This window comes from Dermochelys coriacea, chromosome 6 (genome assembly GCF_009764565.3).
Source record: "Dermochelys coriacea isolate rDerCor1 chromosome 6, rDerCor1.pri.v4, whole genome shotgun sequence".
In the NCBI taxonomy this organism is placed as follows: Eukaryota; Metazoa; Chordata; order Testudines; family Dermochelyidae; genus Dermochelys; species Dermochelys coriacea.
This window is the reverse complement of record NC_050073.1, coordinates 120,735,544-120,807,430: the sequence shown is the minus strand read 5'-3', so window position 1 is coordinate 120,807,430 and position 71,887 is coordinate 120,735,544. Positions and strand designations below refer to the sequence as shown.

Here is a 71,887-nt window from a genome sequence, read left to right as displayed (position 1 = left end):
AATCTTGCCTGCTCTCTTACAATCTTCAGTCTATCACATAATCTCTCTAACCAGCAAATCTGTGTTTCCAGATACCATGTGTATTTTCTCAGAAATGAAACAATCATCACTCATTATGCAAGCAGTTAAGATGTGCCATCTGCATTCATGTTCAGCATTTCCTTTTTACAAATACATGCAGTGTTTCCTCTTACTGGGTGAAAAGTTCCTGAGGGAGTATTGATTTGACAGTTGTGTTTATCCGGGCTTCTCTAATGCTCAGTGTGCTCGGGAGAATGTGAAGCTGTGGGCACTGTTTAATGTATTGAGACACTTTTGCAAGAGAAAAACATCACCGCTTACATGGGTTCACTACCAATTGAGAGTACTCACTGCTGCGTATGTACAACCCATAGGCAGAGGGGGTTGTCTTTAGTTTTTTTTTTTTTCTCTACCATAACAGGAAGCTCTGATAATCCCAATGTAGGATAGCAAGCTTCCCAAGAAGAGCTAGTTCAAAGCCTAAGCACAAACACTTCTAATCTTTGTTTCAATAACTTGCCAACTTCAGGATCCTACCAATGAGTATAAACAGTGTTCATGGTTAAACCTACAGTTCTTCTAGTGTTTGTGTCAGCTGGTCATTGCTGATTCTCACATTAATCCCTGAAATTGAGTTGATTAGCATTTTCGTCTAAGTAGATCTTAAACTTGATAGGCTTTTTTTATTTGCAAGTGTCTTGGTTTGTTGGCAGAAGAATTAAAGAGGTATGGGACACAGGATATATTTGTGCTCTGTACCAGAGGAGAACTCTCAAAATATCGGGTGCCAAACCTACTAGACTCCTACCAGCAGCACGGGATTATTGTGCATCATCATCCTATTCCTGATGGAGACACTCCTGACATCGCCAACTGCTGTACCATTCTGGAAGAACTAAGGGGCTGTCTGGAAAGCAACCGGAAAACATTAATACAGTAAGTTCCTATTTCCTTCCTATCTCCACAAGGCATCTATCAACTTCCCTCCAGATGAATGAACAATCAAAACTTTAATGTACAATAAACCAACAATGTCAAATGACAGTTGGCTGGCTTCCTTTAGGGTTAATTCAAACTGTGACATTCCCTCTCTTTCACCATGTCTTCTTCTGCCACACACTTACAACTACTTCCATTTCCTTGCCCCATTCAATGAGAAATAATGCTAGGCCTTGTAGGGATGGACACATGGAGCCTCCCCGCCTTTTCCCAGCTGGTCTAGTGGGGGGACCCATGGCATACCACCTGAGACAAACTGACTAAAATTCACAGCAGCTGCCAGGGTGACTGTGATAAATGAAGCTGGGGGTAGCTCCCTTTTATGAACACCCAACAAGCCAGTTAGCTGTAAAATCCCTCTTGGTAGCTGTTCTGTGCTTGCTTTACCTGTAAAGGGTTAAAAGCCCCCCAGGTAAAGAAAAGGAAGTGGGCACCTGACCAAAAGAGCCAATGGGAAGGTAGAACTTTTTAAAATTAGGGTGGGGGGAAACTTTCCCTTTGTCTGTTGCTCTCTCTGGCGTGCAGGGACATGGAGCAGCAATGCTGTAAGCAGCTTTAAGCCAGGTATGATCATAGATTATCACTTCATACCTCAAACCTACTTATCTGAAGCCTCAGAGAGTGAGTAAAATTAGGGAATGTCTAAAAAGACACGATTAGGGTTATTTCTTTTATTTCTTATTGGCTTGTGGACTCCTCTGTGCTAACCCCTGATGCTTTTGTTCGCTTGTAACCTGTAAGCGGAATCCCCAAGAAAGCTAGTTTGGATGCTAATTTTTGGAATTGCTCTTTTAAAAATCTAGCAAAAGCCTAAGTTCCTTTTTATTTTTAATAAAATTTACCTTTTTTTTAAGAACAGGATTGGATTTTTGGTGTCCTAAGAGGTTTGTGCATATGCTGTTTGATTAGCTGGTGGCAACAGCTAATTTCCTTTTTCTTTCTCCGCTCTTCCCGGGGGGGGGGAGGGAGAGGAGAGGGTTTGAGGGTACCCCAGAGGGAGGAATTCCCAAGTGCTCCTTCCTGGGTTCAAAGGGTTTGGTTGGGGTTTTTTTTTTTTGTTTTTGTTTTTTTGCATTTGGGTGGTGGGAGCATTTACCAAGCCAAGGTCCGAGAAAAGCTGTAACCTTGGGAGTATAATACAAGCCTGGAATGGCTAGTATTAATTTTGAAAATCCTTGTGGGCCCCCACCTTCTGCACTCAAAGTGACAGAATGGGGATTCAGCCTTGACAGTGACATACACCCTGAGCCTTTAGGAAACACTAATGGATACTAAAAAATAAGACTACGTTACTTCAGGCCATCCACTTTATATGAGGATATCATGGTGCATTCTACTAATCCACTAAGAAATGGACTTTGGGTGTGTAGGAGAAATTTTAACCTAGAGGTAGGATGAGGTTTTTCCATGGATGCAGTGTTTCTTCTTTCCCATTAGGCACCAGAGAAGCTGTGGGCATAAAATCCACCAAAACGATCTGATCTTGCTTTCTGTGAATCTAGAACACAACTCTTTGGCCGGGGCGGATTCCCACAGGTTTTACCAAAGTACTGAATTTTCACTCAACTCTAGTGTCCCACATCTGTACTGTGAGGCTTGTTTCCTTAGATTATAGGAGACGAGTGGAATTGTGGTCAAGGTATTTTTGAATGAATTCTTTTTCCACAGAGCTCACAAAAGAGGGAAGTAGCTTCCAGCCATCTTGATCTCTGTGTGATCTTGCAAAGATTACCAAGCACAATGAGGTCCCAGTGCTGATTTGGGACTTTGAGTGCTACTGCACTATTAAAACAGTCATTCTTTTCTTTCAGCTGTTACGGAGGACTTGGACGTTCATGTCTCAGTAAGCATTTTTTCCCCTCCTTCCCCCATGTCATTGCTTAATATTGTCATTGCTTAATACAATTTAACCACGTCCTCTTCTGGTAATAGAACTAAAATATAAATTAGTCTGGTGCCTAAAGGACCAAATGCATTATGAACGAGAGGTTTCTGAGTTGGAAATGGAACTTGGTGCCCTTGCACAGTGGAGGCCTTATGGAGACTCATGGAAAATGAGAGAAGTTTAATAGCATCCTATAATAAGATTGTTTATAGTTTGATAGGCCTCAGTTACTACAGTTGTCAGAAATATGGGTGAGAACACATCAGACATCCACTGTAGTAAATGAGGCAGAATCAAGCCAGTTTATTTAGTATTTTATGGTACTGATCAACTAAAACTGTTATCTAGTCAGACTTGTTAAAGAACAAAAAAAGCCAGTGAACAATGCACCATCGCTCTGTGATATCAAATATATAGAAGTGTGGAGAGACTTCTTGTCTGATTTGTAAAGGGAACAAACTAGATTTTGCTTCTATCTCCTTTTCCACATCTTTGCTGTGACTTGCCTCTATTCCTGCCAGGGCGGGGACTGCACTCTGCCCTCAGAGCTGGTAGAGCTCCCTGCATGACCCTCAAAATGAGGAGGAAGCAGGAGACACACACCTCTCATTTTGTTTTTTCTCAGCTTAATTCTCTCCCCAAAGCCTGAGGGGTGCCAAAAGGTGCAAACACCGCGGAAAGGGAGCAGAGCTGAGATAACAATCTTCCAAAATGCAAACGCAGCCCTCGAGATGTGATAGGACCAAACTGTTAGTTTTGAATTAAAGTTTGGATTTTCCCTCTAAAATGCTCTGCAGCTAGGAATGCTGTTGGGGATGCAGAGAAAACTTGAGCAAACTTCACTGCTGCTAATGACTGGCAGACCTGGTTCTGCCCCTGACTGCAACCAGGTTGAAGTATCTATTGTAACAGATCTGTGGACCTTCGTGTGATGAAGAAATTCCAGTTCTGAAGTGGTCATGAGACTCCGATGGTTGTCTAAGCACAAACGTCAATGAGCAGAAGTTTTATTACATACAGAGATGATTGTTAGAATGCATATTTATGTATCTGTTTTCCTTACAGTAGCTGCATGTCTTCTGCTTCAATTATCTGATGCAATGGAACCCCAAGAGGCAATAGAGAGCCTCCGAGACTTAAGAGGATCTGGGGCAATACAGACAATAAAGGTAAGGAAGCTCTGGGGGGAGGGAATAATAAAATGGAGAAGACTTCTGGTGGGTAGAAGACTGTGCCTCTGTACTAGGATCCCTTCATGAAGGGAATGGCTTTGTCTTTCTGAGAGTTAAAGAAGGCCTCTAGTAATTCATGCCCTTGCTGCCTTTGAATGTTGGCTCTGAGCTGCTTTTAGTCACATGCTATCACGCCAACACAACCTCAGTCTGTCCACACCAGAACTTCGCATCTTTCCTCCTTTATTGCCAATAGCCACTCTCTCTTCTCTTCCCCCCACCCCCATTTGCTCTGTTCTTACCTCTTTCCCCCGTTGCCCTCCACCACACTCCCACCTATAGCTTGAAGTAGGGGTTGTTGCTTCTTCCTTTATATTGCCAAAATCCCTCCTTTCCTTTAATTCTCACTGCACCTTGATCATCTGCCTTGATTCTTAAACTTTTCTCTTCCCCACCTCACACATTAGTTCCTATTCTAGCTGTCATTTTCCATTTATCATCCATCATCGTCCTCTGCCCAGATCCCAGTGCTAGTATTAAACCTACTCAGAATACATAAGTAATAAAACAATTGCAAGACAATAGTTCATAAAGCCAGAAAATGTACACCGGTCAAGATCTCACCATTTAACTTCGAGATCCAATGTTATTTTAAATGCCTTCTAAAGAAGGCAGAGTGCCAGAGAATGCTGCCTCTACTGCTAGTTGAAGTAGCCGAATAGGATTTGGGAAGAAGGCACACTTCTGCTAAGTCGGAGTGGAGAGCAGAGTAAGCACTGTTCACTGAAGCTAGGGAGAAGATGGGGAGTCCCACCCTGCTTTTATTAGATATTGGGGATCTGTGTTTAAATTCCCCTGATTGCCTATATATTTTTTTTTTTTTGAACACTTGTTATGCAGGTTACACCATTTGGAGTCTTTACTCAAGAGTGAATTGGCCTACCAGCGCTCTATGTAGATCATTGTGCTCTACATTCAGCTAGCTGGAAGCAGTGTTCTACTTCTTGGACTATATGCAGAGGGAGTGGAGCTACTTATTCACAAATGAAGCAGTTTCCTATTTAATATTTTAGAAACTCAGGCCAGCCACAACCAGAATTGTAATATCTCCAACCTCACTATAATAGGAACACAGGAGTTGCCAGATTGGATCAGACTTAAGGTCCATCTAGTCTAATATCCTAACAGTGGCCAGCACTAAATGCTTCAGAGTAAGGTGTAGGAATCTTGCAATAGCCAGATGTGGGGTAATCTGCCCCCTCCTGCCCTAGTTAGGTCTTGTCCTAACCTAATAGCGAGAGACTTGCCTAAACCACAAAGTATTTAATCTCTCTTTTAAAACTTGTCCGTCACATTCAGCACTTTTGCTAAATATGATTGTACATTTTTCAGCAATACAACTATCTCCATGACTTTCGAGAGAACCTGGCTGCACATCTGTCAACAAAAGATGCAATATTAAGATCAGTATCACGATAAACTAATATTGGCATTATGATCTATTTTGTGTGCATATGGTACTTTGGCTGAGTACAAGTTCTACGTAAAAAGACATCGCTCACCTACATGACCTTTTAATACCACTTTTAGTCACTCCTAGCAAAGTATTATCCTAACACCCAGTCTCTCTACTGTAAATAGATACAAGACTGATGCTAGAAAGAGTCTTGTGAGCTATAGTAAATCCTGCATTACAAACTTACAAGTTCATACTCTACAAGTATATCCACACATGAAGGAAGAAATGCTATGCTGGTGTCCCCGCCATTTCTAATGGACTTGTTTTAGTACAGTAACTTCAGCAGTTCACTGCTGATGCATTAATTCCCTTCATAAAGTATGTCCTTACCAGTATACAAGCTTCAACACGCTGAACTAGTATTTTGGTTTTAAATTTTGTTGTTTTCTATGTGTTGCTTTTTAGGTATTTATGCAATGGAGGGTATTACTGGGGATCTCAAATAAGAAATAAAACTAATGCATTATCTATTTGTACTTTTTTTTTCTTGTAAGTAGTCATTGGGAACAGTTGGGGATGGAAGGAGAGGGAAGCTTGAAATGGGAATAAAAAGATCTGGTAACTTGTTAACAGTAGCCAGCTGAGTTTTAAGAGCCAGGACTATTGAGAGCCAGAAAGGGCCTCCTTTTACTCTTCTGTTGTGAAGGATTTTGAAAGTGCTCCAGAGCTGTAGTCTACTTTTTTTTCCAGAAGCCTATGACTAATGTAATTTGATGGCATATGCTTGTGGGGGATGGTCTAGTTCTGTACTCAACAAGTAGGTCGCTATTGTAGTTGAAATCAGTGAAAAGTGATCAATAGACTTGGAGTAAAGAAATACAATTCAAACCTTTGCCATCATGCTGAGGGTTCCCAAGTGAACTTACTTGCTCTTTGTGTCACATCTTGTAATTCAAAATGGGAGTTCTTCTTAATGACATTCAAGGCTTCTCACCACCAGTGATCTTGTACTTGAATAAAATTAACTTATTCAAATCCAAAGTCACTCTGGTGCTTCTGCCATACACAGCACCATAGTGTTTCTAGCTAGGGTAAAACACTAATTATCTCCCTCCACTTGAGCCCTAGTGCTATTGCTGCCTTTTCCAGCAGTAGCAGTCTCTTGTTTTTGGTATTGTGGAGCTAAGGTAGGGATGGAGCTTTGTAGATGACAAGATCTCTCCACTACTCTCCCCTGTTGTAAACACCTCATGCTTTTACACCTAATTTGATACGAGTCTCATGGAAGAATCTTCCTCTCCTCCCAACTATGTAGTTCTCTGAAACTTAACCTAGCATGTTGTTTAAATAGTTAACTGTTGTATATTTTAAGAGCCTTAATGCTAGAACTGGATCATCTTAAGTTTGTAGAAGAGCACAGTTTTTGAAGGAATTGTTTCAGCCAAGCTCAGACAGGTTTCACTTAGTATGTTACAATAAACCAAACTCATTTTAGTTTAAGTGACAACTTTCCATTTTATCTGCTGACTCAATCATTGATCTTTTAAACAAGAAATGAGCTCATATCCAACTCCTAAATAATTGCAGTTTGTGGAGGAAAGCGACTAAAGGTTGGAATTTGTTAGGCTTATTAGGACTTTTAAAATTTTGAGTAACAGGGTCCTAAATGAACATATGCTTTGAATGTAGCAGACTACAGGCACTTGACACAGAGTTGTGCAAATATAGTTGTACAATTTCATTGAGACCTTAATTTTGAAAGGTGTAAATTTATTACTTTCTGAACTACACTACCCTTTTTTGGACAAAGGAAGATTACAGTAACCACCTTGCATCTGTTGTTCATTTCAATATAGGTTTAATCAACAACTCATGTTCTAAATTTACTACCAGTTCATTTTGTACCCAGTCACTGAATCCAAGTGTAAAGGCTAATTCTTACCCAACAAATTGTAAAGTAGTTAGTGCAAGCTCTTCTAGATCACCCTGGAGATGGTTAATAATTGTAGCTTGCTGCACCTGGGCCTTTATAGGTAGCATAAAATAGAAATTAAAGAAAAGTAGACTATTTATAGATCACCTCACTGTCTAATGTTTACAAGAGAAGGTGCATAGATGGTCTTATCCTGAAAAATGAGTTGATGAGAGTTCCCCATTTCTCAACGACTTCCATATCAAACTTGAATTTGTACTAGCAATACAAACTAAGGCTGAGATCTGAGTTTCAAGATGGGTTCTTCTGTCTTGCCTAGCATTAGCACTACAATTCTGCAAGCCAAATTATGGCCCTAGCTGTACCTATAAAACCCCACTGACAGCTAGAGCCATAATTTGGAAATGGAAATAAGTATTGATGTGGACATAATTTATCCTGCAGAAGCTTTAACTGGCAGGCAGGAGGGGTGATGGAAAAGACACTACTGGCAAATTGTGTAAGTCTAATACATTGTGTATTCTAATAATGGATAGACACCACCTCCCCCCATGTTTTTAGTCACTTTTTAAGGTAAAACTGCACTTAAGTTTAACAGGTGCTTAACATGAAATTCAACTTAATACTCTAAACCCCAATACTGCACATTTTTCCATGTGTATGATTTGATTCTGAGGGGACTATTTACATGCCTAAAGGCAAGGCACAGGAAGGAGAGGCTGTACAATTAGGGCTCTAAATACCTGTCAGTTATGAATACAGGGACAGTAATTTTGTTCAGAGAAAAAACTCAAATTCTGTTCAGTAGTCTTGTATGTGCAAAGGTTTGTCTGACCATACTTGCTTTCATGAGAAAAAAGTAGTTTACTGTTAGATGTAACTTAATTTTGAACAAGAAAAATAAATGCTATTTTCTGTTAAAGTTTTAACTAGCCAAATCCAATCCACAACTTCTCCTGCCACAGAAGTCTGACCCTATTTCTTTTTTGAGGTCTTCTAAAGTTTAAGAACATTCTCCAAGTTAAATTAACTTAGACACTTCCATTTCATGTATTTTTCCACAATGAGAAACATATTGAATGATGGATTCAAACCAAAATTTTGGCTGCAAGTTCACTCTTGGAAAGTTCAGAGTTGGATCTGGTTTGCCCTCCTATTCAGGAATATTCTGATTCAAGATGATTTGAGCCCCTACCTTTAATTTATATCTTTAAAGACTTAAATGGTTTAGGCTGTAGCTACCTGAGAGACAGACTCCCACTGAGCACACTACAGCACCTAAGAGCAGATAAATGCAACTTTTGGATGACAGCGCTGGCAGCCGAACACTTAGTGAAGGCATCTCAATACTAGATTTCATGGTTTGATTGTTCGTTAATCTTCAGAGTACAGTGCAAAAGTGTCTCAACAATGTCATTAGATACTTTAGGAAACAGTTTGAAAACAGAAGCTGTCAAGCCACAGGGGGAAGAACTTTTGAAAGCCATTGACAGCTTGTACTCCATAAAAACAAAGATGTTAACTTTCATCTATTGCTGTGGGATGCAACACTTTCCTTGCAGCTCAGCAGCTTGTCAAATAAATTTTTTAAATAGTCAAAAGGGTGGAGAGAGAAATAGGGAAGTCAGCTTTAATCCTTTCTAAAGAGTGCTTACTATGATCCTGAAACTGTACATAATTTAATTTAAAGCTCCAATTTCAAATTGTGGTTCTGGGGAAAAGGACTATACAAATTCATCATACTTCATCATTAGAATGGCTCAATGGAATTCTCAATTATGTACAGTTTGGGGTACATTACTCCTTATGAAAATAGAAATTTTTTTTAACTCTACAGCTATTTCTACCCCATGGAGGAAAACACAGTTGCAACAAAAGCATGCCATATGATAGACACTTCAAACTAAGAAGCTATTGGATTTTAATTTCATGGAGTTTGTATCTATTCTGTCAGTTGTCTCCTTTGATTTGGCTAAGGCAAAAATTATCCACATAAAAAATTTTATGAGTGCTCAGATTCCTTTATTCCAGAACCAAAGGCCAGTCTGCATCATGAAGTGGCTGCACTGAATCCAAAAATCTGGTCCATATCAGAAGGGTCAAATACCAATCTATGTAAACACATTTTACTAAAACCGGAGACACTATCTGCACCACCAACACACCTTCCTCAAGGCATTTCACCATTCTTTAAACTAGTTTAAGTGGGAAAGATTTATAAACTTCTGAAGCTAAACTAACCAGTAGCTCATCCCAAGAGGAATTACAATGCAGTTTATCAGTGCACATCTATTTCCACTCCCCTCCCCCCACTAAAAACTATTAACATACAGACCAACTAAAAGTACAGGAAATATTGTTAGTGTCTAACAGTTCTGTGTAAGTATCTCTTTTCCAGATATAGCCCATCTCAATATGAATTTTAATAGCAATGCTACTGTCTATTATGAATGAATTAGTTAAGTACAGCAAGTAAACTTACTTTTTTAAAAAACAAGGCACTGCAAAAAACTGAACATTTCTGAATTTGAGATTTTTATTTATTCCACTAAGGAACAGCAGGGCAGTTTCTCAGTCTCACTTTGTCTTGGAAATGTCTTTAGTGTGACTTGTAAACCCATAGGAGCTGTATTTTTACCATTAGGTTTGATCAATCTTGCATTATTAGCCAATTGGTTAATAAGACTGTTGCACAAACATTTAAAAATAGAATCTTTTAAATTCATTCCTTCACAGACAACTCAATGTTTCCTATCACAATAACTTATGCTTGAAAATTAAAGCAAGGATATTTAGTGTTTGGTGGAAATATGGAAGTTTCAGAACCATGCATACGCAGGGAAAGATGCCCAAATATAAAAAACAGAACTACTCTTTCTACATGTGTATCCGTGAAGATATCTGCAGAGAAAATACAAAGCTTTCAGTCCTTCAAAAGTACTTTATAGCTACAGCTGATTTATAGATAAATGAAGTTTCAGAAGTCCAAAGTGAGCCACTATAAGGTCCTGTAAACAAAAAATTCTAGGATACTAAGGACAGTCAGTAATTAATAACTACTTGAAGAATTATGGCTGTTCCTTATGGAGCGCAAAGTCAAAACTGTTCAAAACCAGAGAATCATTTAATATCAATTTATACTTAATTCTTTTTAATTTCAACATCCCAGTAAAATATACGAAAACAGTCTTTCCACAAGATAAAGTGTGGAAACATTTTAAAAATAGGGGGGGTCATTTTTTTTTTTTCTAATGCAACTGTGATCATCAGATTCCATAGTTTTATCTTGGTAACAGTTTCTTGTTGGAAAGAATCCTTTTGTTTTGTGGCTTTTGCATGCACTTAACTGGAACCAAGTTTGCAGAGTGTCTTCTTAAGAGCTCACCAAAACATAAATCATGCTAGAAAAGAAAAGAAAAATTTAAAATGAACTAAATTTAGATGCAATAGTTTGATTAGCTAAGTTAACAGTATTATGCATTTCATTATGCACAGATTCATTCCACACTGAAAAAAAGCAGACACACACAGCTTGTCATTACAATAAAATACTGATAGTTCACCATGACTATTTAAAAGCCAGGTTAAGGCATTAAAAATGAACCTGTGAACAGAAGTGTTATGTATATCACACACTCTGACACTGGGATCAAATAGCAGTAACAACAGGGAGCTTACATAGGCTCAAACACACTGATGTATATAAATTGGAAGATTTTTTCCTAATCATCTTGTATGATCACATGAAGAAACGCTGACCCATCAGTTGTAACCTGACTGTCAAAGTCAGTCTATGCAATGTATTGGTAACAGTACTACATCAGTACATTATCACCAGCTATTGCTTCCCACATTCCCCCTTTTTAGAGTTTAACTTTGCATTTACAGCTTCTGTATCTTCCCACCTGTGATGTATGACCATTCTACCAGCAAACTTCAATGAACCCCAAAATTTTAAGACAAAGAAGTCACTTCTTTGAAAATATTAAAATTTCACCCATATTAAAATCCCAATACTTTTATAATAAAAATTAAAAGTTTGGGATTTTTTGGTTCTTTGGTTCAGCTTTATTGCTAAGTTATGATACAAACTTTGGGGGGTGGTTGTTTTTTAAAATATATATATACTTATACAGACATTACATCCCAGGCTAAGTGTCTGAAATATTTTTACAAATTAAGATAAAAATGTGGGGGCATTTTGTCTTTTTTTAAAGGAAGTTTCATATAAATTTGAATTTTGCCTCTGGGTTGACCTCAAACAAAAAGTTTCAGACTAGGAAACTTACCCATATAGGTAGTAAAAAAACGATAGGAGGTAAAATGCTAGTTTGCACCATCCTTCCTTCTGACAATATGCTAAAATATCTGCATTCATAATGGTTGTGGGATCATAAAGACCTGGTCCACTCATCACAGGTCTGCTCATATACCTGGAAAAGACAAATTAGGTTAGCAGTAAGTTTGGAAAAGAAAGCTATGGGAAAAGTAGGTTCCCTCACCCCCAAAAAACAAAATAGAAATTTGTATAAGGAACCACGCATCTTTAACTGCACTAAACATTTACTCCATCCAGCAATTAAACCATGAGAGTAAAGTCTGAGACCGCAACCTAAGGCCTTGCCTGTATGGGGATGGATCACTTGATGACTGGCTGTTCTGTTCATTTCTTTTGAAGCACCTGGCATTGGGCACTGTTGGAAAACAGGATAGTGGGCTACATGAACCATTGGTCTGACCCAATATGGCCGTTCTTATGCTCTAATGGTGGTTTTTTGCACTGTAGCTGCACTGCACCAGCATAGTTTCTCAACTTCAAATCATACTACATTATACCTGGTGCTAGAGGGTGGGCATGACAACCCTTTAAAATAGAATATATGATCTAAGGCTTATTAAAAAACTGGAAAAGGTGCAGAAGAAGAGAGCAACATGGGACAGAACCAACCATAATTTGTATGATAAAATACTTAGTATGGCTTTGGTAACTTCAGCACCATTTAAAACATGTACTGCAGTACTCCCATTCTCGCTTATCAAGTTGGAAAAAATATTTCTTTTAAAAAAAAGAAAAATAGCCTTTTTTACTTTTTTATAACTGCAGCGTAAGATTTTCACCATCTTATCACAATGGGCCTTTATGCTTTATTGCTGAAGAAATGGGACAATTAACAAACATCGCAAAAGGACAGTAAGTTATAATTAAGGTTACGATTTTGTCATGGAGGTTGCAGAAGTCATGGAATCCGACGGAGATCGCGGAATCTGTGACTTCCAAAGACCTCTGTGACTTCAGCTTTGGTGGCTGGGAGCTGCACGGTCCCGCAGCAGGAGGGAGCTGTGAGGTACCCCCGCTGCCTACGTCATGGGCCCCCAAGCTCCTGGCCACCGCTGCAGGGCTGGGGGACCACCCCACAGCTCCTTACCACTGGGGAAGGGGACCCTGGAGCTCTGAGCCACCCGGCAGCTGCCCATTCCCTTCCCATTTTATCATGGATACTTTTACTAAAAGTCATGGACAGATCATGGGCAATAAAGAAAAATTCACGAACGCCTGTGACCTGTCCCTGACTTTTACTAAAACTATCCATGACAAAATCTTAGCCTTAGTTATAATTAACATGAGTAGAGAGATCTAACTCATCAATATTACCTCCAAATATGGTAAGCCAACAAAGGCATATTGAGACCCAGTGTAAGCCACTCTGCTGCACAGAGAAACATAACACAGAAGAATGCATGGATGAGGTACTCTGGAAGTACAAGCTGAAAAAGAAAAATATGCATCAGAACATGTGATTACACAACATACAGCTGGGTTTGAATTTCTATTTAAAAGGTAAATTATTGGTGAAAAATTCCATACTACTATATAGAGAAAAACACTCAAATGGGCAAGTAAACTGCAGAAAGTGAAAACAGCAACTGGCAGAATAAACTTTTCTATCAATACCAGGTGTACGTATATTCATGAATACCCAAGAAAATTTACAAGTTGGAATGCTCAGATTATGGAAGCTTTTATTACATATTAATTGGCTACGTGCACTGTGAACAGCTTCCACATTTTATACAGCATACCTCTGTAACATAAGAGTAGAGCATCGAGATATTTCTGCCCCACATAGAAATATCTATGGGAAAAGTAATCCCTATAACAGTTTATATCAGGGGTCTCAAACAATCCACTGAGTTATTTGCTGTGGCCCGCCCAGCTCCCCCACCACCACCATTCCCCACCCAGAGTTATTTCCTGCAGCCGCCAAGCTCCCCTCCCCGCCGTTCCCCCTCCCATCCCCCAGCGCGTTGAGTCTCTGCTCCTCTGCCTACCTCCAGGCACTTCCTGCCACCAACCAGCTGTTTGACAGCGCTTAACGCTTTCCAGGAGGGAGGGGGGAGGAGGAGCCGCGTGCTATGGGGAGGAGGCGGAGAAGAGGCAGGGCAGGGGTGGAGATTTGGGGAAGGGGTTGGACTAGGGGCAGGAAGGGAGTAGAGTTGGGGTGGGGACTTTGGGGAAGGGGTTGGAATGGGGGCGGGAAAGAGGCAGAACAGGGGCAGGGCCTCATGGAAGGGCTGGAGTGGGGGCGGGGCTGGGGGCTTTTGTATCTTTGTATGAAAAGGTGTCAGTGATGCGGCCCTTGGGCCAACGTACTAGTCCTCATGAGGCCGTCATGGTGATTTGAGTTTGAGAGCCCTGGTTTATATGCAAGAGTTTGTTTTGTATTTTGCTATTTTTGAAGTTTTGACTTAAAACACTATATATGTACAATATTTATTAAAACAGACTATTACCAAAACCTTATTTCTGGTCCAAAGTTTTATTAGACAAAAGGAGCATCAACATTGTTAAGCACACCAATATGCACAAATACAAGCAATATGCTTTCTGCAATGTAGGAGGGAACAACAGTAAAATGCACATACAATTTGTGACATATTAGCCAGTTCCATTTTCCTTTGTACAAGACCTTTCAAATACCTAACACCTGCCTTCTTTTTAACATTGTGCTTTCCAGCAGAAGTGTACAGAGGTAATGCTGATTACTCTCAGACTACCAAGAGCATAAAATACCAGGTAACCCTGCTAGTGCTATTAAGAGATAAGCAGTATAGGAACATATGTAGATTAAATGTACGTGAAATACTCTAAAACCAAGAAAACCCCATGCTCATCACAAGAGTAAAATCCTTCAAAGGCAAATATACCAGAAATAATTGTATCACCTACTTTTTGAATTATACAGTTCTCCCCAAAAGTTCATCTATACATCTGAAATGCTCATAGGATAAACTACTACAAGCTGTTTCATGTAAAAATATTCAACTGCTACATATTTCAATCAAGGGTTTATGATAAACAAAAGATTTAAGTTAAATTGCTAAGGAGTCTACTCTCTAAGTGAAGCACACACAAGACAATTCTTATTCTTGACTTTGCCCAATTTGGGTCCCTAGGATGACTGCCTCAGAATGTATTTTGCAGTTTTCTTTAATACTGTCTAAAAGCAGATATTTGTTTTAAACACCTAAAAAGGTCTAACTAGAAATCCATAAATCAGAAGCAAACAGAGTTTTGTTCCTAATGCACGTTCTAATAGATAGTCACTTAAAGAAACAATTGTCAAAACACCACCAACTGACATCAACACAAACCCAAGTCATCAACTTTCTTTACATTGTAAAACAATTACTCTTCTTGTCCAGATCACTCTTGTATACTCACCATATGTAACTTTTAGATGTTATTCCAATTATTTAAATTAAAAAAAGTCTGACCACCAAGCAAGACCTGTTTGCTAAACCTGAAATCTACAAAAATTAAGACTAACCATGTGTCTCAAAGCATTCACTTCTCTTCCATCTATTCTGCCCCCACACCAGAGTATCAGACTGCCTTTTAAGTATTTCAAACAATGTTATCCTTCTTCATTTCCAGCCTACACAAGAACTAGGTTTATTAGTTTATAGGTTACCATGCATTTTTCCTTAAATGCTAGGAAGGAAGAAATATTATTTCTAAATACTCAAGAGAAGCTTGGATACCATTGTGATGGGGGCTGCATACGGAGAGGGAGATGCTAAGCATTATGTGAACCAAAAATGGTACTCTAGAGAAGTGTTTACTTCTCATGACTAAAAACGTTCTCCCCTAGAATTTAAACTTCAAGACAATGGATCATGTCCCTTCATGTATTTGTAAAGCATCATGTGCATTATCATACTCTTTAAAGAGTAACGATCGCAAATTCACCTTTTCATGACTAATCTAACTCCACTAGCATAGTAAATACCATGTTCAAGATTTTCAATTTACACAAAGCTATCATATAACACCTCATGCATGTATATTAACATTAGGTTAATAAAATATTTGCTTTGAACATGCACATTATAACAGCCTTTTATTTAAATTTGTGATAAGATCATAATGCATAAATGTAATGAGTATTTGCCTTCCCCCATACTGTTGCAGAAATGACTGTAAGACAGACAGAGTTAGGGAAACTGTTAGATGCACAGCTACTCAGGCACCGCTTTCCAAGATACAATCTTCTCCATAACATCTTTTCTCTCCACTCACCCACCCTCATGCTGCAAAGCACTCGGTCTAAGACACATTCTTTTTCAGTCTCCATTGGTGTGATTCTACTTAATTCTGCAGAACACCATGATTTACAGTGCAGCCTTCCAGAGGTACACTTCACTGCTGTGCTGCCCTATGGTTTTATCTCAATCTGGCCACTCCAAGTCAAAATGAAAGGGATGGTGAATGGGAAAAGACATACTGCGTTACTGAAAATATATACTGTCTAATAAACTTCCTTAATATTATTTGTCTGTCAAAGACACAAGCAAGCTGAAAGTGCTTGAGGCACAGCATTAACAAGTAAAGGAGTGTAATTAAAGTTGTATCCAAGAGAATACACAGTATTCTGAAAGAACGCTGGAGATATCCTTGGGAAGCCAACCTCCACCCCGGAAATCGTAAGGCCAGATCAGAATTAACCCCTTTTTTCCTTTTCTTTTTTTAAACAAACTAGTCTCCTAGATTCTGAACATCAGAAAGTTCAGTGAACCTGGCTTGAGAGATGATACCATTTATTGTACATCTTCAGTTGCTGTGACTATTCAATACATTTTAGGCATATAACAGTTTTCCCCACTTCACTGGGTAAGCAAGCCAAATTATTCTGCACAAAATATGAAAGTTCATGAAGTTATTATAAACCTGAACAGACAAAACAGGCAGATGAACAAGCACACTAAACAAAACATCTTAAGAGTAATACAAATGTTCCTAACAAAATGAAAATAAAAGTGGGATTAAAACATTAAACTAAAAAGCAGTACACACCTTTAATGCAATTTTGACTCTTTTAATCTTTTTGACCTTTTCAACTGTCTTTGTGCCGAAAATGTAAGAAGCAGATTGAAAGAATGTTAGTAGGACAGCTGACAAGATCATCAGCAGATTAATAATAGTCAGAATATTCAAGATTGAAAGTAAAGAAGAATCAGATAAAGAATTCTGTCTAGAAATTCTATCAAATATACTAGACATTACCAGCAGAACAGAATTTTTAATGACATTTTTGATTAAATCAAGATAATAGCAACAAAAATTTATAAATTTATGCAAAGAGGAATTCTTTATCATGTAACTTACAGGATTGAGTGTATTACATTGGTCTATGGGATTCTTGTAATCAGTCTTCAGTTCATCAAAAGCTATAATCTAGAATAAAATTGGAACAGTTAGGACTCTTCAGTTCAAAAGCAGTAAACATCGCACCACAAAATATCATTTCTTGGTACAGAGCCATAAGTGCTACGAACACAATCTTAGTAAGGTTGTTTTACTCATGTAAAAGAAATAATTTCGTAAACTAAATCACCTAGAGAAAGAAAGTATTTGAAACAGGTCTGCTTTGGTTTAAAAAACATTCAAGCACATTTAAATTAGCTTCAGATTATTCTAGACATTTTCTATACTCGCAGTGCTCTGGCATTAAATCTTTGCATTTCATTCCCTTCCCCCCCCCCCCCCCCCCACCATGCACAGGAGTTACATAGGTTTCAGAGTAGCATCCGATGAAGTGAGCTGTAGCTCACGAAAGCTTATGCTCAAATACATTTGTTAGTCTCTAAGGGGCCACAAGTACTCCTTTTCTTTTTTAGGAGTTATATAGTGACATTGCAAATAGCATTTAGTCCCACAGAATACATCCACGGTGCATAAAAAAAAAAACAGGAGGCTGCACACGTGACACACTTCCTCTGTGCTGAGTGCTTGTCACTTAATTAAAAGGAAGTGATTGCAGTCTTTGAAGAGGCTGAATGGATGTTATCTTCACAGTCAGAGTGAGAGATAGCAGGCAAGGGAGATATATTCAAGAACATCTTTTAACGACAGAACTTTTACCCATACACTGATGCTTAGGAAAAGGTGAACCTACGAGGGTGAAAAAGAGTCAAAGCCATTTTTTTTGTAAAATGGATACCATGGCATCAAACAAGACCAAACAGGTCATTTATAAATAAAAAAGCAAGAACCATAGAAAAATAAGTATGAGAACCAAAACATCAAGTAATCAGTACTATCACAGGTTTCAGAGTAGCAGCCGTGTTAGTCTGTATTCGCAAAAAGAAAAGGAGTACGTGGGGCACCTTAGAGACTAACAAATTTATTAGAGCATAAGCTTTCGTGAGCTACAGCTCACTTCATCGGATGCATCCGATGAAGTGAGCTGTAGCTCACGAAAGCTTATGCTCTAATAAATTTGTTAGTCTCTAAGGTGCCACACGTACTCCTTTTCTCAGTACTATCAGTATCCTTTATATTCAATGTAAACTAGAATATGTCTACATAGCATCCTTTATGTTACAATGAAAAGCTTATTAAATAACTACAAAGCAAAAATTGAAACTGAACAAATCTGAATATATTATATGCGCACACACACTATTCATGTTGGGGAGAAGCACTTAAAACACATTTTAATTTATTTCCTCCCTCAGATCCAGTGGTACTTCCTGGTTTGCGTAAAGCGGCCCGAGGCTGTATCTTTGTGGCATCACTTGGATAATATGAGTCTTCTGGTAACAGGGATGTCCCACAATGATGCATCATGGCACAGATTCAGCAAACCAGGAAGTTGCAGAGGATTAATGGAAAAGAAAATTATAAAATATTGGTTAACACGTTCAGGAAAAAATCATCAGTTTATCTGGTACACATCTAAATAGGTATCTTAGCAACTGCAGGGACCAAAACTTTTTTCATTAAAAAAAAGCTTAAAATTCTGCTGAGATAAAGGCTTAGTCCCCTGTCCGATGAAGTGAGCTGTAGCTCACGAAAGCTTATGCTCAAATAAATGTGTTAGTCTCTAAGGTGCCACAAGTACTCCTTTTCTTTTTTGCGACTAACACAGACTAACACAGCTGCTACTCTGAAACCTGTTAGTCCTCCATGCTCATCAAGGAAATATCACCCTCAAAAAATCCACTCATTCACTTATGAAGTTCATTCACAAGTACTCCTTTTCTTATTCCTAAAGATGATCTCCTATCAGTGCTTCTCTCCAAGACCAGGCATCTCATAACCACTTGAAACTAGGTTTCCTAAGGTTCCACCACTGGATTTTCTACTGCCACAGAGGGGAAAAGACTAAGACCTTAAATAATAAGTAAAATTTACTCAGGATTTAAATTTTCAAAAGTAGCGTACCACAGGGAAACTTGGAAAAGCTCACTTTTTCCATTAAATACAAAACTTAGTTGACTTGAGACTAAAATATTTTAAACACATATTCCTTCAAATAAAACACCAATATTTAAAAATATAAGATGCCCACATTTTCAACAAAAATGTTTAATAAAACAAACCCAGTTTGCATTAACCTTTGAAAATTCTACTCATCTACAGGTGAATACTGTGAGTTTTGCATCATTAAGGTAATGATGAGCAAGCAGGTTATATACCTGGGCTGGTGAGTTTTCAGGACAATTTTGCAAAGTTGGTTTACACCCACAGGAAGTTACTAAACATATCTGATCAATTATTTTACACATGCCATTCCAAATATACACAAAATAGGGCACTATTCCTCAAACCAATAATCCCTAAACACATCCAGCCATGGCCTAAGGTCACATGCAACCGGGTGCAATTCTGCATGGTGCTGAGTTGGGCAGGGGGGAGGGGCTAGCAATAGTAGAGTGGTCAAATCTCTGCCCTCAGCCTGTGTGCACAGGTGGGATGGAGCTGGCTCTCTGTGGGAGTAGTAATGGTAGAGATGTAAAGATGGCTGGGGAGGGGAGTTGGATTTCTGCCCCCAACCCTGTGAGCACATGGGGACGTAGAGATGGCTCTGGGAGGTCAGAAATGGGGGCAGGTCAATCTCTGCCCCCACCCCTGCCAGTGAAGGAGGGTGGAGATGGCTAGGGGGGAGGGCATCAATGAAAGAATGTTTAAAATTCTGTCCCCACCCGAGTCCGGGGGGGGGGGGGGAAGGGGAGATGGCTTGGGGAAGGCCCGCAATGGGGGGTCGGTTGATCTCTGCCCCCACTCTGTGAGTGTGAGGGGGGCGATGGCTTGGGGGGCCAACAACAGGGGGGCAGTTAGATCTCTACCCCCCCATCCCTGTGATCAAGCAGGGGGCAGTTAGATCTCTATCACCCCACCCCAGTGAGCGTGGGGGGGGGGGCAGCAATGGGGGGCAGTTAGATCTCTACCCCCCCATCCCTGTGATCAAGCAGGGGGCAGTTAGATCTCTATCACCCCACCCCAGTGAGCGTGGGGGGGGGCAGCAATGGGAGGCAGTTAGATCTCTACCCCCCCATCCCTGTGATCAAGCAGGGGCCAGTTAGATCTCTACCACCCTACCCCAGTGAGTGTGGGGGGGCAGCAATAGGGGGGCAGTTAGATTTCTACATCCCCCACCGCAGTGAGCACGGGGGGGATGGCTCGGGGGGGGGCAGTTAGATCTCGACCCCCCCCCCACCCCGGCGAGCGCGCGGGGGGGGGAAGCAACAGAGGGGCGGTTAGATCTCTCCCCCCCCCCGCGTGAGCGCGGGTCTGGAGACGCCTGTGGGGGGGAGGCACTGAGCAGCGCGCGCGCACACGCACACCCGGGGCCGGGAAGCGTCCCGGCCACAACGGGAGGCAACAACGGTGCTGCCGCCGCCCCGCGGGCAGGGGACGGGACGGGACGGGACGAGCCCCGCCCCGCCCCGCCCCGGGCGCCCCGGCCCGGCACTCACATGCCAGATGGCGAAGAAGATGAGGGCGGCGGTGAGCAGCAGCGCCAGCATGTAGCAGAAGGCGGCGAAGGTGAAGGCCATGGCGGCGAGAGCGGGCCGCGCGGCCAGCGGGGCAGCAGGAGCGCGGGGGATGCCGGGCCGAGGCCGAGGCCGGGCCCGGGGATGCAGCTGCGCAGGCGCCCTGGGGAACCGCCGGCACCGCCCCTGCTCCCCGGTCCCGCCCTTCTGAGCAAAGAGCGCGCCACAGCGACCCCTGTCGGAGCCCGCCGGCGCGGCGCCTGCGCGGGGCTTCCCTGACAGCCCCCCTGCCGCTGGGATGTGGGGGGCACAGATACCTGCCCTGGGGCATCCCCGACGGCCCCCGCTGGGATGTGGGGGGCACAGATACCTGCCCTGGGGCACCCCCGACGGCCCCCGCAGGGATGTGGGGGGCACAGATACCTGCCCTGGGGCATCCCCGACGGCTCCCGCAGGCATGTGGGGGGCACAGATACCTACCCTGGGGCATCCCCGACGGCTCCCGCAGGGATATGGGGGGCACAGATACCTACCCTGGGGCATCCCCGACGGCCCCCGCAGGGATATGGGGGGCACAGATACCTGCCCTGGGGCATCCTCGACGGCTCCCGCAGGGATGTGGGGGGCACAGATACCTGCCCTGGGGCATCCCCGACGGCTCCCGCAGGCATGTGGGGGGCACAGATACCTGCCCTGGGGCATCCCCGACGGCCCCCGCAGGGATATGGGGGGCACAGATACCTGCCCTGGGGCATCCCCGACGGCCCCCGCAGGGATGTGGGGGGCACAGATACCTGCCCTGGGGCATCTCCGACGGCCCCCGCAGGGATGTGGGGGGCACAGATACCTGCCCTGGGGCATCCTCGACGGCTCCCGCAGGGATATGGGGGGCACAGATACCTACCCTGGGGCATCCTCGACGGCTCCCGCAGGGATATGGGGGGCACAGATACCTGCCCTGGGGCATCTCCGACGGCCCCCGCAGGGATGTGGGGGGCACAGATACCTGCCCTGGGGCATCTCCGACGGCCCCCGCAGGGATGTGGGGGGCACAGATACCTGCCCTGGGGCATCCCCGACGGCTCCCGCAGGGATATGGGGGGCACAGATACCTACCCTGGGGCATCCTCGACGGCTCCCGCAGGGATATGGGGGGCACAGATACCTACCCTGGGGCATCCCCGACGGCTCCCGCAGGGATATGGGGGGCACAGATACCTACCCTGGGGCATCCTCGACGGCTCCCGCAGGGATATGGGGGGCACAGATACCTGCCCTGGGGCATCCTCGACGGCTCCCGCAGGGATATGGGGGGCACAGATACCTACCCTGGGGCATCCCCGACGGCTCCCGCAGGGATATGGGGGGCACAGATACCTACCCTGGGGCATCCTCGACGGCTCCCGCAGGGATATGGGGGGCACAGATACCTGCCCTGGGGCATCCCCGACGGCCCCCGCAGGGATATGGGGGGCACGGTCCCCCCGCTCCGCCCAGGAACATCAGCACCCAGCCCTCTGCAGGAGTATGGGGGGCACAACCCCCTGCCCAAGGACATCCTCACCAAGCCATATCAGAGATACGGAGGGACGCTTCCCCCGTGTTGCCCATCTGTGCCTCAGCTCCCCCTCTCTAACATGGGGAGAGGGCCCTGAGCCCAGGCACACCACCCCTCTACCCCTCTGGGACACACCACCAGGGTACAACCTGGAGCTGTGGGACCACTGCCCCCCTTCGGTTCTCCTCCTGGCTAGTTTCTGGGCCTCAACTTCCTTGGCTTTCAGCTCTAGGGCCCGTTGATGTGCTATTTCCGCACCTCAGTATCTCTCTCATTGTCCTTTATCTCCAGTTCCTTCATTCTCAACTGCGTCTAATAGCGTCTCTCTTTTTCTGCTTCCTGCAGTCTGTTCGCCACTTTGTCTAAGGAAAGTAGACACGCACCAGCCTTTGTAATCTGAGCAGATTCCACGAGCACGTTAGACAGATTCATTAGTAAGGATAAAACATTGAAATACGTTTAAGAAGTACAGAAAGATAGATTTTAAGTGAATATAAGGGTTAGGCACAGAGGTCAAAGTTGGTTACATAAGAAATAAAAATAGAATCGCAGTCTAAAGTCTAACAGACTAAGCAAGATTTGAATCAACAGTTTTATTCACCCCACTGGATGTTCCAAGCAATGTACACTTCTTATTAAACAGGCTGAATTCCCTCTCAGCCTGGGACCAATCTCCCCAAGTCCAAATCTCCGTCTTCCAGATTATCTTCCACGTGTTGAGATGTGGGAGGAGAGAGGCAAGGTGGTGATGTCACTGTCCCTCTTTTCTACTTTCCTCCAGCTGTTAGAAAGATCCTTGGTGGGTCACATGAGTTAGGCTGCCTCCATCATGTTTGTGCCCTCTGAGGAGTCTCTGGGATGGCCATTAGGATCTTGGAGTTCCCTTAATGGGACATCAACACCTGTCTGGCCAATCTAGATGTAAATGTGTCTTGTGTGACAGGGCAAGGCCAGATGGCTATAGGAAAAATAGTGGGAGATAGATATATTAGCTCCAGGCTAAACAAATCCCTGGTACCAGGTTAAGTGAAATGGCAGCTGTTCCAGGTCAATTAAGACACCTGGGGCCAATTAAGAACTTTCCAGAAGGCAGGGAGAAGGCTAGGTTGATTGGGACACCTGAAGCCAATCAGGGGCTGGCTGAAACTAGTTAAAAGCCTCCCAGCCAGTCAGGTGGGTGTGTATGTCAGGAGTTGTGGGAGGAAGTTGTGCTGTTGGAGAGGCTGACTAGTACAAACCATATCAGGCACAAGGAAGGAGACCCTGAGGTAAGGGTGAAGTGGAGCTTGAGGAAGTGAGGGCTGCTGTGGGGGAAGTAGCCCAGGAAATTGTACATGTCATGTTTCTAAAAGGTCAGCTACCATAGCTGATACTATTAGGGTCCCTGGAGTAGAGCCCGGGACTGGGCTCCCCCACCCCTACCTTTGCCTCCTGATTAATCACAGACTGCAAGGAAGGATAACATCTCCTCACCTCCCTTGCTGGCTTATGATGAAAATGGCTCAGTAGACTGTGACCCTTGTCTCTAGAGAAAGAAGGGTTATGTGGAGTGTCACAGTGAGCCTCTGAGGCTAGTGAAATCCACCAGGAAACACGGGACCCACAGATGCAAGGACAGAGCTTTGTCACACTTGTCAGTTGTTTCTTTGTTGCTGCTGAAAAGCTAGCTGTGGGCTTTTCCCATTTACCACATATTTCAGTAACAAATATATAGCAATACTTCATAACTTCACATACAAGGATAATACAGACAATTCAACAGGATATTAGTGTTCAACAGATAAAGACTTTTTTTAAATGATACCTCACAAGGCGTGCATTGTACAAAGCACATCAATCATATTACAGTAGTGAATATGGGAGTTCTAGGGTGTTATTTTGAGGTACAGAGTGTCTCAACTTCCCATCTACCCTCTGTAGTAGGTGATGGTCCCCCACTTATCTTTTACTTTTCTAGATTCATAGATATTAAGGTCAGAAGGGACCATCATGATCATCTAGTCCAACCTCCTGTGCATCGCAGACCACAGAATCTCACCCACCCACTCCTGTGATAAACCGCTCACCTATGTCTGAGCTACTGAAGTCCTCAAATCATGGTTTAAAGACTTCAAGGTGCAGAGAATCCTCCAGCAAGTGCCCCATGCTACAGAGGAAGGCGAAAAACCCCAGGGCCTTTTCCAGTCTTCCCTGGAGGAAATTCCTTCCTGACCCCGAATATGGTGATCAGCTGAACCCTGAGCATATGGGCAAGACTCACCAGCCAGATACCCAGGAAAAAATTCTCTGTAGTAACTCAGATCCCAGCCCAATTAACATCTCATCACAGGCCATTGGGCCTATTTACCATGAATATTTACAGATCAATTTAATTGATAAATTCATGTTATCCCATCATACCATCTCCTCCATAAACTTATAGAGTTTAATCTTGAAGCCAGACAGGACTTTTGCCCCCCCTGCTTCTCTTGGAAGGCTATTCCAGAACTTCACTCCTCTGAAGAAGGATATTGGTCTGTGGTCCAGATATCAGCAGATGAGAGTTTTATTCTGGAACTTGCAATGATTTAACTATTTTGCCATGGAATTAATGAATCTGTGCCTCAGTTTCTCCATCTGTCAAATGAGCGTCCAAACAGGAATATTGTGAGATGTAATTAGCAACTTTTTGTGAAACGTTGTGTAATCCCCCAGTTGAAAGATGCTATCAGAGTGCAAAATGTCATTATACTGCCCGCAACTTGGTTTTCATGGCTCAGAGTAAAATTGCAATACAAGTGGTGAGGTTGATACAGACTTTAAATTAGGACCCCCACCACCATCACCTGCATCATCAACATGGTTTCAGCCTTGGGACCTTTAAGCACAAGCATCTATCCCTTTTTTAGATGGTAGCAATAGTAAGTTGTTATCTTCCATTGGGCCAGCCACTTGAGGGGGACAAAACACACTTTGCCAGTGTGTTTAATTTACAAGATGCTTTTAACATCATCAAAACCCAATCCTCTCCAGTTCTGTTTTTAATTTTATTTAGTGTTAAGGTGGCATTTACGAAGGTGCTGGCTTTGTATCCCTGGAGGCTACAGCCCAAAGTTGGCCACAGAACAGGTGCATCAAGGAAAGCAACAGTTTTAAGCTTATCCACACAGCAAGCAATGCCTGCAGACATTGGCCTTGCTGCTGAGACTAGCATATAGTTCCTTTTCTAGAACTAACATCCCATATCCCATACTAAATTCAAGTAGGATGCACTCTGAGCTTAATCCTGTACCACTGAAGTCAAAGGGAGTTTTGCCATTGACTTCAGTGGGAGCAGGAGGAGGTCCTTTGACCTATATTTAAAAACAAATAAATCATCCTACAAAAGAACATATGGTGTGTATATTTAGAGCTATGTATAATTTTGTATGACAGACAAAACATTCTGCTCTGCTTTCTTTTAAAATGGAGCTCTGGCCCACATTTTTCACACACTTGACCTTTATTTCCTTAATTTTTTAAATGAAGATTATTCATCAATTCCTGTATTTCATTTTTCTAAAATAATTTACATAAAACCATTTTGTAAGCACAGTGAGACTTCAAGAGGACATGTAATACAATGCGACACAAAACTGGGTGAAAGTGAAACTGACAAGAAAAAGATCAACAAAATTGTTACATTCTGAACACAGAATTTAGCCTAAAGTTCTGAAGCTAGATAAAAACCCAGTTCTTCTTGAATAAACACAAGACTGAGACATGGAAGATAGACATACAATGAATATAAATACAGTGACACAGTAGATAAGGTGTGTCGGGGTTCCTTCCCCACTCTGAACTCTAGGGTACAGATGTGGGGACCCACATGAAAGACCCCCTAAGATTATTCTTACCAGCTTAGGGGTTTTTTTCATAGATTCATAGATACTAAGGTCAGAAGGGACCATTCTGATCTAGTCCGGTCTCCTGCACAATGCAGGCCACAGAATCTCACCCACCCACTCCTACGAAAAACCTCTCACCTACGTCTGAGCTATTGAAGTCCTCAAATCGTGGTTTAAAGACTTCAAGGAGCAGAGAATCCTCCCTCAAGTGACCCGTGCCCCATGCTACAGAGGAAGGCGAAAAACCTCCAGGGCCTCTTCCAATCTACCCTGGAGGAAAATTCCTTCCCGACCCCATATATGGCAATCAGCTAAACCCTGAGCATATGGGCAAGATTCACCAGCCAGATACTACAGAAAATTCTTTCCTGGGTAACTCAGATCCCATCCATCTAATATCCCATCTCAGGGGATTAGGCCTATTTACCCTGAATAGTTAATGTGATTTTGGTAATTAATTGATCTTTATCCCATCATACAACATTATCCTCCATAAACTTATCGAATAGAATCTTAAAGCCAGATAGATCTTTTGCCCCCACTGCTTCCCTTGGAAGGCTATTCCAAAACTTCACTCCTCTGATGGTTAGAAACCTTCGTCTAATTTCAAGTCTAAACTTCCCAAGGGCCAGTTTATACCCATTTGTTCTTGTGTCCACATTGGTGCTGAGCTTAAATAATTCCTCTCCCTCTCCTGTATTTATCCCTCTGATATATTTATAGAGAGCAATCATATCTCCCCTCAACCTTCTTTTAGTTAGGCTAAACAAGCCAAGCTCCTTAAGTCTCCTTTCATAAGACAAGTTTTCCATTCCTCGGATCATCCTAGTAGCCCTTCTCTGTTCCTGCTCCAGTTTGAATTTATCCTTTTTAAACATGGGAGACCAGAACTGCACACAGTATTCTAGGTGAGGTTTCACCACTGCCTTGTATAATGGTACTAAAACCTCCTTATCCCTACTGGAAATGCCTCTCCTGATGCATCCCAAAACCGCATTAGCTCTTTTCACAGTCATATCACATTGGCAGCTCATAGTCATCCTATGATCAACCAATACTCCAAGGTCCTTCTCCTCTTCCGTTACTTCTAATTGATGCATCCCCAACTTATAACTAAAATTCTTGTTATTAATCCCTAAATGCATGATCTTACACTTCTCACTATTAAATTTCATCCTATTACTATTACTCCAGTTTACAAGGTCATCCAGATCCTCCTGTATAATATCCCGATCCTTCTCCGAATTGGCAATACCTCCCAGCTTTGTATCATCTGCCAACTTTATTAGCACACTCCCACTTTTTGTGCGAAGATCAGTAATAAAAAAATTAAATAAGATTGGTCCCAAAACCGATCCCTGAGAAACTCCACTGGTAACCTCCCTCCAGCCAGCCAGTTCGCCTTTCAATAGGACCCGTTGCAGTCTTCATTTAACCAATTCCTTATCCACCTTTTGATGTTCATATTGATCCCCATCTTCTCCAATTTAACTAATAATTCCCCAGGTGGCACAGTATCAAATGTCTTATTGAAATCTAGGTAAAATTAGATCCACTGCATTTCCTTTATCTAAAAAATCTGTTACTTTTTCAAAAAAGGAGATCAGGTTGGTTTGGCACGATCTACCTTTTGTAAAACCATGTTGTATTTTGTCCCATTTACCATTGACTTCAATGTCCTTAACTAATTTCTCCTTCAAAATTTTTTCCTAGGACCTTGCATACTACAGATGTCAAACTCACTGGCCTGTAGTTACCTGGATCACTTTTTTTTTTTCCTTTCTTAAAAATAGGAACTATATTAGCAATACTCCAATCATTCGGTACAACTCCTGAGTTTACAGATTCATTAAAAATTCTTGCTAATGGGCTTGCAATTTCAGGTGCCAATTCCTTTAATATTCTTGGATGAAGATTATCTGGGCCCCCCAATTTAGTCCCATTAAGCTGTTTGAGTTTCGCTTATACCTCGAATGTGGTAATATCTACCTCCATATCCTCATTCCCATTTGTTATGCTACCATTATCCCTAAGATCCTCTTTAGCCTTATTAAAGACTGAGGCAAAGTATTTGTTTAGATATTGGGCCATGCCTAGATTATCTTTAACCTCCACTCCATCCTCAGTGTTTAGCGGCCCCACTTCTTCTTAAAAACTTCCCCAACGTACAAACTTTGCCTTATTCTTGAACAGTATGCTGCCACCACTAAGTGTTCCATTGGAACAATGGAAAAATCAATCAGGTTCTTAAAAGAAGGATTTTATTTAAAAAAAAAAAAAAAAGTAAAAATCATCTCTGTAAAATCAGGATGGAAAATACTTTACAGGGTATTCAGATCCAAAACACAGAGGATCCCCCTCTGGGCAAACCTTAAAGTTACAGAAAACAGGAATAAACCTCCCTCTAACCACAGAGAAAATTCACATAAGACAAAAGATAAACTAATCCGCCTTGCCTGGCTTACCTATACTGGTTGCAATATTGGAGACTTGGATTAGGATGGGTTGGAGAAGATGGATTTCTGTCTGGCCTCTCTCAGTCCCAAGAGAGATCAACCACGTAAACAAAGAGCACAAACAAAAGCCTTCCCCACCCAAGATTTGAAAGTATCTTGTACCCTTATTGGTCCTTTGGGCCAGGTTAGCTGAGCTTCTTCACCTTTTACAGGTAACAGGCTGTTGCCTCTGGCCAGGAGGGATTTTATAGCACTGTATACAGAAAGGTGGTTACCCTTCCCTTTATATTTATGACAGGGTATTTGATAAGATTAGCATACTGTGGCTGGAAAAGGGCAAGATGGATAAAAGGCCAGTTAAGATCTATGAATGACTCTGAGGAAAAGTTTTGTACAATTCAAAATCAATATAATTTGGGATTTACTCAAAGGAAACAGCAACTGCAAGAGGATGAGAAAACAAATAGTTGGAGGGGAACTTCAGATGTTTTCCTGCTATATCAATCATATATAAATAATTTCAATTTAAAAAAATAATATCCTTTAATAAAACAGAAGCCTGGCTAGCAGTTTCACAATAATTCTTCCAGAAATATATAGCCAGTATCAATACTTTCCATCAAATCAAGAACAAGATCTGAATAATAAATATAATAATAATAGTTTGCATTTACATATCACCTTCTGTCTGAGGTTTCCCAGATAATTTTGCAAAAATGACTTAATTTTCACAATACCACCGCAAGGTGGGAATAAGTTTTATTTCCCCCACCACAATGCTTTTTACACGTCAGGAACTGAGACAAAGAGAGATGAAGTGATTTGCCCAAGGTCACACAGGAAGTCTGTGGCAGAAGCACTCTCTACTTTAGCCATAAAACCATCCTTCCCTTCCATAGCCCCTCCTCCTCTGAAGATGTTTCCAGTAGACTGTAACATCACCCATGGAGAGCTCAACTATGAAATCCAGAAAGTGGATCTAAAAATAAATGTTGGCAAACTTTAAAATCAAGATCTACAGGAAATAGAAATATCAGCAAATAGCAGGAAAAAAAAACAGAAGAGGACTGTACATAGCATGGACAGCTTTTCAGGAATTTGGCCCTGCTTCCATTTACTTTATTATTTGTATATAAAATTTAAGCCACTGGTAACAAACAAAAGGTAAATTAAATGTTACCAGGCTAATCAACTCAAGAAAGAGGCACACCTTTGCAGGTAGCTATGATTTTCAGAGGAGACCCAAGTTGGAACTGGCTCGGAGCAAAATGAAGCTGGTAGCATTGTTTCTCCTCTGCAGTAGTTTTGGTGCCCTGACAGTTGGTTTGGTGTGGCACCTGTGTTACCCGGGGTTTTCAGAACCCCCAACAGTGGTAACTTAACTATTTCACTCCAGGCAGTGTCAGGAATAAATCAATAGGAACACAGCAGTTCTGTCAGATCAAGGATTAATTCAAGTAAGCATGCTCTTGTCTAACACTGCAGTTTATTAGATTTAAGCACACACAGACATAACCAATAGGTTTAGAACATCCCAGATATTTACCTAACGTCTAGAACAGTATTGACTAATTAATAGTAGGTTCACAGTGGCCAGTTGCTCACCCACCAGGGAGAAAAAATGTCAGGAAAAGCCTCTCAAGATGGCTTCAGAGGACTGCTCTCAAGTACACCCTGTAACTAATCCTTTTTATAACTAACTTCTACAAAACATATAGATCATAATGACCCCTACTAAATCATCACTTTTCTAACTTTCAATAAGCTTCTAATATCAGAGGCATATAGACTTAAGGTTTTCATCCACTTATTTCATTCTCAGTTATTTACTTTTTTCTCCCATTCTGTCAGACTGATTAGCAGAAACTGCCAATTTTGACCTTGCATCTAAAAGCCTGCTTTCCAATTAACCCTTAACTGTGGTGTTCTATTTCATTAATTCATAGTGGCTGAGTGCACATATGATTGCAATTGGCTTGATCACATTCTGGGGTACACACACCCCTCAAATAGAGGGTAGCACCTGACCAAACAACTAAATGCAGACTCTTGACCACCAGTATTTGACTCTCCTGTTAAGGAAAAGGAGAAAATGGACTTACATGTAAAAACTCCAGATGGTGTGAACTCTAATACTAGTAACTGTGGTCTGGAGCAGTCTGCTCTAAGAACGCCTTTTGATGCACTGGTGTCATCTTTGAAGCAGTATGATCTCATCCCCAAATGGCAGTATTCTCAGTTTGGGGAAGACTAATAACCAAAATATGGGACAGCATTAAGTTTATACCCTGGACTAATGGTATCAGTATAAAGGTATCCATTTATATATTGGAAAAACATGTACCTGAAGGGGTCATGATGGTCAAATTGTTTCTCCAACTCCAGTAGCATGAACAAGGAAGCCAAGTCCTATCAAACTGGAAAGGGCATAATAGACAAAAGTATGATCCTTATCTATGAGCTAGTGGATGTAACCATATTGCCCTATGTAAATTGACAAAAGCTCTTTCCCCTAATTAATAGCTCCAGGAAAGGGGGAAGAAGGGGATGCAAAAATATATATCATAACAGGAAGTAATCCAAAGGTGGTGGTGCATGAAATTCCTACAGACACTGGAAAAACAGAACCCAACGTGAAACTCAGCATTGGGAGGAGTTTAATAATAGCTAAATTGAAACATGTAGATAAAGAAGAATATAGAGCATGTATCCAAACTAAATCTGTAAGAAAAGGCCAAGTAACCAATGTTCAAATTAGACTGTAAATATGGAATGAAGGGGATTATAATTACAATGATCCACTGCTGAATTCTGTTAAATGTCCTATGTTAATGGAAGGTCCTGCAAATGGCCTAATTGTTACTCTTGTACCAGTATTAGTCAGTTAAGTTTAATTCATGTGAATTCCTGTTGCATTACATTTGTTAAATTGGCATATGGGTGAATTTAACTTTTGTGAATACACAAAGGTGGCTTCTTTTTTCTCAGTGCTCCTTGTGGATAAGATTAGTTCTGATCAGCAACAAGTACAGAGTAGTACAAATCATTTATTCTGCAAATGGTAAATTATGTGTTAAGCACCATCACTAACAACCTGGTGTTTTGGGTGGTTTTTTTTGGAATTGTTTAATCCAAAATGAGCAAATTTTCAACTGGTTTTGTCTGAAATGCATTCAAGGACTTGGAGGAAAGAGAACCCAGTGCTGAACTAAATGTAAAAAGATATTGGGGCAATGTTATTTCAGAAAAATAGTATATTAAAAGCCCTGTATGTCTTGTTCATGGTGTCTTTACCTGTGTTATATCCAAACAAGGAGATGTTTAACCAATTCGCAGCTGTGCACTGTATTAGTTACCTGAAAAACAAAGTCTGCAGAGAACAACTGAATGCGCCTCTTTTAGTGGTGTATCATCCAGAAGCACAAACCTGGAAGGTGCTGTGAATCGCCTGTTGTTCTCAAAAAGAACATCAGTGTATCTGCAGCTGTGATGTGTTTGAGGTAGCAACATTACTGTGTAGCCACGAAGAAGACGACCAATGAGACCTGCTAAAACCTAGTCCAACACCACTGTCTTGTGCAATGAAGCTAACAAAGTGAAAATCTCCTATGGTGGTGACCTATAATGGAAACAGGCAATATTGTTTAGTTATTAACCAAAAGGAATTTTATTATGGTCAAATTAGGTGCATGGTCAGAACTCAAAACTTCTGTTTTAAGCCAAAAGTAGATATGTTTATTGGGAATGTGGCACTCTCTCCACTATCTGTTCTTAAAACTAAAATTATTTGCAATCCAGATCATCAACATCTAACAGAACAAAGCACCCCAGCGTTTCATGTGCATATCCCAAACATTGGATTTACAACGAAAACAGTTGTTACAAGAAATTTCTTATTTAATTGAAATCAGTAATAATATAAACCAAGCATTAAGTAAACTATTAGATGGAGCAGATGAAGCGTTAGCAACTCCTCAATCAATGGAAATTGTATTAAGATGATGGACTGTGGTTTAAGATATAATTGTACTAATTATTATTTCCTTATGTGTATAGCAAAATTAAGGCATTAAGTCAGAGGTATCAAAAAGAACCCAAGGAACCAGGCACAATTAATTCAACCTATTCCCATCCAATTTCTACCACAGTTGTTCCAACCAATATCCAATATCAATCAGTGGCACCTATAGCCACAGTTATATGTAGAGAGAAATGTTTATCAAAGTATATTCCTATGCTTCTATTTGTCCATCACAACCAGTTAAGAGCATACCAACCACCAGAGCCCCCAGATGGAGAAACAACCAGCCCTTAAAATAGTCACATGTGATGGGGTTCTTACATCTAATCACCCCATCAAGGGGGTAGCTGGTCGCCAAGGATCAAAGGTATCAGATATATTTAGGATATAGAGGTAAAATATAAAGATTAATTACTGTTGTAACACAGAGCCTAAAGGCCTCAGGTGTGCAAACTATTTAGTTTAGCCAGATTAGGCCTTAGGATAAATTAACTATATTATAAAGATAAGTTAGCACAAGTAACTTAATAACAAACCTGCTGAACTAGTGGCTCTGTCTGTGATATGCTGGTGTTTTGAAAATAACAGCTGAGTTTGGAACATAATGTCTAGGAGAGATCAGCAGACAGCACAAGATGACCATTGGTAGCCAGGGTGAAATCTTAAGAGACTTCCTTAAGATAACTGCCTGTATGGTGATACGGTCACATAAATGTTAATGAGTATACCGCGAACTAATGAGTTAGTCTCTGAAAAACATGGCACCCCAAAAGTAGCAGAGTATGGAAGTTCAAATAAGGAAAAATGGTTACAATCTTCCTAAATAGGTATGTACCCCAGTAGGTGTCAGCATAACACATTATAAAAGCTTTATCCTGGCTTGCATGCCTTGGTAGGGGGAGACGCTACGATGAGGGTCACTGGTGATGAGGAGGAGGGTGATGGTGAAGATGAAGAGTAGGACTAACACTTCAGGTTTTTCCACAAGACCCAAGGTGAGTAATGCAAATACTGCATCCGATGAAGTGAGCTATAGCTCACGAAAGCTTATGCTCAAATAAATATTAATTAGTCTCTAAGGTGCCACAAGTCCTCCTTTTCTTTTTGCGGATACAGACTAACACAGCTGCTACTCTGAAACCTGCAAATACTATGAGTTCCTTATTAGTCTCACTGTCCTTTACCAGACTGCAGCATGTGTATTGTTGGTTGGGTAATAAAGATAAATTATTTTAGAATTAACTCTGGGTAGGAGGTATCTGGTTAAAGTAACCCATAACTATAGATCAGGAGTGGGACTCATGTGATGTGGAAACCAGATGGAAAAAAAAAAATCGGTAAAACCTGAGCACATTTTGTGCGTGTGTGTAACAACCATTCTGGTGGTATAAGGATTGATGAAGGGCCTGGGGGAGGAGAGAGGAGAGAAAGGGGTAGGAAGCAAGGGATGTATCAATATTCTGAGCAGTGAGAGAGGCATATGTAATTGATGGCTTTTATGGAGGAGTGTTTTTTGCTTAGGGAATATCACTTGTATTAATGGCAGATGTGTGGGAGCCCCTTCTTGAAAAATTGGCAACTCATCACTACCATTCTCTGTAGCAGTGTGTCTGGTTGCCTGCGTGGGCCTTGAGAAGAATTTACCGTTTAACTTTCATTCAATAACTCATTGTGTGTGTGGCTTATTTTATGCTGCCATGTTCGTTTTTAGGCATTAATCTGTCAGCATACCAGACTCATGCCCCTTACTTCAGAGGGGAGTGTAATCACTGTGGCCCACCATGAGCTGTTAGACTTTGTACAAACATACCAGCAAAACCATTTGACTGACCTCCTCATATTCTAAACTGCTCGCCCCTGCCAGCTGGAGGGCTCATTCCCATCAGAAGAGGCAACAGGAGGTGAAGAACAGTGGATGCATGCAGGACTATTGTATGTGATGATGTAGGGAAATAAGTAGTTTTAGGTCTGGTCTACAACACACAGGTCAACATAAGCTGCCTTGCATCGACCTAACTAAGGCAGTATCTACACTTAAGTTTCATTTCCACCAACATAAGTAGGCATAGTGGGGCATTTAAGAACTCCACCTCCACAAGTGGCATAAAATCAAGGTCGATGTAGCGTCAGCATAGATGCTGGGTTGCTTATGTCAACTGCTACTGGCTTTCAGAAGCTGTCCCACACAGAGTACAATCAACACAAACGCAGCTCGTGAGGCCGTATACCACTAATTCAAGAAGCAAGCCAGACATGCACAAGCGATGTAATTACTGTGGTGGCTATATGCCCACGTCAGTTAGGTCAACTTAATTTTGTAGTGTAGACAGGGCTTAAACTGGAGACGAAGAGAAGTAGCAGTATAGGCCCTCCAGGACAAAGATATAAAGGAAATGTTGTACATTTACCTTGTTTAAAGTAAAGGACACAGGGACATAAAGACCATCATTAGCTACAGCTTTATTCAATATGTCCATTGTTTCCTCAGTGAAACAAATCCTGCAGTAGTAGATTGCTTTGGGCAGTAAGCCTACAATATTATTCAGAAAGGAAACTTCACAAGTCCTGTTGAGAGACATGCTGTTATCACCTTCAAGCTCTCAGTCAGTATACAGCCTATCGCTAGCCCTGGCCAGTGATATACAAGAGATCAGAATAGATGATAGAGTGGTCCCTGCTTGTCTTAAATTCTATGACTTTATGATAACAGATGTTGGTATTTTGGGATTCGGTATATCCCACTCTTAGCCTAAACATGAAGGGGAAAAGAGGAAGTATGTATTTATTTTACACACAAATAAGCAACAGTGTTAATGTTATTGCTGGCATTTACAATACAGTAAAATGCATGTGCACTACAGATATGCACTATATACAGTAGGGAGTGTTAGCACTGTACTGAATTTATATTTATCAGTATTATTCCTGCTTCAAAAGAATGTTTCATCAAGTTTAATATTTACACACATTTCTGGAAGTCACCGAAATTTAATTTTGCAGGGAAAACTAGAAGTAAACCAACTGTAATGTTATACCACTAGGATCTCTTAAAAGAAAGATAATCCTGACTGTAAGTAATCCTTCAAGGACAATAGGGAAAACATTTTCAAAAATAGTTCTATAGACAATGGCTAAATCAATGCTCATTTCATTTATATATTTCTCTTCTCAGATTGCCCAACAAGTGACTTTATTTTCTCAGAAATTTCCCTGTATATACTTTGTATAGACCACAAAAAAAAAATATATACTAAACAAATCTTTAAGGATCACAGCATGGAGGCTGGGAGGAGGCATATAAGCTTTAGTGCATTAGCCTTTACTTATAGATGCATGGATTTTAATCCTGGTTTGAATCCCAAGTGAAAATGTCACTATTAGTTTTCATTGTAAATCCCTAGAAAATATTTGTCCACATCATAAAATAATATTAAATCAGGCATCAGTCAGCATGTTTCATAGTCTGATCTTAAGGGAGGTTTAGCCCAGCACTGGTATGGCAAGCCTGGTGCAGGTCATGACTGTAGTGTATTGGCAGAGTGGGGGGAGGGTGAAATCACAGCACTTCCTCTGAATTATACCTAGGCAATACTCACTTTCATAAGCACCAAATATATCCAACAACAACATTTTCCAATTCTATATTTTGAAGACAATAAATGGCCCCTGAGTTTTCAAATATTACTGCCAAGTATTTTCTCTCAAGCATTAGTTTGTTGTATGCGAAGTTTCACCCATTTGCTGCTGTGCTATGGATCTATCACACACAGCGTGTTTTGAATTCTAGTACCTATTAATAGGAGACAAACCACTACATTTCTTCATTTAATTGATTTTAAAAGCACAAGAGATTTCAATAGCATGCTATAATCAAAAAGAAAAAAAGAGAGTAGTCCATTAGTAAAACAGCTATACAGAAAAAGAGACAATTAAATGGATACAATGTTCTACACGTCCATTGTGTCAAACATTGACAAAAAAGTCCCATTTACCAAGTACCTTGGAAGTTATTCCACCTAACAGTCACTTCAGTCAATCCCATGTTCCAGTTTCTGGTGATACAAGGAACCTAAGAACAGTTCCATTTGAGGTAACTGTTTACAGGCTTGTAGAAATGCACAAATTAACCGCTTTCCTTGATCATCAATCCAATATTCCCAAAATAACGAAGAGCCCAGCTAAAGATATTGAGTGAAAACCTGATTCTATTGAAATATATAGTAAAATTCCCCATGGACTTCAATAGGGTTTGGATTTCACCCACTGAGTCTAAAAACTTCTATACAGTTTAGTAGAGAACACTCTTCCACATACCTTATGAATCTGAAAAATCCACAGCAGGAACAATAGGAAAAAGCTGATCAGAATTACTCTATTTATATTTACTATTTAAGGACATTAATACTGTCATGCTGGGTAGACTGATTGGATGGAAAGCTTCCTAGACATAAATCGCACCAACTTTTTTTTTTTCCCCTTCAAATTTGCTAGAATCCTTTCTAGTTGAGCTATTTGACCACTTCCTATTTATAATAGGCCACGGTGTGTCTGGCCATGTAAGCCAGTTAATGGTATAAATTCTTTATGTGAAGAAAAAATCCCCCCAAAAATCCAAGAATCATTTCTAAAAGGATTGCAACAGCAGGCAATCTTGGGATAGAGGATCTAGTGATGGCCTCAATCCCTCCAATACTTATTACAGATAATGCATTTTCTTTTAATAGACGGATAGCTACATACCCTATCTAGCACTCTAATAAGAGGGCTTGTTGTCTTGCTATATAGAGCTCTTTTTTTGTGGAAACCTGTAAATTTAAGGCTCTGTGTATAATGTGACTATGTGGCTGTGCAAAGGGCCCAATAATTGCTATTTAAAGTCAATGACCATTTTGACAATTCCACTAATTCTAACTTGTTAGATTAGAGAGAGATTTCAAATTGTGAACCAAATTTAAATTGATGCATTTACATCAGCATACATCTACAGATATCAGTGCTGTTGGTTCTAGCGAGGTATGAACTGCCCCCATTCTTCTCAAGGTGGTGGTAACTCTGATCCCTAATTCCATTTTAAATGTCATTTAAATAACCTTGTTTTAAACTAAAACATTTAACTCAACACTTCACTATTTCATTGGTGACTGTTTTAGCAGAAACACACACTTACCCATGACTACTGGATGCAGTTGAAGATGTTGGGGCAGGGCACTATGGACTGCTAGTTGCCGGGATGGAGAATTAAAAATTCAATCCTCTTCAAAATAGGTCACCACTGCCTCTGCCCAAAAGGAGGGATGAAAGGGGAGATGCAGAGCCTTCCTAGTGCCAAAATCCTCAGCTGACCCAGGGGACCCAATACTCCATCCACTTCCCCTGCCATCCCAGGAACTAAAAATCCCAACCCAACTGTAACAGCCTTCAGCCCCCAGCAACTCTTATAGGGCAATTATGTACCTTCTATACCAAAATCAACAGCACAAAACAAAGTTGGTGGGCAGAGTAAAGGACCTTGGGTTGACATTTTAAACAAAGAGAAAATGCATCTAAGTCCCTTGCACTGCTTTGAAAATCTCAACCATTGAATTTAACATCAAAATAAGTAATGTGAGGGATACTGTACTGACTAGGTGGAGCTGGATTGTGGGTAGAAAAATGAGGGAGGAGAAGGTGGAGGCAAGAGGAGTGCAGCATAGTGCTAGAACCTCTGCCTTATGTTAGGTTTCAGGGACAGGCTAGCTGTAGGGAGAACAGCCCAATGGTTAGTGTACTAGTTGGGAATCAGGAGGCCTGGGTTGGATTCCCTACTTTGCCTTCCTGCATGACTTTGGGCAAGTCACTTGGGGTCACATTTTTAAAGGTGTTTAGATGCCTAAAGAGGCAGATACCTAGCGGCACTAATGCATCCAATTCCTGTTATTTCAAAATGAAAATCCTACTGGGTTCTTAAATACCTTAAAAAATCTGGCCCTTGGTCTCTGTGGTTCAGTTCCCCACCTGTAAAATGGGGGTAAGAGCACTTCTGTACCTCACAGAAGTGTTGTGAGGGTAAATACATTATAGATTGTAAGATACTGTGGTGAGGGGGATCTAAAAATCGATAGGATGTGCTGCATATACTTGACCATTCCTCCACAAGCCTAGCTGGCAGTTTGCTTTGCATTTCTGAGGCAAACAATTGCACATTCACAGTTGGGGGTAGAGTACATGTAAATATTATCTTTAGGGGATCCCTTGAGCTAGCCAGTCCTCCTAGTTGAATTAATCACATTCACAAATCAAGGCAGGATTTGTGGATGTCAGAGCAGATGGCACAGCATGGGGGAGCAGGGCAGGCATGTTTTCCTTCCAATTATCCATTAGGATTTTCCAGCTGGCTCTGTATTAAATAATAAATCCTTATAAGGAGGATGCACAAGTATCACTCCTGCCCTACTCAGATTGATTGTATTGGCGCTCCCTTCAGACAGGTGGGCAGCTGGGTCCCCTTTATCTCCTGACCCCCTTGCACAAACACACTCCCCATCCCCCACACCCTTTTAGTTTTTCCACCCTCTTGTCTTTTCTATCCCCCCCTTCCTATTTCTCCACTGATGAAATGCTACAGCACTTGTTGCTCCGCATGGGGGTTTCAACGTAGCTTAGCCAAGTACCATGAGAACAGAGAAGCCATATTCCTGGAGCTAGCTGCCTTATGGGCCACCACAGCAGCAGGGATGGATAGTACCTTCCTTCCACAAAACCCCCATGCTGCTTTTAGCCACAGGAGCAGAACATTTGCAGTGAGAGTGGGACTGACCATCATGTACCTATCCCAACATCCACATCTCTACTATTCTAGCTGCCCCCTGGGGAACACTGGTTTAATACATCGAAACCATTAGAGCTGTCACCTTAGGCAGAGTACAATTTCAATGAGGATCAGTTAATTGAGGTAGGAGACATCTCTGCAACACCAATGGTGAAATTACCTCACTGAAAGTATGTTTGAGGTTCCCAAGAGTGACATTACAAAATGGTTGTAGGGAAACAATCCCACTATATTTCAAGAGGTGAAAGAGGCTGATAAACCTCACCTATTTTGTAAATCTATTCTAAAATAATGTTTGCTTCTATTGCTGGTGCATTAGGTAGCTGACCAAGGACTACAGTGGGCTAGGTAATGTATAGATGTACTGTATCATAAACAGCCCTTGTTCCAAAGCATTTATACAATCTTAATTTGAGACAAGTAGCAATAGTGTGTGAAATAACTGAAGAGTGATAGGAGGGAATAGAGGAAAGGGTTAGTGATAAGAGCATATTTCTGCATAGAATAGCAGTGGCCTTTTCTTCAACTCCTGCTAATCAAGATCAATAAGTGGATCAGAACCTGTATTCCAGGGGTTCTCAAACTGGGGGTCAGGACTCTCAGGGGGTCACAAGGTTAATACATGGGGGTTGCAAGCTGTCAGCCTCCACCCCAAACCCTTCTTTGCCTCTAGCATTTATAATGGTGTTAAACGTATAAAAAAGTGTTTTTAATTTATAAGGGGGTGGTCGCATTCAGAGGCTTGCTATGTGAAAGGGGTCATCAGTACAAAAGTTTGAGAACCACTGTACTAGTCTCAGTTTGCTACCTCACAAGCGATAAAGATTAGCAGTTGATAGAAAACTTGAAAAGTTTAACTGAGCAATTACCCTATTCAATACAAAGTGTCATGATCAATAAAAAAAACAAGTTAAAAGCAAAGAAGTCAGAGCCCCATGTATTACACAGCTGTGAAATTTGCCACCAAACTGCACTTAAGAATTTAAATATTCATAAAGAGTTGTGGTTGTAAAGGAAACCCTGAAAACCACAAATGGAGCATAAGCCAGTCCAGTGTTACCTACCATAAGCAACAGCTCAGAGGTGTGAGCTGCCCATTCATCTCAGTCATGTCAATTCTGAAACCTAATGTTTAATTTAACCTTCATATCTATAGCTACTTCACTGCTGATCATTTTGGTAGAAACATCCCACAATCTCAAACTGCTTCCTATGCCCTCTAGGGTCCCAAAAGCCACCCCTCATCCAATTACCAAGAGTGGTTACTTACTGTGACATTCCCTAGGGTGCAATCTGGACTGATGAACAGCTGTGTCCCCTCAATTCTCCAACCTAGGATACCTTTTACACAGCTTTGCCGTGAGAGCAACTACTCCATGTCACCTCTCAGAGCCCCCAGCATGTAAATCACTCCCAGCTATACTGTCGGAGCGCTATAGCCAGCCACTCTTGAACTACACTGCAGAGCAACACCAGCAAATTCCCAGTCCCAAACTCCCTCATAAATGAGTCTTGTACCACCCAGCCTTCTCCTGGACAACACAAGCTCATATAAAGTCCATCATTTTATTAATAGAAAATGATCGCACAAATCTTGTTATCCCAAATGGAGTTTCCCCAACCACTTCAGTCTAAACCCACTGATTTAGATAAAACAAAATTTAAAATCTATTCTTTCTGTAGTTAATAAGTGACTACAAGTAGTGAGGCATACAAGTTAGAAGTGGTTACAAGGACATAAAAGGCAAACACACACAAACACCTAACAAGCTAAGTGAATTCAGCACAAAGGTCTCTCTCACCACATGTTCCCGCCATCTTACTGGCTGAACATCTTTCAGTTATGATCTCTACCACTCCCTCCCTCAGTCCAATGCTGCTTCTTTGTTCAAGTGTTGATGATGCTGTTGGTGGAGAGCACGGGGAAGATGATTGGGGGAAGTCTACCCTCTCCGGTTATAGCCCTTTCTCCTGTGCAGTAATCTCCTCCAGCTGATGATCAGGAGACAGAAAGTTGGTGTGGCCAGGAACTTTAACCTGCTGCTTTGTCAAAAATGTAGCTCTCTTGCCCAAGAGTGGCCACTCAAATCAGGCTGTGGTCCATTTGATCTCATGGACACCAAGCTGAGGCATGGGCTAGCCTTTTGTCTCTGGTGAACTTTTCTATGACTGCCCTCCAGAACATGTCCTGGGTAATATCATACAGTGGAATTTTATATCTTTATATACAGTACTGCCACACATTTTACCAGGACAATAATGATCAGCAAATCAGGAGTTTTCTAAGGATACCTTACACAGTATGCTTTGTACAAAATTTAACAGTCTTGCAAAAAAGGGATGAATATAGGGCTACAGACTATCACAGTAGGCATTTACCTGAACTCTGTACTTCCTGGTTTTCAGAAGTTTGAGTGGTGAACTCAGCATTCTGGAATGGCACAAGCTATCACAAGACAATCTTAACTCTGCGTTAATGACATGAACCATTAATAGCAGCATCTGTCATGACTGCTAGGACCTCAGACCCCAATACAATATAAAGGATAACAGCCCTAATGACCACTTGCTTTCTTCCTCTAAATATTCTGAAATTCCAGATCACGTGGATCCACACAAAGGCAGTTGTCTCACTCACTATGTGGATCTCCACTGTAGAGTAGAGGCAGGCAGGCTTCCAGCACCCAAGAAGGGCACTGTGAGGAATCTTTCAAGTAGTAGTTGCAGGACTGCTCTGCCAATCTCAGGTCTAGAGGCTAAATCCAAAAGAGTTTCCATTTTTAGAGCTACAAACAGCTCTCACCGCAGGTTTTCTGCTTTGACAAGCACTTCTGTTTATTCACGGCATTTCTTTGCCACCTTTCTTGAATATTAGCAGGTTTTATTGTTTTTCAGACTCCTTAGATGGGACAGGGGATGACCCATCCCAGGTGACTGGGAAAGAATGTACAAAAAGAGAGTTATCTGAACCTTCTCTGGCAGAGAGGGTGTTAGGGGGCTTATTCCTTCACCCACTTACTTCCCTGGTCCTTCTCGCATGAACATAGAGCAACAATACCCCAAGTCCAAAAGTGCAAACAATTCCACATTTATTGGGTCAGAACTTCCATCAAGCATGATTCCAGTTTCCTTCCTTAGTGTCCCCCTTCCCAGCTCTGACACCACAGAGCCTTACCCATGTCTGTTTCCATTCCTGCCCCTTAGCTAAACAGGATTCTAATTTCCCCCCCACCCACACACTTCCTGATTGACTGCAGACTATATAGTAAAACTTGAGTTCTGCTTAGCTATACCTTAACCAATCATTTTCCTGAAATTGAACTAACCAATCCAAACATAGTTTAACCAATTATATCCCACCACCTTAATTAGTTTACACTCAGCAAAATTAATTATACAGCAGACAAACAATCACAGAACCAGACAGAGAACATGCAAATAAACAATAGCAAAGTGGGAACTATAATGACAAAATAATACAGAAGTGAGGATTTCACATCCCAGCTATTGATAAGTGAGTTCTTGCCAGACAGGATGCTATCAAACTAATTTTCCTTTTCCATTTTCTAGGCACTTCTTTTTCTCTGGAGGTGATAGGCACTATCAGGACAGGATTGTATCCTAACAGCCCAATAGCACCCGATTTCAATGCGACTAGTTTGGAATGTGAGGATGTGACCGTTCACTTCCCAGCTTATGGCTGCCTCTACTGCTTAGCCAAAGATCTTAGCCTAAGCACAGGGCCTCAGATTGTCATAGTAAGAGAAGGACCTTACACTGGCAGATAGTGATTTTGATTCTTTTATAGCTCTATAAACTAGCCAAGTGATAAGAATACACCTAAATTCTTAGAGTATAGGCCTTTACAGACAGGCCTGAACATCTATATCCTAACACTCCACCCCTTTTTTTCCTTTTGGGATCCTCCTGGCCAGGTATCACTGGAAAAGCATAGGGCATATGGTGACATTTCCTGATAGGCATCCAAGTGGAAGGGGTTGATATTCCATTTGTCCCACTGCCCCTTGTGTAGTATACTGCCCTGTACTCTCTCTTGTACAGGCATACCACACTTATGCCAATTAGTGTTCCAGACTTCCCATTATAGTGGGCCCGAGAAGGTTGGGTCTGGGTTGTCTAGTACACGGTAGGGTTTGGAGGGCTTATTACATCTCCATATGCAATGTAACAAGTACAGTTAACAATACAAAATCCACAGCAACACCAAGTCCTGACCACTGCAGTATGGTCAACATCCGAGATACCCCCAAAACACTGCCCCTCCTCCTTTGACAGGTCAAGGTTGTGTGTGTGTCCAGTTGCAACAAGCTGCTCCTGCAAGCTTTGCATGCTTTTGTCCATATCATAAGTCCATTGAATGTTCAGAGAAATGGGTTATTGTCCAAACTAGCTTAACTACTTGTCATGGAATCAGGCAATATGCCCTGGTTTGATTATTCACAGCAATAAGATTCACACAGATCCATTTGTGCACTAAAGTCCAGATAGCAGCATGTAGATGTGTGTAGTGTGGTTATGGACTAGTGTAATTGTGCCCCCAGTAGTATGTACATTCCCAGCAAAACACCTTATACACAGTACACCCAATTGTCCACCTCTTGCATAGGCCATTGATCCTGCTCCTCCATAGTCATAGGAGAGGGGCACATCCAAACATCTTCTGATTTACACTATTTTACACACCCCTCCATTGATTCCCAATGAGCTCCTCCCCTTCTCGTTATTTCCATAGGGCTTGTGGAGGACCACCTTAGTTATTCCATTTCTAGGTACCACGGTAGCTATTACACAGGTGCTGGCCTCCTAGTTGAGCATTTTGTATTCCCATACACATCTTCCCCCCTGCCCCAAGGTCAGCCTTTTGAAGCCATCTCCCACCCACGTTATGAGATTCTGTTCATTAAAACACAACAATGCTAGCAACAAGACAAACACCACAGACAAACAAAACACAGATCCATAGTATTGTGGGTTATTCTTCTACTAGCACCAGCTTGCTTGTAGAGTGTCTGAAAAACAAAAGAAACAATTTCCATCCCCCTGCTGGGGACAGATTATTGCTTCATAATAAATAAATCTCACCACCAGTTGTTTTTTTTTTTTAAAAACAGATTTCCTTGTTAATTGCAGGAAAAAACAGAAGAATTACCTCCAGGCTGTCCTTATTTTGTTCTATAATCAGGCTAGTGAATTACCCCACTCACTGGTCATTTATGAAATTCATGAGGTGTACCTTAGTTTCCCCTCTTGTACAATAGACCAAGTTTGCAATAGTTTCTCTGCTGTACCAAGCTTTAAGTTTATTCTCAGGTAATAGCTGAGACAAAGCTTCAGATTTTAGCACTGTACACACCCTTCTCCCCCCCCCTTAAGCTTAATCTCTCCCCCTTATTTTCAGGCTTGACTTTTTTCCCCCCCACCTTCCTTTCCTGGAGGGCCATAATCTGAGTCTTCTAGTAGCTTGTTTGCTGACTAGATGTCTACATTTGCAGCTCCTTTGTGTCCATCAGCTAGGTAATTCGCATTTACAGCGGCTTACTAGCTTGCTTTTGGATCCAAGGCTATTAGCAGCTCAGAGACCGTCTTAAAAGGGAAACATTCCCCTTCTACTAGAGTTCCGATTACTTTCCACTTTCATCTCCTGCTCCAAAACACAGATCTGAAAAAGAAAGCACAACCTATTCTGGATCCTTTTGGAGCCCAAATAGGATTTTAATGAAGTACCATGTTTTATTTGCATCTCTTTTACCCCTTCTCCAATGTACACTGCCCGTGTCCTGGGAAAATGCACATTCCTTCTATGTAGTTTAACCTCCATAACATTATATTAGCCATATTAATTTTACACAAGGTGTAACTGCCTCCTCCAGGCCCAGAGTTTTCATGCACACCCACCAAAGCAACAATCTGATCCCCTAGAGCCACCTCAAGGCTCAGTGTTCCCATCATTCCCCCCCCCCTTTTCCTTTGCACACACAAAATTCTCTTTTGCCTAACATCCCTTGCACTGTGATTACTTTTACACAACTGTACCCCGATTACACTTCCATCTTTTACAATTAGACACAACCAGGGGCAGCAAAGTTAAGTTCCAATAGAAACCCCTTACATCCTTTAGTGATTTTGATTACCTAAGAGTCAAATCATTTTGATCAGATTCTCTCTCCGCCTGCAGCAGTCTCTTATAGACCATTTCTGTGGGAAAAGGGCCGATTTTCCCCTCAGAATAGCTGTAAAGGCTTCTGGGGACAGAAGCCTAGTGATGGTAGTAGCCACTCTACCTGACCCCCTTGGATAATTTAATTACCAAACTTCCATCCAATGTGACTGCACAGAGTTGCACATATACATAACTGGGTTTGATCATTAAACAAAACTTTTCTTTTAACACCACAACTATTACTCTTAACATCTTCACAGCAGTTACCTTTTACCATTTCCACAACTCCCAAATGTTTACTTTCCTCCAAACCCTGTATCATCAATTTTTGCAAAAGCTATTTGTAACTTTTCACTCACTTCTTTAAATCACTTACTCCTACATTTAGTTCTTTAAGGTAGTGCAATTTGTCTGTAACAACTTGGCCACCAAGTACAATTATTGCCACACAGCTGCCTTAACCTGTGCTGTCTTTACTTTAAAAAGAAAAGGAGTACTTGTGGCACCTTAGAGACTAAAATTTATTTGAGCATAAGCTTTTGTGAGCTACAGCATGCACCCGATGAAGTGAGCTGTAGCCTCTGATCGTGTGGCTGATGTGATTATTCAGCAGACACAATCATAGGGCCTAATCACATCAGCCACACTATCAGAGGCTCATTCACCTGCACATCTACCAATGTGATATATGCCATCATGTGCCAGCAATGCCCCTCTGCCATGTACATTGGTCAAACTGGACAGTCTCTACGTAAAAGAATGAATGGACACAAATCAGATGTCAAGAATTATAACATTCAAAAACCAGTCGAAGAACACTTCAATCTCTCTGGTCACTCGATTAGACCTGAGGGTGGCTCTCCTTCAACAAAAAAAAAACTTCAAAAACAGACTCCAACAAGAGACTGCTGAATTGGAATTAATTTGCAAACTGGATACAATTAATTTAGGCTTGAATAGACTGGGAATGGATGAGTCATTACACAAAGTAAAACTATTTCCCCATGTTATTTCTCCCCCCCACTGTTCCTCAGATGTTCTTGTTAACTGCTGGAAATAGCCTACCTTGCTTGTCACCATGAAAGGTTTTCCTCCTCTTCTCTTCCCCCCCCCCCCCCCCCCCACTGCTGGTGATGGCTTATCTTAAGTGATCACTCTCCTTAGCGTGTATGATAAAACCCAATGTTTCATGCTCTGTGTGTGTGCGTGTGCGTGTGCGTGTGCGTCCCCACTGTATTTTCCACCAAATGCATCTGATGAAGTGATCTGTAGCTCACGAAAGCTTATGCTCAAATAAATGTTAGTCTAAGGTGCCACAAGTACTCCTTTTCTTTGTGAATACAGACCAACAGCTGCTACTCTGAAACCTGTCTTTACCCTGAGACTGTTCAAAGAGGCAGTAAAACATGTGTCTCCATGGATGCTCATGGATCTTTTACTCCAAAAATTCCAGTGGAATACAGCAGATCTCCCTCATACTTTGTCCAAAATAACCAAAAACATCTCACATAAGTATCCCAAGTACCCTCCATTAAAACTTCAGAAAAACAGAAGAGTGTGGAAAGGCAGGGGGAAAGGCGGAAAGAAACCAATTAAGCCTGTCAGGTCAGTTTAAAGTTTGGGCTATGAGCAGCAAATTAAGTAAACTGAGGAAAAAAAGGAAAAAGAAAAAAAAAAAAAGACAGTTAGCTCTGAGCCAAGAGTAGGCTCCCTGGGTTGAAACAGTTGGGAGCCCTTATCCCCAGGTTCTCATTCTGGCTCTGGGAGAGGAGTGGGGGTTGTTACCTGCTCCTGCAAACCCTGCCATTTTGCACTTTGAAACTTCCACCCCCCCCCCCGCTCCACTCCCCAGGACCAAGTCCCAGCTCCAGTCTCTAAAGGTAGTCTGTTAACTCTGCTTTTGACTTAAACCCTGTTGTGTCAAATCTTTAACTACCCCTAACTAATTTACAACCCTTCAGTAGCCCTTGCTGAAGCAGCACCAAACTTGAAAGATTACTGGCAACTTCCCATAATGCTGCCTTGACTTCAAACCTCTCACAAGTGGACTGAAGTGCCTCCTTTCCCTGGAAAGCACTCAGTTCCCATATGGGTAGTGGAAGAAGGTCCCTGCCCATATACCAAGGAGGGTGGGCTCCTCAGCCACCCCCAATCCCTCTGGGTCCCCTAACACTTCCTCCATTTCCTTTTTGATCTCATCCCAGGTTGACCCCTGCACCTGGTATGGGCCTGGTTCTTCTGTATTCATTTATCCAAAACAAAAATCTTTTACCCTGGCTTGCCAGAACCTGCAACTACCAACATGAGAGTTCGTGATGCCCCCTCCAAGCAGCTGCACAGACTGTTGTGGAGGGGGACTTACAGGCTGCCACTCACCTATCTGATGCAATGCATCCGAGTCACCAGCACCAAGATGTTAGGGGGCTTATTCCCTAACTAGGAAGCTGAATCAATAAATAGCAGAGCTAGATCAAAAGGAAGAGGTAGGCAAGGAAGGGGGAAGTTTGGTTATGGCTATGTTACAGAGCTTACAGTGGCACTGCTGCACCAATATAGTGCTCCTAGGGCAGGCACTTCTAAGTTGATGGGAGAGCACTCTCCCATCAACTTAACTCCAGCCCCTGTAAGCAGCGGTAGCTAGGCCAGTGGGAGAAGCTCTCCTGAAGACATAGCACTGTCCACACTGGTGCTTAGGTCAGTGGAACTTGCATCACTTGGGCTGTGTGTGTGTGGGGGTGGGGTGAGGGTGTTAGCTTATTCACACTAACTTATACTGACTTAAGCTGTGTCCACACATAGCTAAGTTCTACAGCATAGCTTCCCCTGAATAATTTAGCTGGGAGCAGGAGGCAGGTTTATGGAATCAAAGCAATGAACCTGATCAACCCTGTCCATGGTAGCATGGTTCCTTTAGAAGGGGGTCTAATGACTGCTGCCCTGAAACCCCACACCCTCAAGTATTTGTGCTAAGGCCCATTCTTGACTGGGTCATTTTACTCCCTTTGCACAGGTGTAAAGAGTGCTACCATTCTGATTTGATCTTATTTTTACAGCAACCCAAGGCAATGGAGAACCATGATTACATTTGCTTCCCCCAGCTGCGATGATGTTAGTTAAGGGCAACAGAGTTGGCCCTATTTTATGGAGGATGAAGCCTCACAGGGTTAGAGGTAGAATCCTCCCCAATTGCCACAGTCAACCTTGATCCCACAGGTGGAGGAGGAAAGAATCATGGCATGGCACCTGTACTCTTCCCATCCACCAGCTCCTTCTCTTCCCAGATGGAGCTACTCACAGTCCCCATTGCTTACAAGAGAGTGGAATAAAGGCCTATTGTGGCTAGTTTGCACACGGGCCATGTCTTTAGACCTTGCCCAGTGTTCTGTAGGTAGCTAAAACAAGAAACAAAGTGATTTGAGTATTCACATTTTATTTAAACCAGTACAAGCACCATGCTTAGCAAAAGATTTGGTTTAAAAACAAACATGCAGTATGAATTAGCAGAGACTAAATACCAGATGGAAGGTTGTGCCAGTTATGGACATTAATGGTTACATGGAATTGTTAGATTAATAAGCTTGACCATCAATATTTCAAGCCTCCTGATCTTTTAACATCCATAGCATTGACAGCTTGCTTTGGCATACATAATCAGCACCCAAAGGTAACATTGTATGCCTGACCCAACGTAATAAATGCAAAGGAAGAAGTGGAGAGCTTCCACTGGAGCCTTTACTCCCATCCCATTACAACTCACTATTGCAGTTTGAGCAGAATGTTTTGAGACATGCTTACATTCCAACACACAACTGAGAAATCAGAGTGATTTTTTTTTAAATTGGAATTCCCTTGCTTTTGCACATTTAACTTTGACCCTTAGTATTAATGCAACTTCTGGACTAAAAGCCATTTAAGACAAAAATCATCATCAGTGGGAATGTACAAGGCACATTTACACAATACATTGGAAAGATGTAGGTCCCAGCATTATTGACATTCTGGTCTATCAAGGGAGGCATACATAGTACAAGAAATATTTTTAAGCCACCAAATATTGCATTTAATTTTTTTCCACAAACATATGCAGTTGAACCAGTCCATCTTATGAAGTGAAAACATGCAAAAAAAAAAACAAAAACAACCTCATGCTTTAGTCAGTTTGGCTTTCCCCCCCCCCCCCCCCACACACAGGATTACAAGAGATTCCTCCCCCTCCTCCCTGCCACATACACTTATTTGAAATTTAAAAACAGCCAAATTAAGTGTGGCAGAAAAACTCCACCTGTTGGAGACCTCTAAGTAAAGTTTCTGGTCAGGAAACGTTTATATGGTGGAGTTATTGACTCCTGGAAAAAAAAAGTAGGAGTTTCTAATAGAAAATGCTGAGTGACCTTTAGCTACAAAGGTTAACAAGTCTCATGATAATTAAAGCACTCTTCTGCCCCATGTTTTGAGTACTCTAGAGATCTCTGAAACACTGGCAGAGAAGAGAGGAGTTTGGTTACATCAGACTGGCATAAATTAAACTAACAATGATAAGCAAAGTTAGAATATACTGGCTTTCTGAACACCATGTATCTGCCTCCTGCTAATCTTCATGGGTAGCTGTAAAGAAAGGCAGTTTGAACAACAAACCTGGGCAGTTAGCGATATGACAGCATTATAAGTCTCACATCCACAGTATAGATTTGAATGGGGTTAGTTATGCCTTTACCTTAAAGGTACTATAGTTCTGCACACTACCATATCTCAGAGCCAGTCCTGGGACCTTGAGAACTGGACAATGAGCAACAGGAGACAGTACAGTATTTTGACATATATTAAGTCTAGATTAGCCCTAGAACAGCAGCTGTTCTGCATGAGGACTCTCCACACAGTAGCTGCAGTTACTTCCTTCCCTTTTGCTGCAGAGCTGAGAAGAAAGGGGACAAAGACAGCACCCTACTCCCACAACTTACAGAGCAACACTGCTGTCTGGTCCACCAAGGCTTTTAGGAATTCATTGCCTGTGTAGGCCCTACCCATCACATCAGTCTTCAGAGCAGCCCCATATGACTGGGAGTTAGGCAAAGGAGGTTCCTGAGGAGCAGCCTAAAAGGGAAGACTGTGGGGTATGGGGTGCAGTGGAGGGAATTCAGAAGACAGGGCAGCAGGAACATCTGAGATCTGAATAGGGCGGGTGGAATGGTGAAATGCTGAAGAAGGGAATGGGAAGAACTGAACAGGAGGAAGAGCTCTTGGTATTTGGAATCAAGGCAGGAGGAGACCATGTGTGGAGAACTGGTGACTCACAGAATCACTTACAAATTAAGTACAATTATAAGTTTAGTGCAGAAAGCCCCAGATTTTCATCTAAAGAGACAAACTAAGAACAGTTTTCTTGGTGGGGCACATTTCCCCCCTTTATAAGCATTCTTCCTGCTAAACCCTGTGAAGTAGTAAAGTGGCTATTGCCAGTCCAACACAGCATACAAAGCACACTGGTCTGGTCAGGGGTTTACAAATCCCGTTTTCCCACCACAAGCTAGGCTGAATATTAAAGAATTTAATGGGCTCACAGCACAACTGGCAGTTTCTTTCTGCCCTACTGGACTTTGACATCATAATGCCTTATAGTTCATGCAATACAAGTGAAGCAAGATCTTCTAGTCATCTTTTTTTAATTGCTTTTGAAAGGAATACCAATTTAAAGACCAAAGCCTTATTTATACAAGTCTGCCACTAAAGAAATTGCTTCTATTGATCTGTAGCACATGAGAAAGACAAAGGAACATTTTTACAATCAATACATGTTCTGTCCAGGGAAAATGAGGAAATAATGTTGTTCCAGTTCAATATATCAACATAAGGATCTTATTTCCTCCAGTTAAAGTCATTTTTCCTACACTGAACTAATGAACTCTCTCAATCACATCATAACCTCTACAGACTGAAAAGCCCTCTTATGTCCGAAAGATGTGTGTATGAAGGAGGAATAAGTCAATCAAGCTAAACATGAACTGCTGCTACTGAAGAGCACTGCATGGGTCCATGTGGTCTTCTTAAACAGAGTCACGTTTAATACTCTTACACAGCATGCGCTTGCAAGCAAACATGCATTCTCCCAGAAAAGGTTTTACAGAATGAAATACTTGCCTCCAAATTTAACTGATTAATTCACTCCTCCCCACCAACACACATATTAGGGCAACTATACTTTAAGCTACAACTGTTCATGACTGGAAGCTGCTCATGAGAAGCCACTTATTCAGTAGCATGACAAACACTCACATGAATCATAACTGAGATACTGTCATAGGAGTACCTGTTTGCCACCGCATGGGCTAAATAGGATATCCCAACTCAAACTACTATTCTATTTTAATAGAAAAACAGACCCTTTAAAAGGTTAGTTTTTAGCAATATAAAAAGTACTGTTTTCATATTAGAATTTTTGCTGTTTTACCAAAAAGATGAAACTGAAAGATTGAATGAGGTTACTTGCATGCAGAAGTCCTAGCTGGAATGTAGTTTTGACTGACAAGCAATTAAGCTAGGAGACCTCCTTTCATTTAAAAAAAAAATTACACACAAGGCCTATATATGGCCAAGGTTTCTCAACAACCAACAAAATCAGACTATTCTAAAATCACTCACAAGATCTTAAGAGCTTTGAACTCCTGCATTCCCAGGTCTTTACTGATGGGAGCAGATAGCTGGCATTTTAAGTCAAGGTGTGTTTTATTTTATAAAAATGTTTAATTATACCACTAGGCATTAGAAAACATGTTACTTAGTTTTGTTTTTTTTACACCAAATTTGGAGTAAAATTTAGTCTTTTAAAGCTAAAAAATTAAAGGCACACAGTATTAACAGGTGTTCATATAACAGGTAATGTGAGTGAAGGTTAATTTATAAATAGTGTAATTAAGTCTTGCATGTAAAAATCCAGAATGCATGTAACTGATATTGTAATTAAGCCCTTAAGAGTTATAAAATAGTCTTATAGAAACTAGTTTGTGACTGACTAGCTGTCATAGACCTTTGCCCTGAAATTTAGTTGGACTGACTCACAATCAACTGAGATACTCATTAAAATTAGAGAATCACTCCTGAAAAGTCCTAAAAAGAATTTTCATGTTATTGGTCATATAAATACTTGGTTTCAGTTTAATATTAACACTACCATAGACTAATTTGGGAAATTCAAAAAGATTCTCATTTAACAAGTGGCACTATGCTATTTTAACATATAAACTGCTAGTATACAGTATCTGTCAAAAAGGATGCATTTGCAGCTCAGGAAAAGTTAGTGTCAGCTTTCAAATGTTTGTAAATACTTAACAGCTTCTGAACTGAACTGTAGTAATTATAGAAATATTAGTCACAAGAGTGCAAAAAGAGAATCCCTGCAGAGAAGTAGTATTCCCTTTTATAGTTATACACAAGGAAACACTTTGCAAAGTTTTACTTCAAGGAGACTAATCTTCCTCTCCTTGCCCAAACTTTGTACAAGAAATATACTGCAGGAAACTGCTGTAAATACAGTGCATTTTTAGGCATAAGTATTCATGTCTGGTTCCAGTATTGTCAGGATGGTATATAAATACTTTATATAGAGGTTCTCTTAATGGAAGTAGCCCAGTTTCTCACGCAGCCACTCTTCAGTTAGGTCTTCTGTATTTCTTATTTCAAATACCTAAAACAAAATATCAGGTTAAATATTTACATTCCAGTACTTAGAAGAACAGAACACATTACACCACACTTCTATTGATAAAATGAATTAGTGTACTTTTAAAAAAAAAGTAGTCATGATACACTAGGAATCATCATGTTAACATTTTGCTTCATGCACATTTTTGCAAGGACAGGTTAATAACCTTGAATAAAATGCGAGATCCTAATGGAAATACATGTTACAGTTTGATCAAGTTATGGAGAGCCATAATTATTGTTTCTGGGACTGGCTACTTCATTTGTAGTTCATATATGATATAACATAAGCAAATGATCTTTTAAGTGACTCTTAAGTGGTCTTGTCAGCCACAGCTCAGGGATGCTAATATATTTACTACAATATGTGAAGGCGCTTCCTGTTTGCAATACCATTACTATATTCTGGGCTGAATTAACTCTGAAGCCTTTTAAGTTTTTTCAGCCCATGAACGACTTGTAAACAGGCAGAATCCTCAAAATATCGCCATAATATTTTGCTCATCTGATACTTAAAGGTATCCAAGTATTAAATACATACAAAGACTTGGAGAGTTTTTAGTAAGGCCTTGATACAGCAAATGAAACAGAAACAAGTACATCATTCCCTGCTCAATACACACCTAGCAGGAAAGGGTCTCTGGATTTTGATACTGGCACAGACTAGATTAATTTTACACTACTCCACTCCAGTTGGAATCCTTGGGCATCACTCAAATGAGGTACAATCTTTTTAGGACAGTCAATTGCTAAGTCAATATAAAACAATGTTGCATCAATAACATGTCCACAGAGCCTGGAGAACATTCTTTTATCTAATGCAAGCAAGATAAAAAATTGAAGCTGTGAAGAATCAAGTCAGAATTATTAGCAAGAAAAAGACATACTGTATGCTAAGAGAAGACTGCAAGATATTTTGACCATACTATTAAGACCAATGTGAAATTATAAGTCACATTTTCAGCACTATACATGTACATGTGTACATGCACATGTGCGGAGCGCTATGCTGATGCTACAGTATTCAGTTGAGAGTAAAAGGGACAACAAAATACATAAAATCCCCAGTGAATTTACCCATTGTGGGCATGAATCACCTGTTTACTCCTCCCCATCCATTCTACCTTCTAAGTAATCCCCAATTTTTTTTTTTTAATTTAGATTTTTTCACATTTTGGTCCCTTTGTTTATTTCCACTTTTGCACCATCTTTTTCTTGCTTTCTAGCCTCTCAGGCCTAGTCTACAGACAGTGTCTCATGTTCAATCTGTTATTCACTGCTGTCTACTGGCATATTGATTTGTTAAGTAAAGGATGGGAAAAAGAGATCAATATGATAGCACAGACTAGCGTAACAGATACTAGGCTACTTTACCAAGCCACCAAGAAGTGGAGTAAGTTGATTAAGTCATGTACAAGAGTCAGATCACGAGAAGGCCCTAGCATGAGCCAGAATGAAATGAAGCTTCAGTAAGAGGTATGAATAAAGCATATTTAAAATCTAAATCTGAAGCAGTAAGTTAAACACCCTGACCTGGGTATGGAGCGGGGTCAGTTCTAGAAGAACAGATCGGACTCTATTCGTTGGCCTTCTTTCAGGTAGTTTTCAAATGGTTTGTGGTTCTTGCCAAAAAGAGGGTAAACCCCAAATGCAGCTGGTCTCTAGCTTCCCTTGCCCCTGGAAACCTGACCAGTCTTCCCCATTCACCAGTGGATGAGCTGTGCATAGCCTGAGTTCACCTTTCTCCTCAGGGGATCCCACCCCTTGTCCCCCCCCTTTTCTGTTTTCATGCCTCAGTTCCTTCCAGGCCTGAGACAGTCTCCTTCTGCCAAAATAGCCAGCTCTCTCCCACTCATCCCCTTCAACTGGAGGGTCCTCTTCTCCAGGCTTGGTGTTTCTTAAAGGTATTGTGGAGATGACTAGATGCGTCAGAACACTAAGCCTGTCCTGCCCTGGCTAAAGTATAAGATTTACATGGGTAGCAACCAAGATGGGAAGGGGAAGAGAACAGCAGAATAGCTCCTGTGAGTTTTAGCATTAACTTTCAGCTGTACTGCAGGTGTCCAGGGGAAGATTTTATAATCTCCTATTTCTGACCCAAAAGTGTCAGAACCAACCATCCAACCAGAGGATGCTTCTTCAATTGGCATAGAAACACTGAGTTGGCAATAAAGTTGGCAAGACCCATTCTACCATTGTTAGAAAAACAGACACCCAAGGTGTTTCACGCTTCAGTGATTGTGGTGAACCCTTCATAACCATTAGGCACATTTTTAAGTGAGGGCAATTAGCCACTGCAACATCTTATCAAGAGATGGAGGTTCTACCACACCATTTGAAAGCTTTAAATCAAGATAATGTACTTCTATTAAAAACATCCCAGTTCAACCATGAATTACAGGGCTCACTGACAGAATTACTAGGTGAAGGTCAATGTCCTGTGCTATATAACAAATCAGATTAGAGGACTGCAATGGTCTCTTCTAGTCTTAATCTAAGAATGTCAAAGGTGTAAAGCCTAAAAAGGAGGAACTTTTTTTAGCCAACATGTGGCACCTCCATACTGGCAGGGAGATGGAAAAGCCTTATGAGATCAGCTAGTCTATGTTCTAGGGTTAGCTATTACCAAGTTATTAACTGAAAACAAGCTTCTGCCTTGTTTAGATTAATTGTGTTTTCAAGTCTGAGGCATATGCAAATCAATAGCGTCATTCCTCTCCTAGATTCTGGGGGTAAGATGGTCCAGCAGTTAGGGCACCCGATATAGGAAACCCAATTTGATTCCCTGCTCCATCAAATGTGACCTTTGGCAAGTCAATTAGTCCTTCTGGGGAAAATAATGCTTTTCTAGCTCAAGGATATTATAAGAATAAATAGCATGAAGCACTTTGAGATCTACTGATCAAGACTGCTATTAAAAACAGGCATTATTTACATTCTCTCACCTATTATAATAGATAACGTTTGTGTCCAGTTGATCAGTAGGTCTCCCACTCCTGCCTTCTCATCTGTTCCAGTTATACAACACAGAGCTACAATACTATATCTACAGAAAAGATAAAGCCCAGCCAACGGGCATTAGCCCTAGCCTGCAATCACACTGTAGACTTCATCTTATCCTAGAATATTCTATTTGTAAATAGGATGGCCTTTTTATCCTCCTGACTTGACAAATTGTGTTAACTATTATTAAAATACCCTCTAACAGTTAGGGACACTTTAGATAATGCTCCACGAGCATTGGCTCTCCCTGTCCCCTAATTAAAAAAAAAAAAAAAAAAAAAAAAAAAAAAACACACAACACTACACAAAAAAAACCTAACAAACAAAACCCCCACATCTGTAAGTCTCCATGCTTGCTCCCCTCTTTCTTTAGGCTTCCTGCAAGATAGACACCTGCTGAATGCAATTTAACATGCAAGAATGTAATGATCCTGTTGTATTGTGTACATGTGACAGACTAGCAAGACAGAACAGTATCTTATGTACACTCACATTCTGCTTTTTATGAAAGATTCTTGCAACTGGTCAGCTAGATAATAAATTATACCTTAGTGAGTTCAGCTGTCTGTACAAGCTTATTCTTGCTCCCAGCGTACATCATCTGTTGTTCAGGCTTGCATCCTGTAGTTGTGGAGAAGGAAAGCAAAGCAGTGTTGGACAGTTGGACTAAAATCCATTAACAAGATTGTTTTTAAACCCAGCTTGTATACCAGAAGTTTCCAATCAACAGAATGACCCAATTGTTTCCTTGTACACAGTATCATCTTTAATGTTGTTTTGAATATTTAGTATTTGTCAAGACTATATTAAAGTGATGTGAAAGTGGGTTGGATTGGTCATCATATCTAGCTGTGTCTGTAGTTCTGCTTAAAAACTGTACTCAAGAGCAAGATAACTATTAAGCTTAATTGCATCACAATTCAAGCTTCACAGCCAGCAAAGCAGAGGCTAAACCCATCATCTCTTCCTGCTATCTTATGTTCTGCAAGAGCATTGATCTACCAGAAAGCAAGTTACCTTTGCTGTTGTTTTTAATAGATTCCCATTTCCTCCGGAACTACAGATGCAGTTTTATACAGGGGATGCATTTATCTGAGTGTAGCCACTAATCTTGCACAATATTTTTCAGGGCAAGACAAAAAAATAAACTGACCAGACAAAATAACCAGCTTTATTTCATTTAGCAAGCCATCTATGTCCTGACTCTTTGTATAGTTTTAGCCAGACACTGAAAATAGAGGGGAACTTCTAGAAACAAAATCTAGGAGATACAATAATTACAGAAATGAATTCTAGGTAAGGTCTCCAGTGAAGCATCTTACCATTGGTTGAGCTCTCAGAGCAGAACCTAATACTGCAGGTGTAGTTTAGAACTTGTTACAGAAATGAGCTACTGAAGATACAGAAAAGATGTGGACTTTTATTGCTAAACTTTAACACCCACCTGGTTATTCTAGCAGGCAGACTAGTGAAGGGTAAAACAATGCACTCTCTCGAGGATCACAATGTAGTTTAATAGCTGCAGAAAGCCACCCTATTATAAATTCAGAATGTGCAGACTGATCTCAAGGGACCCAATTCATTCCCTGTGTATGACCAGAGCTTGTAACTAAGTGGAGGTGCTGAGCTGGCTTTTTTCCTGCCCATTCCTAGGTTTCTTCAGGGCCACTCGGTCCCTGGTACAGACTAAGGCAGCCTGAGAGTTGCTCTAATGTGGGTCTCGGCTGCAACAGCTGTTCTGGCAGCTGGGACACAGGAATATTTGATGCTCCTGTAGGAGGTAGCATACAACTGGTTCTGTGCCTGCCAGAAACTCCCCTCCAAAGAATTTTGTCAGGAAGCCATTACTGTGAATTTGCAACCCCTTTATGTTAGAGTTGGGCCAGAGAGTGCATACTGATGAATTTGGCCTTAAGTGTGAAAAACACTGATCTTAAGCATTAGACCTTTTTTGTTTCTTAGATACAAGAACTTCCACATTTATAGGATATAGCAACTACTATTCACAATGTTCACTCACCAACTGGACTGGAGAAGATAAAGCACAATGGATAAGAAACTCTATCATCATGCTGATACTTGTAACTATATACAATGAATGTTTTCCTGAAGTTAAGGAAACTTTTAAAAAAAACAAAAAAAAAAAAAAACACATCGATCCCTTAGAACATAAATCCTTACATTTGTTACCTGAGCTTGATATAGGCAAAAATAACTCCCTCTTTACTGTCTGTTCTAAAAGATGCTTACATTTATCAGTTTCTGTACTGTTTCATCTTGCTCCCATCTTGATTTCTCTTCCGATTTGAGTTTGAGCCATTGGAAGATTTACCCTGCTTTTCAGTAACATAACCCCCATATGAGATAGGTGTTTGTGTGAATATTTTGCAAAATAGATGTTAGGACAATATTGAGAGCTTTTTCACTATAAAGTCCTTTCAAGGATTTCTCTCTACGACATTTTAAATATCCGATTTAGCTGAAACTTCATAAGCAGTCAGATTTCTTTTTCTAAAAAAAAGAGAATGTTTGCTGCTCTTTGCATGCTCTCTTTGCAAACTGTTTGTTGGTAGCTCTTTGCACATCAAGCCTTGGATGGTGGTGTGCTTTACTAATCTTTAAATGCAGAATCTATAGCTAAAGTGTTAGATTTAAATCTTTCTGTTGTATTAATTTGCTGAATGTCCCTGCAAAAGAGCAGACTGAAAGCCATTCAAAACACAGTGAAATAACCAAGTCTTAGAAGTGGAGACTTCACTATACCATTGTACAAGTCTTTGCTAAGAAATGGCATAGGACTACAGAATAGATCATGAAAATCAATTTTTGAATTAACATAGGGAGAATTTCCACTCTAGGCAAATACTTGTTTGAAGGAAGGGGGGGGAAAGGAATTTATTTTCAGTAAACAAAACAATGCTAGCAACGTTAGAAAAAGGATATCGAGGTTGTCTCTCAGGCAGCTCATCTTTTAGTTCATCAGGGGAAATGCCCTAGTAATATTAAAACACAAGCAGTCTTTAAATAGGTGAACTCAGACCCACACACTATACAGGCTAGAGTACAAGGGTCACGGAAGTAAGACACTGCTACATTTACAGTTATATATCTACAATTTAACTGAGAACAATCCTATGGGAACAGTCATAGGAAGATTGCACTGCTAAATGATTGCTAAACTGATTTAGTAATTTTGTATAAGATTTAATGTTAATATAAAAAAAATCTGTTTAGGAAACTGATGTTTTGGGCTCCACTTTAGTCTTTGAAATATGTGGCGAGTGCCAGTGTATCTATCTTGGCTACTGAACACGAGTGTGCAAGATTTGCTAGAACCAGCAATACAAACTGATCCTGAAATCTAGCCGTTGGTCTATCTGTGAGAGACCAGTTCCTGGACTAGCGAACAAGCCAAACAATTCACAGTGGCCAATATCCCTCTTCAAATATATTTTTTAACCTTCTGGGAAAGAGGTAAAAGTTATTTCTCAAATCATTGCATAAGATTGTGTTGTGTGGGCCAACACTACACACCGAGATAAAGTTATTACTCCACCAGTCTACAGGGATTAACACAATCCTAACTTCCAACTAATGGCAGGTCAATGTAGAGTCCAGAGTGCAAGTCAGCAAAAGGCTCAGCAAGAATTCTTCCAGAGAGCCAGCTAATGGAGAGATGCTTTTTGCATAATTTTGATTCAAATATAATTTAACTAACATTTTAAAGCTTAAACTGTTTTGTTTGGATAACTAACAGTACAATTGCTACCATACAGCTCAATTAATAGTGTATCATGCTTCACGGGCAGAGTAACCATGCATTTGAAGGAGGTTCATGACCCAAATAAGATTAACAGTTTGAAAACAATTTGACACTAAAACAGTACCTCAGTGGCAACAATACATGGCAAGCTGAAGATATTCTTATTTACAGTTCATTTAACAAACCTCATGCTCCTCATCCAGTACCACCAGTTGCTTATCCTTGTCAATCTTCACTATAATAAAAACATAACATAGGTGAGCTCTGCATCTATGGGGGCCTCTGTCTCCACACACACCCTTTTTTTGAATTAAAGGTTAAAATTGCAACTCTTCTAGAATTACATGCATATAATAATCAACTTTTTATTTAAACCTACCTACTGCATTATCTTGTACTTTCACTCCCTCCTCTTCTCCCCCGCCCCCTCTAACAACAATCAGTGAGTGGAATTCTGGCCCCACAGAAACAATGGGAGTTTTAACTTCAGTGCAGTCAAGACTTCTCCCCCCAAACTTTGTTACAAAACTAGCAATTTCTATAGTCTACTTTAAGAATGTCAAATATACTCAAACTTAAGAGGATCAAGTCTTGGCTTTTTCCTCCACCTTCTTGCAGCCAGTGGTAAACTTTTTCCACTTTAAGCAGTGTTTAAGCACACAAGTATTTCTATTAACAGAAAGTGTGACAGCTTTTATTCTGAAAGCTTTAGTTTCATACTATAAAAGTGTTCTATTGTTAAGTGGGAATGGGAAAATATCAAAGTTAGTGGTATAGTAGAAGCATAGTACATGCCATTTTGCTGCAGCAGCTAAAAATCAAAGATTTTCTGTAAGGACCTTGTAGCTTTTATTGGCAATGATTTTAGCTTACTTATAATGGCAGCATTGTTGGTTTCTTTGCGAAACCGGAATTTTCTCAACTTTTCCACCAGATCTTCAGCAACATCACAAACCACCAGAGATTCACTCTATATATATTAAAAAAAAAAAAGTGTATTTGTTAACAAAAAAGGAACTAACCCCATCCTCCCAAAATTATATGACTACATGAAATTAGTTGAAGATTCAGAACATGCACAAAATTCAGATGTACAAAAAGAGACAATATAAGGCTTAAACAGTGAAAAATGGACTTGTGGTACACAAGAAACAAATCTTGTCTCGTCTTTTCATACTGGGCCAAAAAAAGGAAAGTTAAATATCAGAAAAATGTGGACCAAATGTCTTTAGAAATTATTTTCTGACTTCAGGAATAAATATGTATACTTTTACCTTATCAGGCAATCCTGTTTCTGCAACTTACAAGTTAAAATCATGAATCGTATATGCAACTGATTTTGCAAGTTTAGTCCTGAAATAAAACACCCTATTAAATACACGTAATACACTAATGCCAGTACAGCACTGTGAATATTTAACATAATAAGAGCTGTTAATATTTCAGTAGCATCTAGAGGCCCCAATCAGGGGCCTGTTGTGCTAGGTATGAAAGTAGAATTCTGAACCTTCAAATTTTGCCTACATGCAAAGTGTTTAACAAACTATATTAAATGAAAAAAGTGTGCACTTTCCCTATTATATTTACAGGTTACTTTTTTTGAGAAGTTAGACTTAGTGAAGTCTAAAATGAAGACTTAGAAAAATTATCCTATTGAAGGCAAGAAACAAAGTAATCTGTTCCTTCACAGATAGCCCTCTAAGTTATAAACCATTTTACATATAATTGGTAATTGCACCACATCAACCACTGCCCATTTCCTGCACCATTCTTTATACACACTCCCTTGCACGTCTTGTTATAACTGTCAGCTCCATCGCTCAGCAAGTGTTCTGTCACCATAGGTAGCTTTGACTGACTGCCAAGCATATCAGAACACCATTGCCAAGCAGAAGGAAGAAAAAGTAGTTCACCATCTTTAGCTAAATTTTACTACTGTAGCCACCGTACATAGGAGAGAGTGTATAAAGGAAACTCCGAGAAATCAGAGCTAACAAAATCCATATATAAAGCTAAATGATCTCATTATCAGAGCAAGTCTTAAAGGAATAAATTAGAGTTTAGAAAGATACTGAAGTAATATTCTGAGCCCATATGCAGCTACACCAAAGTACTAGTCCACTTATCTTAGTTTACATATAGCTTCCTCCATAAAGAGGACTTTGTCAGGAATTAGTTAGGGAGAGGAAGTCCCATGAATGTTTCCCTGAACTACTCAGATGTGCCAGAACTTTTCTGCTGGGGTAGTTTAATTAAAACCTATTCTAAAATTATTGAAGGCATACACTAAATGAGTCATTCGGTAAAAGAAATCACTAGTTTAGTGATCAGAAGAAATTTTAATCTTTAAACCTCAGGCCTTGAGCAGTTTATCAGACACCTTACTAGAGGCCAATATTGAAGATAGGAGGGTTTCCTCACTAAAAAAAGTGGCAAAGGCAAACCTCATCCAAGCATTCTCCTGCTGTCTCTAGACTCTGATGAAGATGGAGTCCAAGATGCAACCTCTGGAAAGGTGTCTTGAGTTTGCTCCCTATGACTGCTGGAATGGAGACTTCTTCCTCCACCTATAAGTCTGCTGTGATGGCACTACTACTACTTTACTCTCTCTCAGGCTCCTGGCTGCTGCAAGGATGAGGATGATGGCTGTGTGCTTGTTTCCCCAGACCATTTTGGATCATCCTCACTCACAGGCTAGCATTAGCATCTACTTCGCCTGCTGTCGTAGTAGTATGGTTCTATTCTGAAAGTCATTAAACATGGCATTGTGACCCATGTTCATTGTTTCTAAGTGATACTGCACTTTCAAAATGGAAACATTTGATGCAAGACAGTTATTCCAACACCACAAACTCAATTTGGGATGAGAGTCAATATAGGTTCTTTTCTTTCCAACATAAATAGTAAACCAAGTACTGCAGGCCAAACCACTTGTGCAGTCACCCTGGGGTTCCACAGGTGGCTCAAATTAGCCCTGTAAATAGAATTAAACAATTCTGTTTGTGATACATGAGGAACATAATCCAGTTCACTACTCCCTGTTGGATATGCTGGCTCTCCAGCATCAGAGGTAAACAAATACATAAGTATTATGCTTTCACTAAAGCCAGCAGAGCTATGACTGAGTACGCAGAGAGCAAATCTGCTGAGTAAGGGGGTGCTTTTAAAAACAAAAAACAAACAAAAAAAAAAAACCATGTCCCTTTTCTGGCTAGAACCAAACTTTAAATTCTTCAGAAACCGATAGCTCAGCCAGCTCCCCTCCTCCCAACTGATCACAGAAGAGTGACTTTTCAAACTGTTTACATAGAAATGTTTTCATATTGCAATGTCTGTAGGAAGACAGAATGGAAACCTGTTAAGACTTAGTCACACTGTTTTCATATCCCTCCTCCCCAAAGACACACACAGAGCCACAAATGGTCACTTTTTAGCAATACACCAAGTGTAAGCAAGAAGCTGAGAAATGCACGTTTCAACTGAAGCCTTTATCTTCAGTTACAGCAGAGCTATAAGAACTTCTCATTGTGTGACCTTTCTGAACTCTACTTCAAGAAAAAAAAAAGGGATGCAGCTTTCTCAGGAGTCATGCAAGATCATGACTACTTTAGTTTACAATCCTGTTTCCATACACAGGATCATTTTAGATGAGTTTCTCCCCTTTCACGCCTCCACCTAACAAAAGTTACGACAAAGTAGCAAACTCAAAGGGGAGTGAGTGAAAAATGGTGATACACTAGCAATGACTCTAGAGACCATGCTTCCAGGTTTCCACCTTTTCTGTCCCCTTCAGGCCCTACCCATTTAGTTTCAGGTACAATTTTTGCTCCATCGATACAAGATTGTCACTCTTAAGCCTAGAATGTTTGTTGAGTCAGCATGAAGGAATGGAAATAGCTACAAGCATAGCTGAGAGTTTTGTTCCAAACAGCATTAGATTCAACCATTACCAGGATTTGCAGCAATTTTTGAGCCATTTGAGTCAGCCGTTTTGACGTTATCAATTATACTCACTGACTGCAAGGCATCTATCTATCCCATACCAAGACTCCTAGACCACTGTGATATCAGACAACTCGGCCAACCACCGCTACTACAGCTAATTTGCATAAAACAAGGTCATTGATTCTATGAGGGAGACTGCACAGATGGTGGATTACTTGGCCCAGCTGCCACAGTTCTTCCAAGACTAGCGCACGCACGCACACACACACACCCCCATCCCCAATAACTCCAAACACACCCCCCCACACACACACTCAGCACCAAACACACACACACACCCAATAACTCCAAACACCCCCCCCACATAACTCAGCACCAACACAATAACTCCAGACACACACACACCCCATTCACCACCCACATAACTCTCTCAGCACCAACACACACACACCCAATAACTCCAAACACCCCCCCCCCCCACACACACACACACACACACACACACAACACCCCCCCCACAACTCTCTCAGCACCAACACAACCCCCTACACACACAATAACTCCAGACACACACACACCCCATTCACCACCCACATAACTCTCTCAGCACCAACACACACACCCCCAATAACTCCAAACACCCCCCCCCACACACACACACAACACCCCCCCACACCTCTCTCAGCACCAACACAACCCCCTACACACACAATAACTCCAGACACACACACACCCCCATAACTCTCAGCACCAACACAACCCCCCCCACACAAGAACGCTGAACACACCTAGCCCCTCACCGCAGCACCCCCCCTTCACTTGCCACCTGACTTGTCAGACACCCCCCGCGCCCCCCCAATCCAGACACAAGGCAACACACATCATAGCCCCAAGCACACCTCGCCCCTCACGGCAGCGCAGCGCCGCCCAGCGACCCCAGCCCCCAGCGCCCGTGCCAAGGCTGCCCGGGCGGCCGAGCCGGGGGGAAGCCGCGGAAGCAGCGGCAGGCAGGGCTGAGGGCTCGCTCCGTCCCGCGCGCCGCCGGCTTCGGCCACGGCCGGGATCCAGGGGCGTCGGCTGCCCGCTTTTTACGCCCCCCAGCCGCACTAGGCGCCTGGGTCCCTGAGTGACAGGCGGGCTCGGACAGGCGCCCCGGGAGGGGGGGGAGCGGGAGGCGAAAGGCCCCAGGCCAGGGCAGCTGCGAGCGGCCAGGCCTCCCTCATCCGCTCCCTGCGCGGGCGGGCGGGGGGGGGGGGGTCGCCAGCAACTGCCCCAGCAGGGGGCCGCCGCCGCCTGCGCTGCCCGCACGGGACGGGACGGCCTTCGCCGGCAGCTCCCAAGGCCGGGCGGGCACCGCTCCCTCAGGCGGCACCACTCACCATTTTGCGCCTGGAGCAACCCCGTGCGCTCGCCCTTTAAGAAGGAGAGCGCCGCCGGCCTCCTCCCGGCGGCTACCTCCACTGCGCCTGCGCCGAGCAGCTCGCGAGCCAATCCGCGAGGCCGGCCGCAGCTGACGACGCGCTTCACCCGGCTACGGGACGCGGGAAGCTTCACGCCCCCGCTGGCGGAGCGTTGAGCTGCACCCCCGGGCTCAGGGGGCGGGGCTCCATGCGCTGAGAGGGCAGCGGGCACGTGCAGGCTGGGGTTGCTCCCACGCTGAGCCCTCGAGAGGCCTCCTCGGCCCAATAGCGGTGGAGAGAGGAGCCTTGTGAAAGCACAAGATCTTGTGACAGCACCATGGCGTCGTGTCCTTGTGAGCCAGCAGCGCAGCACAGCCCCGTGACATCACGTCCCAGCCACAGACCCTGTGCGACAGCAGCGCATCACAGCCCCGTGACATCACGTCCCAGCCCCAGACCCTGTGCGACAGCAGCGCATCACTGCCCTGTGACATCGTGTCATACCCCGACTCCCTGTGTGACAGCAGCGCATCACAGCCCCGTGACATCACGTCCCAACCCCAGACCCTGTGCGACAGCAGCGCATCACAGCCCCGTGACATCACGTCCCAGCCCCAGACCCTGTGCGACAGCAGCGCATCACAGCCCCGTGACATCGCATCATACCCCGACTCCGTGTGCGACAGCACCGCATCACAGCCCCGTGACATCGCGTCCCAACCCCAGACCCTGTGCGACAGCAGCGCATCACAGCCCCGTGACATCACGTCCCAGCCCCAGACCCTGTGCGACAGCAGCGCATCACTGCCCTGTGACATCGTGTCATACCCCAACTCCCTGTGTGACAGCAGCACATCACAGCCCCGTGACATCACGTCCCACCCCCAGACCCTGTGCGACAGAAGCGCATCACAGCCCCGTGACATCACGTCCCACCCCCAGACCCTGTGCGACAGAAGCGCATCACAGCCCCGTGACATCACGTCCCAACCCCAGACCCTGTGCGACAGCAGCGCATCACAGCCCCGTGACATCGCGTCATGCCCCGACTCCCTGTGCGACAGCAGCACATCACAGCCCCGTGACATCGCGTCATGCCCCGACTCCCTGTGCGACAGCAGTGCATCACAGCCCCGTGACATCACGTCCCACCCCGAGTCCCTGTGCGACAGCAGCGCATCACAGCCCCGTGACATCACGTCCCGCCCCGAGTCCCTCTGCGACAGCAGCGCATCACAGCCCCGTGACATCGCGTCATACCCCGACTCCGTGTGCGACAGCAGCGCATCACAGCCCCGTGACATCGCATCATACCCCGACTCCGTGTGCGACAGCAGCGCATCACAGCCCCGTGACATCACGTCCCAGCCCCAGACCCTGTGCGACAGCAGCGCATCACTGCCCTGTGACATCGTGTCATACCCCGACTCCCTGTGTGACAGCAGCGCATCACAGCCCCGTGACATCACGTCCCACCCCCAGACCCTGTGCGACAGAAGCGCATCACAGCCCCGTGACATCACGTCCCACCCCCAGACCCTGTGCGACAGAAGCGCATCACAGCCCCGTGACATCACGTCCCAACCCCAGACCCTGTGCGACAGCAGCGCATCACAGCCCCGTGACATCGCGTCATACCCCGACTCCCTGTGCTACAGCAGCGCATCACTGCCCCGTAACATCACCTCCCGCCCCGACTCCCTGTGTGACAGCAGCGCAACACAGCCCCGTGACATCACGTCCCGCCTCGAGTCCCTCTGCGACAGCAGCGCATCACAGCCCCGTGACAAAACGTCATACCCCGAGTCCCTGTGCGACAGCAGCGCATCACAGCCCCGTGACATCACGTCCCACCCCCAGACCCTGTGCGACAGCAGCGCATCACAGCCCCGTGACATCACATCCCGCCCCAACTCCCTGTGCGACAGCAGCGCATCACAACCCCATGACACCACATCCCGCCCGGACTCCCTGTCCGACAGCAGCGCATCACAGCCCCGTGACATCACGTCCCACCCCCAGACCCTGTGCGACAGCAGCGCATCACAGCCCCGTGACATCACGTCCCGCCCCGAGTCCCTCTGCGACAGCAGCGCATCACAGCCCCGTGACATCACGTCCCGCCCCGAGTCCCTGTGCGACAGCAGCGCATCACAGCCCCGTGACATCGCGTCATACCCCGACTCCCTGTGCTACAGCAGCGCATCACAGCCCCGTGACATCGCGTCATACCCCGACTCCCTGTGCGGCAGCAGCGCATCACAGCCCCGTGACATCGCATCATACCCCGACTCCCTGTGCGACAGCAGCGCATCACAGCCCCGTGACATCACGTCCCGCCCCGAGTCCCTCTGCGACAGCAGCGCATCACAGCCCCGTGACATCACGTCCCGCCCGGACTCCCTGTGCGACAGCAGCGCATCACAGCCCCATGACATCACATCCCGCCCCGAGTCCATCGGACAGCAGCGCATCACAGCCCCGTGACATCGCGTCATACCCCGACTCCGTGTGCGACAGAAGCGCATCACAGCCCCGTGACATCACGTCCCGCCCCGAGTCCCTCTGCGACAGCAGCGCATCACAGCCCCGTGACATCGCGTCATACCCCGACTCCCTGTGTGACAGCAGCGCATCACAGCCCCATGACATCGCGTCATACCCCGACTCCGTGTGCTACAGCAGCGCATCACTGCCCCGTAACATCACCTCCCGCCCCGACTCCCTGTGTGACAGCAGCGCATCACTGCCCTGTGACATCGTGTCATACCCCGACTCCCTGTGTGACAGCAGCGCATCACAGCCCTGTGACATCGCGTCATACCCCGACTCCCTGTGTGACAACAGCGCATCACAGCCCCTTGACATCGCGTCATACCCCGACTCCCTGTGCGACAGCAGCACATCACAGCCCCGTGACATCGCGTCATGCCCCGACTCCCTGTGCGACAGCAGTGCATCACAGCCCCGTGACATCACGTCCCGCCCCGAGTCCCTGTGCGACAGCAGCGCATCACAGCCCCGTGACATCACGTCCCGCCCCGAGTCCCTCTGCGACAGCAGCGCATCACAGCCCCGTGACATCGCGTCATACCCCGACTCCGTGTGCGACAGCAGCGCATCACAGCCCCGTGACATCGCATCATACCCCGACTCCGTGTGCGACAGCAGCGCATCACAGCCCCGTGACATCACGTCCCAGCCCCAGACCCTGTGCGACAGAAGCGCATCACAGCCCCGTGACATCGCGTCCCAACCCCAGACCCTGTGCGACAGCAGCGCATCACAGCCCCGTGACATCACGTCCCAGCCCCAGACCCTGTGCGACAGCAGCGCATCACTGCCCTGTGACATCGTGTCATACCCCAACTCCCTGTGTGACAGCAGCGCATCACAGCCCCGTGACATCACGTCCCACCCCCAGACCCTGTGCGACAGAAGCGCATCACAGCCCCGTGACATCACGTCCCACCCCCAGACCCTGTGCGACAGAAGCGCATCACAGCCCCGTGACATCACGTCCCAACCCCAGACCCTGTGCGACAGCAGCGCATCACAGCCCCGTGACATCGCGTCATACCCCGACTCCCTGTGCGACAGCAGCGCATCACAGCCCCGTGACATCGCGTCATGCCCCGACTCCCTGTGCGACAGCAGTGCATCACAGCCCCGTGACATCACGTCCCACCCCGAGTCCCTGTGCGACAGCAGCGCATCACAGCCCCGTGACATCACGTCCCGCCCCGAGTCCCTCTGCGACAGCAGCGCATCACAGCCCCGTGACATCGCGTCATACCCCGACTCCGTGTGCGACAGCAGCGCATCACAGCCCCGTGACATCGCATCATACCCCGACTCCGTGTGCGACAGCAGCGCATCACAGCCCCGTGACATCACGTCCCAGCCCCAGACCCTGTGCGACAGCAGCGCATCACTGCCCTGTGACATCGTGTCATACCCCGACTCCCTGTGTGACAGCAGCGCATCACAGCCCCGTGACATCACGTCCCACCCCCAGACCCTGTGCGACAGAAGCGCATCACAGCCCCGTGACATCACGTCCCACCCCCAGACCCTGTGCGACAGAAGCGCATCACAGCCCCGTGACATCACGTCCCAACCCCAGACCCTGTGCGACAGCAGCGCATCACAGCCCCGTGACATCGCGTCATACCCCGACTCCCTGTGCTACAGCAGCGCATCACTGCCCCGTAACATCACCTCCCGCCCCGACTCCCTGTGTGACAGCAGCGCAACACAGCCCCGTGACATCACGTCCCGCCTCGAGTCCCTCTGCGACAGCAGCGCATCACAGCCCCGTGACAAACGTCATACCCCGAGTCCCTGTGCGACAGCAGCGCATCACAGCCCCGTGACATCACGTCCCACCCCCAGACCCTGTGCGACAGCAGCGCATCACAGCCCCGTGACATCACATCCCGCCCCAACTCCCTGTGCGACAGCAGCGCATCACAACCCCATGACACCACATCCCGCCCGGACTCCCTGTCCGACAGCAGCGCATCACAGCCCCGTGACATCACGTCCCACCCCCAGACCCTGTGCGACAGCAGCGCATCACAGCCCCGTGACATCACGTCCCGCCCCGAGTCCCTCTGCGACAGCAGCGCATCACAGCCCCGTGACATCACGTCCCGCCCCGAGTCCCTGTGCGATAGCAGCGCATCACAGCCCCGTGACATCGCGTCATACCCCGACTCCCTGTGCAACAGCAGCGCATCACAGCCCCGTGACATCGCGTCATACCCCGACTCCCTGTGCGGCAGCAGCGCATCACAGCCCCGTGACATCGCATCATACCCCGACTCCCTGTGCGACAGCAGCGCATCACAGCCCCGTGACATCACGTCCCGCCCCGAGTCCCTCTGCGACAGCAGCGCATCACAGCCCCGTGACATCACGTCCCGCCCGGACTCCCTGTGCGACAGCAGCGCATCACAGCCCCATGACATCACATCCCGCCCCGAGTCCATCGGACAGCAGCGCATCACAGCCCCGTGACATCGCGTCATACCCCGACTCCGTGTGCGACAGAAGCGCATCACAGCCCCGTGACATCACGTCCCGCCCCGAGTCCCTCTGCGACAGCAGCGCATCACAGCCCCATGACATCGCGTCATACCCCGACTCCGTGTGCTACAGCAGCGCATCACTGCCCCGTAACATCACCTCCCGCCCCGACTCCCTGTGTGACAGCAGCGCATCACTGCCCTGTGACATCGTGTCATACCCCGACTCCCTGTGTGACAGCAGCGCATCACAGCCCTGTGACATCGCGTCATACCCCGACTCCCTGTGTGACAACAGCGCATCACAGCCCCTTGACATCGCGTCATACCCCGACTCCCTGTGCGACAGCAGCACATCACAGCCCCGTGACATCGCGTCATGCCCCGACTCCCTGTGCGACAGCAGTGCATCACAGCCCCGTGACATCACGTCCCGCCCCGAGTCCCTGTGCGACAGCAGCGCATCACAGCCCCGTGACATCACGTCCCGCCCCGAGTCCCTCTGCGACAGCAGCGCATCACAGCCCCGTGACATCGCGTCATACCCCGACTCCGTGTGCGACAGCAGCGCATCACAGCCCCGTGACATCGCATCATACCCCGACTCCGTGTGCGACAGCAGCGCATCACAGCCCCGTGACATCACGTCCCAGCCCCAGACCCTGTGCGACAGAAGCGCATCACAGCCCCGTGACATCGCGTCCCAACCCCAGACCCTGTGCGACAGCAGCGCATCACAGCCCCGTGACATCACGTCCCAGCCCCAGACCCTGTGCGACAGCAGCGCATCACTGCCCTGTGACATCGTGTCATACCCCAACTCCCTGTGTGACAGCAGCGCATCACAGCCCCGTGACATCACGTCCCACCCCCAGACCCTGTGCGACAGAAGCGCATCACAGCCCCGTGACATCACGTCCCACCCCCAGACCCTGTGCGACAGAAGCGCATCACAGCCCCGTGACATCACGTCCCAACCCCAGACCCTGTGCGACAGCAGCGCATCACAGCCCCGTGACATCGCGTCATGCCCCGACTCCCTGTGCGACAGCAGCACATCACAGCCCCGTGACATCGCGTCATGCCCCGACTCCCTGTGCGACAGCAGTGCATCACAGCCCCGTGACATCACGTCCCGCCCCGAGTCCCTGTGCGACAGCAGCGCATCACAGCCCCGTGACATCACGTCCCGCCCCGAGTCCCTCTGCGACAGCAGCGCATCACAGCCCCGTGACATCGCGTCATACCCCGACTCCGTGTGCGACAGCAGCGCATCACAGCCCCGTGACATCGCATCATACCCCGACTCCGTGTGCGACAGCAGCGCATCACAGCCCCGTGACATCACGTCCCAGCCCCAGACCCTGTGCGACAGCAGCGCATCACTGCCCTGTGACATCGTGTCATACCC

The 71,887-nt window shown here is 43.5% G+C and overlaps 3 protein-coding genes and 1 long non-coding RNA gene across 11 annotated transcripts in view; 1 reads left to right on the top strand and 3 right to left on the bottom strand.

Annotated features, from left to right (window-relative positions):
- Positions 1 to 6,064, top strand: part of CDKN3 (cyclin dependent kinase inhibitor 3) — a 13,869-nt gene extending 7,805 nt beyond the window's left edge. For 3 of the 4 annotated variants that reach the window (XM_038405701.2, XM_038405703.2, XM_038405705.2), the window contains 4 exons: positions 735 to 957; positions 2,832 to 2,863; positions 3,971 to 4,074; positions 5,470 to 6,064. In XM_038405701.2, the coding sequence (XP_038261629.1) occupies positions 735 to 957; positions 2,832 to 2,863; positions 3,971 to 4,074; positions 5,470 to 5,556 (446 nt within the window). In that variant the 3' untranslated portion in view covers positions 5,557 to 6,064. The remainder of the gene's footprint in view (positions 1 to 734; positions 958 to 2,831; positions 2,864 to 3,970; positions 4,075 to 5,469) is intronic. The other variant, XM_043516364.1, reaches the window with a different exon arrangement.
- Positions 6,065 to 9,987: 3,923 nt separating this feature from the next.
- Positions 9,988 to 20,953, bottom strand: CNIH1 (cornichon family AMPA receptor auxiliary protein 1). Of its 2 annotated transcripts, none has more exons than XM_038405708.2 (5): positions 20,733 to 20,953; positions 17,137 to 17,205; positions 13,123 to 13,235; positions 11,759 to 11,902; positions 9,988 to 10,870 (listed from the first exon to the last, which is right to left on the bottom strand). In XM_038405708.2, exons 1-5 carry the CDS (start codon positions 20,811 to 20,813, stop codon positions 10,843 to 10,845), a joined length of 435 nt encoding a protein of 144 aa, XP_038261636.1. In that variant the 5' UTR covers positions 20,814 to 20,953; the 3' UTR covers positions 9,988 to 10,842. The 2 variants fall into 2 exon arrangements, with proteins under 2 accessions (XP_038261636.1, XP_038261635.1); XM_038405707.2 differs by lacking the exon at positions 20,733 to 20,953 and adding an exon at positions 19,452 to 19,958.
- Positions 20,954 to 28,821: 7,868 nt separating this feature from the next.
- On the bottom strand, positions 28,822 to 37,564 carry LOC122460709. The gene is made up of 3 exons (XR_006282166.1): positions 32,058 to 37,564; positions 30,733 to 31,047; positions 28,822 to 29,609 (listed from the first exon to the last, which is right to left on the bottom strand). It is a non-coding gene; the product is annotated as an uncharacterized LOC122460709 (long non-coding RNA).
- A 12,255-nt stretch (positions 37,565 to 49,819) lies between these two features.
- On the bottom strand, positions 49,820 to 65,557 carry GMFB (glia maturation factor beta). 4 transcript variants are annotated; one of them, XM_043516433.1, is made up of 8 exons: positions 65,426 to 65,444; positions 62,487 to 62,844; positions 60,975 to 61,071; positions 60,287 to 60,336; positions 59,282 to 59,331; positions 58,359 to 58,438; positions 56,886 to 56,959; positions 49,820 to 53,318 (listed from the first exon to the last, which is right to left on the bottom strand). In XM_043516433.1, coding segments are annotated over exons 3-8 (327 nt in total). In that variant the 5' UTR covers positions 60,976 to 61,071; positions 62,487 to 62,844; positions 65,426 to 65,444; the 3' UTR covers positions 49,820 to 53,246. The 4 variants fall into 4 exon arrangements, with proteins under 4 accessions (XP_043372368.1, XP_038262521.1, XP_043372367.1 ...); XM_038406593.2 differs by lacking the exon at positions 62,487 to 62,844 and having other exon boundaries at positions 65,426 to 65,557; XM_043516432.1 differs by lacking the exon at positions 65,426 to 65,444 and having other exon boundaries at positions 62,487 to 63,045.
- Between the last annotated feature and the right edge of the window lie 6,330 nt (positions 65,558 to 71,887).

Excerpts from the sequence above, each read along its gene's own strand:
- CNIH1 (XM_038405707.2), bottom strand. The coding sequence starts at position 19,541 with ATGTGTAAAATAATTGATCAGATATGTTTAGTAACTTCCTGTGGGTGT. Across the intron at positions 13,236-17,136 it reads AATGTAATACACTCAATCCT|CTTGTACTTCCAGAGTACCT; the intron begins GTAAGTTACATG and ends TTTCTTTTTCAG. Across the intron at positions 11,903-13,122 it reads TTGGCTTACCATATTTGGAG|GTATATGAGCAGACCTGTGA; the intron begins GTAATATTGATG and ends TGTCTTTTCCAG.
- GMFB (XM_038406593.2), bottom strand. Across the intron at positions 59,332-60,286 it reads TACTGGATGAGGAGCATGAG|GGCATTTCCCCTGATGAACT; the intron begins GTTTGTTAAATG and ends TAATATTACTAG. Across the intron at positions 56,960-58,358 it reads TATCTTCTCCAGTCCAGTTG|GATGCAAGCCTGAACAACAG; the intron begins GTGAGTGAACAT and ends CCACAACTACAG.